The 69,902-nt window shown below is 40.1% G+C and overlaps 2 protein-coding genes across 8 annotated transcripts in view; one reads left to right on the top strand and one right to left on the bottom strand.

The window, feature by feature from the left end:
- Nucleotides 1–12,136: 12,136 nt before the first annotated feature.
- On the top strand, nt 12,137–55,187 carry LOC111143110 (solute carrier family 35 member D1). Its single transcript, XM_022496592.1, has 12 exons — nt 12,137–12,375; nt 13,222–13,255; nt 13,353–13,439; nt 14,140–14,207; nt 15,841–15,912; nt 16,537–16,605; nt 18,636–18,738; nt 22,578–22,670; nt 36,816–36,883; nt 37,992–38,070; nt 41,056–41,138; nt 53,958–55,187. The coding sequence occupies exons 1-12, from the start codon at nt 12,173–12,175 to the stop codon at nt 54,064–54,066; spliced, it is 1,068 nt and encodes a 355-aa protein (XP_022352300.1). The 5' UTR covers nt 12,137–12,172; the 3' UTR covers nt 54,067–55,187.
- Nucleotides 55,188–69,276: 14,089 nt separating this feature from the next.
- LOC111143441 (MIER1 transcriptional regulator) overlaps nt 69,277–69,902 on the bottom strand; it is a 62,288-nt gene continuing 61,662 nt past the window's right edge. For all 7 annotated transcript variants that reach the window (XM_022497184.1, XM_022497185.1, XM_022497189.1 and 4 more), the window contains one exon: nt 69,277–69,902. This exon is cut by the window's right edge. The gene's annotated coding sequence lies outside the window, so the exon portion shown is untranslated.

The raw sequence follows: 69,902 nt of genomic DNA, 5'->3' as shown, positions 1-69,902 counted from the left end.
CCTTCCTTCCTTCCTTCCTTCCTTCCTTCCTTCCTTCCTTCCTTCCTTCCTCTCTTAGCATATACTTACTGAATGCTTACAATATGCCTTTTTGTAAGGCACTATTCTAGGTATCAAGAATACAGCTGTGAAGAAAAACAAAAACAAACAAACAAAAAAACCCTTATAGACAGGGATTATGAAGTTAACGAAACTTAAGCTTCATGCTTCTCACTTGTATGAACTTTTCCTAAGGCCTCAAGGGGCCCTAGAAATACATTATTCTGCTTTATATATTTTATAAATTTTATAAAATTTGCAGAAGATATTTTAGTTATAACTGGCTAAGAATGTTGTCTCTTTCCATTTCAATTTTTCCATCATCATATTTCCCTTCATTTCAGATGACATTAGCATGGCAGAAAGTATTTGAAAATCCTTGTACAGAGAAATTGAGTTAGGAATATACGTCCTGGGTTTTAGTAGGATGTATATAGACAGTATGCAGTCACTTCTGTATAGAGTTACTTAGCTGTTTTAACATAGGAATGGCTTCCTAGAATACTTCTATTACCTACTGTGGTATTTTATCTACCATGTAACACAAAGTTACAGGTCCAGGGGACATACCATGAAATAAAATGTATCCTACAGAGGCCAGTACCAAACAGTTTATGACTATGAGGAAAAACAAGATCTGAAACATATAAGGTCAGCAACGATCTATGAAACCTTTCTCCAATCATCAGACAAATAAAATTATTGTCAAACCATGCTAGAAGAAAGACTGAACTATTTTTCTAATATCTCAATAATTACAAAATTATTGTTACCTACAGAAGCAGTCAAATAAGTTTGCAGCCAAAAATATAGGGAAAAGTATAGAAATGTGACAGGCACTTAATTAATAAAAACATGAATTTTCTATTTCTCAGCTTTAAAAAGATTTTTTTATTAAGTAGAAATTCATTTTTGTGCCACCTCTTACATTATTAATTTTACAATTTTTTCTTAAAAATGGCCCACAAAAGCTTCAGGTTTTAAAAACATGGGTCCATGCCTGCTCATGGGGCTAATATTTTATTGGGAAGGGAAGGACAAAAACTCATACAACATAGTCAAGAAATGGTAAAACTATGAAGGAAGATAAGGTTTTTGAAATGGAGATGAAAGACATGTACACTGAAAATACAAAGTATCACTGAAAGGAATTAAAGAAGACACAATTTAATGGGAAGACACCCCATTTGCATGGATTGAAAGAGTTCATATAGTTAAAATAACACCCAAAGCAATCTACAGATTCAATGCAATCTTCATCAAAATTCCATGACTTTTTTTTTTAAAGAAATTGGAAAAACAATAAAAAAATTCATATGGAACCACAAAGAACCCTGAATAGCCAAAGTAATCTTGAGAAAGGACAAAACTGGAGGTTTTACACTTCCTGACTTCAAAACATATTTCAAAGCTACAGTAACCAAAATAGTATGATACTGGCATAAAAACAGACATATAGATCACTGGAACAAAATAAAGAGCCCAGAAATAAAACCATGTATATGGTCAAATGATCTTCAACAGGGTTGCCAAGACTACACAATGGGGAAAAGAGTCTCTTCAACAAATGGTGGTAGGAAAGAAATGAATATCCATATGTGAAAGAGTAAAATTAGACTTTGATATTTCACCATATGAAAAAATCAGCTCAAAATGGATTAAAGTCTAGAAGTCCAGATTCTCAGAAGAAAACATAAGAATAAAGCTTCATAACATTGGTCTTGGCAATGATTTCTTGCACATGACACCAAAAACACAGGCAACAAAAACAAAAATAGACAAATGGGATTATATCAAATTAAAAAACTTCTGCACAGCAAAGGAAACAGAGTGAAAAGGCTATGGGATGGGAGAAAATATTTGCAAAGCGTGTATCTGGTAAGATGTTAATATCCAAAATATATGAGGAACTCCTACTACTCAATAATAGCAAAACAGAGCAAAACAAATAATCTGATTTAAAAATAGGTAAAGAACTTGCATAGACATTTCTCCAAAGAAGACATACAAATGGCCGGCAAGCATATGAAAAGATGCTCAACATCAGGGAAATGTAAGTTACAACAAGGAATCACCTCACCTGTTGAGATAGTCATTATATAAAACAAAACAAGAGAAAACAACAAGTATTGGTGAGGATGAGGAGAAATTGGAACCTGATCCACTGTTGAAGCAAATGCAAAATGGTTCAGCCACTGTAGAAAAGAGTGTGGAGTTTCCTCAAAAAATTAAAAATAGAACTACCATATGATCCAGCACTTCTACTTCTGGATATTTATTAAACACTTCAAAATTTAAAAAAAAAAATCTACTTTCCTAGATATAAAATCAGATTATTGATTTGATTTTTTTTAAGTTTCAATTTAAATTTCCAGTTGTTAACATACATATGGTGATTTGACACTTCCATACAACACCCAGTGCTCATCACAAGTGCTCTCCTTAATCCCCATCACCTATTTCACTGTTTCTGGTAACCATCAGTTTGCTCTCTATAGTTAAGAGTCTGTTTTCAGTTTGTGTGTCTCTGATTTTCCCTACGACCATTTCTTAAATTCCAAATGCAAGTGAAATCATATGGTGCTGGTTTTTCTCTGACTGACTTATTTCGCTTAATATAATGCTCTCTAGTTGCAATGAGGTGAGTATTTATTATCAAAGAATTTAAAACAGAATTTCAAAGAGATATATGCACTTCCATGTTCATTGTAGCACTATTCACAATAGCTAATATATGGAATCAATATAAATGTTCTTCGGTGGATGAATGGGCTAAAAGATATATATATATATATATATATATATATATATATATATATATATAATGGAATATTATGCATTAATTACAGGAATTGCATTAAGCCTGTAGATAAATTTGGAGAGAATTAACATATTAACAATATTGAATTTTCCAATCTATGAACACAGTATAGCTCTTCATTTATTTAGCTCTCCTTTCATTTCTTTCTCCAGTTGAGAAAACTACTTTATTAAGATGACATTTGAGTTAAGAAATGAATTAAGCTATAGCATGAATCATGAGGCTATTTAGAGGAACAGTATTCCAGGCAGAGTATAATAAGAGCAAAGGTCTTGGGGTATAGTATACTTTGAGTGTTCTAAGAAGAGCAGGGAGGCCACCGTGGCTGAATGGAGTGAGGTGGAACAGTGAAGGGAGAGGATGAAATCACGAAAGTAACAAGAGGCCAAGTCATGTAAGACTTTGTAGGCCATTTTAAGGTTTTGAATTTTATTTAGAGTAAGATGAGAAGTGGTTTAACAGTTTTGGGCAGAGGTGTGACATTTGATTTTTTTTTTTTTTTTTAGGTCACTTTGGGTGTTTCAGTGAGAAAGGATTAAGAGAGAAAAGTAAATTCAAGATAGAAGCAGAAAAACCACTGGAGAAAGATTTACAATATTTTAGCAAGACCATATGGCAACTTGGACTAGGATGCCAATAGAAGTAATAAGTGTCAGAATATAGATATATTTTAAAGATAGAGTTGATGGAATTTGCTGAAAGTTAGATGTGGGCTGTGAAAAAGGGGAGGAGATGAAGATGGCCGCAAGGTTTTGGGTCTAAACAATTTGAAGAATAGAGTTTTTATCAATTCAATTGGGGAAGTCTCTGAGGGGAGATGTTTTGGAAGGTGTTTATCTGGCTTAAAAAGAATAAGAAGGGGAAAAGGATTTTTTTTCTAAAATTTTTATGCACCATTGAATTTTAAGCACAGAATTTAAGAATTTGCAGTCTATGCTCTGAGTATATTTCAGTAGCAACCACCTGAGCATTATGGTCTGAGCATGAGTGGTAAGGGGAAGGCAATAGGCTGAAAGTTATTATGCTACTTCAGGAGCATGCAGGAATGGGTGTTAATGAGTCTATGGGTAGGGAAGACCTCATTGAAGATTATCTATTTTATTTGAGACTTGAAGAAGTTAGCCAGCAGAGGGAGGTATGATTTGTGCGGATGGAAGATTAATCTATAATAAGCCAAGTGATGAGCAGGTGCAAAGATCCAGAAACAAGAAGATGTGTTTGAGGAACACATTAAAGAAAGTCAAGTATGAATGTAGGGCAGGGAGAACCAAAAGGAGAATGTTGTGAAATAAGGTAGGAGGTAGGTTTAATTCTAACAACTAGATCTGCAGTTTTGCAAAACCACTGTGCCTTGCTGTGTGGCTCCTGTGTACAGAATGAACTGGAGGAGCATGGATGCTAGTTATCCAGTCTTGGTGAGGGACTGATGATGATGGCAGTGGGTTCAGACTTCAGAGATATTTAGAGGCTTATGGACGACCAATGAGAAGAGAGAAGCCCTAAGAATGACTAGTTACTAGGTTTCTAAGGTGAGCAGCTCGGTGGATGGTTGTTCCTTTTACAAACATTAGAGTGTCAATTATTAAGTTATTGTCTCTCAGCTCCAAACCTTGGACTAATTTGGACTCTCTGTCTCTATTCTGCTTTGTGAAGCTGATGTTTGTATTTTGCAAACCACATTCCTGCTTTGCCAGCTGGCTCTATGTGAGGCTCTATCATTGGTGATGCTAGGAAGACCGCAAAGCTGGAGGAGAAAGAAAGAAATGCCCCTTACTGTCCGCTTCCGTTTAGCATCTCTCCCGGAATGATTCTTCACCCCAGAAGCAGCAATCCCTTCCCACAGAAGTAGCTGAATGCAGTTTTCAGTTTTCCCTGCATTTGCAAAGTCAGTCTAATCATGCTTCTTGGAGCTGATAGCACCCACCAGATGGTGCTCCCTCTTCAAAGCCTGGATCTCAGACTTATGGGAGCCTCTTTTGAACTCAAAGATTTCAGTATCAGTTGAGTAGTATCTCTTCCTCAGATGTCTGAGTTTTAGTTATTGGGGGGCCCTCTAAGTTTCTAGGTTTAATAATTCCAGTCTTTCCCCTTTATTATATCTTCTGCCTTTCCTGCAATTGCTATCTCCATGATTCCTTAGAGGATTTTTTTTTTTAAACTTCTAATTTACCAAGTTAGTATTTCTTTATATTAAATTCTATGGAAATAACCTGTGTGATTTCTGTCTCCTACCTGGACTGGTACAGAAATTGTTGCTAGGAATTGTCACAGGAAACAGACCCTAAAAGATGGGATCTGGTCATTAGCTTAGTTTTGCGCTTGGGCTTGGCTGTAGTGCTGAGCTCCTTGCTAATAGGAAATGAATGCTGCTGCCCGTGTATGCAGAAGAATCATGATTAAGTCATCACCTGTAGTTGATTGTGATAAAGTTTCTACTGAAACAAGTGCCTTGGAGCATGTACCTGCTGCATTTGACTGTTAGAACAGTAGCAGTGACTATGACGACTGGTGGGAGATAGATTCTTCTGAGTACACCAAAGCCCTTACAGAAATAAAGTACCAACTTCGGGTCCTTACACTCTCTGCTCGGGTCTCATCAGAGAGGCAGAGACATTCCATGGCAGCCCTAGAAGAATCTCTCATTTCTTATAGCTATGGGGCTGCCATTGCTAAAAATGAACAAACATTTAATTGTCCAGTTCACAATTTTTACATCAGTTGACTCTCTAGCCTTGCCAGGTCTCTCGTGTAGAAGTTAGGAAAATGATAGGGAAGGAGAGGGGACCCAAAACTTGGATTGGGGATACATCTGGTTAGACCAAGTTGAGAATTTTGAAATATCAAGTCACTTTGAACTTCTGTCAGTGAAAGCAGCTTGTCCTGCTGTGTCTGAGGATATTAGCCTTTCCTTGTTTGAAAACTAACCATTATCCCCATAACTAGGGTCAGATGTCAGCATGCTCCAGGGGAACATGTACAAAGTCCAGGAGGAAGCAGCTTATAAACCCCCCAAATTGCAAGATTTTCCCAATTTACATCAATATAAACTGGGGAACATGTATAGGAATGGATTTTAAGGAAGATGGGATATAACACTGGATTAGGCCAAATGTATTGATAAGAGTGCTCTTACCAGAGGTTCTGGTAACCATGAGGCGCTAGCTCACGCAGGTGGAAATATTCTAACAATTTTATTTATCAATTGTCAGAGGTTCGGGCTCTATAGTGACTTCTTAATGAGACTGAGATATCATAATATAGATGAAGGAAAGTGTAGGGAGATAGGGATATTAGAGCGCCTGTATCATGCTTAATCTACACGTTCATCTGTCAACTACATCATAGGGGATCCAGAGGACACTCTCATCCCCAACACACTGAAAATCACATTGTTTGTAAGGCGTGTACATCCTTGAGGAGTTCTTTCATGGCTATAAGCCAAGTATAATTATGGAAATGTCACTATTGAAATACTGTACATTTTCCTCTAAGTCTTCCTCAAAGGGACCTGTAGTCATTTACTAGAGTGACTGTGTGCTGGGGAAAAGGAAATACCTAGACCTTTTGAGGATTATCAAACATTGGCTAATTGATATTAATTCCTGGGTATCTATATCACTGTAATCTACCAGTGAAACTGGGGGCTTATGTAAGTCAGATATTAATTGAAGTCTTAGCCCTAATTTGAAACACAGTGGACCCAGTAGGTCTACAGACCCACTGTGTGGTTATTCAGTTTTTGAATGCATAATTAGAAAAGATACATGTTTAGACAAAAAAGATATAAGTGGCAACTGGCAAAATCCTTACATTGGCTTTGACTCATGGAATAAAAACCATAACAGTAGAAAGAAGGAATCATCTGGAACCTTCCTATCCTACCAGAAGAGTAACCAAAATGAATGGCACATCTTCAGGGAAATTGCAAAGATTAGTGTCCATCACCAAGACTTGGAATAATTCATGAGTGGTGATACCTATCACATTCCCACTTAAGTGGCTTGTTTGTCCAATGCAGAAAGCAGATCTTGACAGATATCTGAAGATGATCATAAGCTTAATCAGGAGGTGACTTCAGTTGTAGTTAATGTTCTACATGTTGTATTGTTACAGAAGCTGATTAACACTTACGTGGTGGAGGTAGTAAAACTAGTTTGGAGTGGGTTGAAGAGTGATGGGGAGTGGTTATAGAGAGGGTAGAACCATGGTCAATCAGTGGATAGTTAGGCCAAGTTTACTGAGATAGGAGGATCAAAAAAGCCGATTTATGATGGATTTGTAGGGAGTTCAGTTGTAAACACATTGAGTTTGAAATGTCTTTGTATTTTCAATGACTAATTTGATTACTGGTGGGTATTTATGAATGGGTCATGATTGACTATGACTTCAAAATTGTCATTTCTTTATCCTAGTTATTCTTCTTTATACAGTTGATAAACACTGAACTTGGTAATTGAAGGAAGAAACAGTATTGCCAGACTTCTTGTAAAAGCAAGTTTGTTCACCTACCCCAAATGAGCAGGACTAAATGCTCAATATATTGGGGCCAAATCTGTGTACAGTCACTTAGAGCTGTAGGACTCAGGGCATGCCTAAGACTCCTTCTTGGCCTTTGTTTTCCTGTTTAAAAGTTGTTTTACCATACCTACTTCCTAGAGTGATAATGATAAAAGAAAATAATAAATTACAATAGCACATGGCCAGGCTTACCATCAGTGATCAAGAAGTTCATTCCTTCCAGCCCAGCATAGAGAAGTATGAGGCATTGCTGAGAAGTTCCATGCCCCTTCCATGCTTTTTAGGTCTCAGAATTTTAAGGGCATTATTCAAATAGTAAACACACATGATCTTTGCTTCCTGGCTGTAAAATAATCAGTGGAGCAACAGGGCAGGTCACTAGGATGATCTAGGCAGGCAGTGAAATAAGAAATTAGTAAATGGAGGTAGACACCAAAAAAAACCTACATAAATTCCACTATAAGAAGAGCAAGTGAGCTAAGGGAAAGGGAGAAGTGCAGGGAAAAGAAATAACATGAATTACTTTAATAAATAGTATACAGAATTAACATGATGGCTAAAGCAAGGTTTTGATAAAAAGACATGATTTAATTACAAAGAAGATTTTTTGCCGGTAATTCCACTGAGCAAAATATAAAATATGTCAAGCTGCAATGTTGACATTCCCAAATAGAGTAGACTTGTATACTAATGAGAACATTTTAATCATTTTTCCAATCTTGCACAATTTCAGATGTTTCCACCTTTATTCAGTTTAATACATAATATCTAAGTCTCATGGATATAATTCTGTGATTAATATTCCTGAGGTTAGGAAACAGGTCTGAGCACCTGAAATACCTAAAAGTACCAAAAAGTCTAAATACCTGTCATAAAAAAAACCCAACTAGAGGGTGAGCACCTATCTCTACAAGCACCTGATACAAATGCTTGACTTCATTAGAATCCACAGCACTTTCCTAAGGGTCCATAAAGTATTCCTGGTGTTGAGAAAAATCCAATATAGTTCTTGGCCTGTCTACAGTAGTGCTTAACAAATATTTTTAAATAAATAACATAATCATGCTGAGAAAAACAACAGTAATTTCATTTTTATACAGTGTTAGTGGGAATACAAAATTGGTACAATCTTTTTGGAGATAAATTTGTTAATGCTATTAATTAAAAAACATAACCATTAGTTAAACAATTCCACTTCCAGAAACTTATACCTCTACAAAGTTGAATGGACAAGGATAATCAAAGCTTCATTGTTTATAAACCAAAAAATTGGCAACAACCTAAATGTCCATGGGAAAAGTTACATGAATTATGATGCATCCAGCTAATGGAATTTTCGGCAGCTGTTAAAAATAATGAGGTAGAATTTCTTTACTGCAACAGAAAGATCTTTAAAGAATATTAAGTGAAAAACAGAAAGTTTGCATAATAATGATAGTAGTAGTAATTATTACTATTATAAATATTGTGAAGTATGGACTATATTCTAAGTATTTTACCTTTATTAACTCATTCAATTCTCACCACAACCCTATGAAGTGGTGCTACTGAGATCCTCATTTTATGGATAAGGAAACTGAGGCACAGTATTGTCAAGTAACTTGACCAGTCACAAAATTAGTGTCAGAGGCAGTGTCTGGCTTGAGCCTCAGTGTTCTTACCTGGTTCTATTCTATGTGTGTTAAAAAATGTATAAAAATCCATGTGTCTAGGGGTGCTTGGGTGGCTCAGTGGGTTAAGCCTCTGCCTTCAGCTCAGGTCATGATCTCAGGGTCCTGGGATCGGGCCCTGCATCGGGCTCTCTGCTCAGCGGGGAACCTGCTTCCCCCTCTCTCCCTGCCTGCCTCTCCGCCTACTTGTGATCTTTTTTTCAGTCAAATAAATAAATAAAATCTTTTTAAAAAAATCCATGTGTGTAAATACACACATATATGTATATGGATATGTACATACACATGTATGCATGTATGTATTCATATCTGCATGGAACATGGCACTAAATACCATCTCTGAACTGTTAGCAGTTGCTTTCTTTAAAGAGTTGGTAGAAGAGGAAGAGGGGAAGATACTTTTTATGTGACACAAATTTATTTTGCTTGTTTGCTTTTGTTATGAGAGATATTATTATTATTTTTTAAAGATTTTATTTATTTATTTGATAGACAGAGATCACAAGTAGGCAGAGAGGCAGGCAGAGAGAGAGAGAAGAGGAAGCAGGCTCCCTGCGGAGCAGACAGCCCGATGTGGGGCTCGATCCCAGGACCCTGGGATCATGACCTGAGCTGAAGGCAGAGGCTTTAACCCACTGAGCCACCCAGGCACCCCGAGAGATATTATTTTTATAGCAATTTTTTCACAGGTGGTTCCCAAAATATAACTACCTCGTTATTTTTCTTCTGCTGCTAGCAATTAAGGAAGACATCTGCCCATTTTTCCTCATTGTTAAAAAGTTATTCATTCAGCAAAAACATTTAAACTGTGCTAGGTGTCCCTGCCTGTCCTTGTCCTTAGGGAGCTCACTGCCTACTGGAACAGCCTGACATATAAACATGTAATTCCAGAGCTTCTGTAATGGGGATGTACAAGGATGGGGTGGGAGGGGCACAAAGGAGAGATAACAATTCTGTGGAGTTCATGGAGGGACAGTGTGAAAGAAGGTAGGCAAAGTGGAGGTAATGCTTTGCCTAAATGCTAAAGGAAAAGCAGGAGTTCTTGAGGAAACAGGGGAGAGGAGGAAGAGAAAAAGCATCCTTTTTGCTTTCAGGAAAATGGGAGTAAAGACACAGAGGCAGGAAACCACATTATTCTTCACAGGACTGGGCATAGTTTAATTTGGTTACAGCTTAGGGAGGGAAATGTGAGGAATGCCTCTGGAAATGCGGGCAGAAGGAACATCCTGTAAGTGGGTCATGTTAAGAACTTCATCCATGTACCAGTGTTTCCTAAGGGATATGCAAAGAACAAAGGTGTTCATGGAAAAACTCAAAAGATATGGATCAAAGGATATGGATCAAAAGATATACACAGAATGGAGTATTATCTGGCCTTAAGAAGGAAGGAAATTCTGACATATCCTAAAAGCGGATGAACCTTGAAAGCATTATTCGAAAATGTCAGACACAGAAGGGCAAATACCGTATGATATACCACTTACATGAGGTACCCAGAATAGTCAAATTCATTGAGACAGAAGGAATAGGGTTACTAGATGTTGGGGTGAGGAGGAATGGGAATGACTGTTTAGTGGTTAATAATTTGTTAGAGATGATGCAACAGTTCTGGAGATGGGTAGTGGTAAGTTGCACAACAATGTGAATGTATTTAATGCCACTGAATTGTACACTCAGTGGTAAAATGATAAATGTTATACTAAGCATATTTTACCATAATAAAAAAAGGTTGAAATGGTCAATTCTATGTTATGTGTATTTTACCACAATTACAAACTATGGGATAAGAGAAATAAAAAAGATAGACAAAATAGATACATAATTCAAATTCAATTCTTTTTTCTTTTTGACATTAAAATTAGGTATGTCAGGGGCACCTGGGTGGCTCAGTGGGTTAAGCCGCTGCCTTCGGCTCAGGTCATGATCTCAGGGTCCTGGTATCGAGCCCCGCATCGGGCTCTCTGCTCAGCAGGGAGCCTGCTTCCTCCTCTCTCTCTGCCTGCTTGTTATCTCTGTCTGTCAAATAAATAAATAAAATCTTAAAAAAAATAAAATTAGGTATGTCATTTCTTTGCTCAAGTTGATAATGATGATTTGTTTCTGTTACATAATAATGGCTGCCACTTACTGAAAAGTAGCTTTGCGCTAGTTTTACACCCATAGAGATAAGGAGATGCTGGCCCAGAGAGGTCAACTAATTGACCCAAGAGTAAGTGGTTAGTGAGGGGACATTTCTAGGAATCTTAGAATCCGAACTCGGCTCCAAAACCCTTGCTCTGTCACCAATCCCCAAGTTGCTTGATTATCTTACTACTTTTTTAGATACGCCTTCATTTTGCTTAAGCAAGTTTTCCCTTGATCTGCAAAAAAAAGTACTGTTTGTTTTCTGGGTTCAGAAAATGTAAGAAGCCCAGGGAATGGGCTTATATATGCAGAATAAAATGTTTGTTGAGTGTTTCCTTTTACCCACGTATGATACTTTTGAAGGGCTTTGACCTTCTGAAAGAGAGACCAAAAGAGCATACAAAGTGAGTCTAGACGCTCGCACCACAGAGAACTACTTCGCCAGCCACCTGTTACCCAGGGGAGGATGGTCCGTACTTTCCTTGCGGCTGTTATCTGGAGAATACGGCTTCTGGGCCCCAGGCCGCCAGCTTCCCCGACTTAAGATACGCGGCCGCAGAGAGACCCAGAGCAGACTCGCGCGCAGGCGCGAGGCGGCAGCGGCGTTTAGAGTCTGGGCTTTGCCGCCTGGCACCCCAGTGTCCCCGAGTGGTTTCCCTCCTTGGCCTGTTCTCCCTCTGCGCCCGAGCTCAGGGTCGCCCTTGCCCCTTCTCCAGGCCCTCTCCAACCCATGCCCGGGCCAATCCCCGCGCGCCTCCTACCCTCTGACCCTGCGTTTCATAATGCCGGAGCGAAGTCCCCGAGGGTGTGAAACCCAGCGTTCCTGCCCCTGGGCGGGGACGGGCGGCGACCGTGCGGGGAGGCGAGGCGGCGAGGGCGCAGCCGGCACCGTCCACCGGCCAGGGCCCGGCGAGTCCCCCGGGAGTAGGCCCCCTGCGCCGCTCGGCCCCACCGCCAGGCCCTCCCGCCGCTCCCTTCGCAGGCCGCCGCCGCCGCAGCCATGGCGGAAGTTCATAGACGTCAGCATGCCCGGGTTAAAGGAGAAGCCCCCGCGAAATCCTCCACACACAGACATGAGGAGGAGCTGGGGATGGCGTCGGCCGAAACGCTGACGGTGTTCCTGAAGCTGCTGGCCGCCGGCTTTTACGGCGTGAGCTCCTTCCTGATCGTGGTGGTCAACAAGAGCGTGCTCACCAACTACAGGTAGGGCCGAGGCGGCGGCGGCGGCGGCGGCGGCGGCGGCGGCGGCGAGGGCCGCCGAGGCCGGGGGAGGAGCGCGCGGCGGCGGCAGGGCGCCGGCTCCCTGGACTTGCGCCGCTAAAGTTAAAGCTGAACAAAGTTGGGCGGGAGCTGGGGAGGGCGGGCGGTGAATGAGCGGCCGGGGCTGCGGGGTCGGCTCGGCGCGCGGGCCGGGGTGCGGGTTCAGCTCCGGGCGCGGAGCTCAGGACCGCCCCGTGCACGTTTCGATCCCGGTGGGAAAGCGCCCATCGAGCAGCGCTCTGGAAACCTTGCCCTTCAGAGCGATGGAGGGGAGTTGCTTCGTGACTTTTGGCTCTTGAGCATGCCAGGCTGGGAGCAGAGCGAGGGATGCCCTCCCTTCCCCGCAGCCTGGCCCGGAGTCCCGGGCTTCAGGGTCCCTGAGTTCGCTGACAGCCTCTGGGGACGTGCGCATCAAGCTCATTTAAGACCGTTCTGCCGCTGTCACTGGGACCCCGAGGCCGAGGCAGAAGCAGAAGCATGTTTGTTGTAAAGATGTGAAACCGTTGAGGAGACCTATGTCTTCACCCGTTGAAAAATCCGTTGCAGGCTGCTGGCTGAAACTGTGGACTCGGACAAGATGAGACAAGTGGCCGCCGGAGGCTACAAAATCAGCGGCAATCAGCGGCGTTGCTTGACAACCAGCAGGGATTTTTCTCACGTTTTCATTTGGGGAGACGTTGGTGTTTGTTTCAAAATACATTTTAAGGTTGCAGATGTGCAAATTGAATTCACAGAACTGCTTTTGAGTTTTTCTGACCCTCTATTTCTCTCTCTTTACCTTTTTTGTAGATTTCCCTCCTCACTATGTGTTGGACTTGGCCAGGTTAGTTGGAATCTTCAGAATTACGTGGTTTATGTCGTTGGAACTTCTGTGTGTGTCTTTATATGTAGAACAGTGAATCTGTGTTCTCTGTTTGCAGATGGTGGCCACAGTGGCAGTTCTCTGGGTGGGAAAGGCACTCAGAGTAGTCAAGTTTCCTGACCTTGACAGAAATGTACCTCGAAAGGTAAAATAAAATAAAATAGAAATAATAAAATCTTTATTTTCTGAAAACAAGTTGCTCTATTTTTTTATAAGTCCTCTGCATATTTAAAAAATTGCAGTTTTGAACTTGCCCAGAATGGATATAATGAAGGTAAAGAATAAATGTAGTATTACATGTTTTGAAAAGTCCTACCAACTCCTTAAAATTAAGGGGGAAAAGGCCCCCAGATGTCTTATGTTGTTTTAATTAATGAAGACTTGTTGGGAGTACAGCTGTTTTGCATTTTCTACATCCATCTAATCTAGCTGACGTATCCTACATTCATTATTCCTTGGGTTTATTTTCTTCTTCTTCTGCCTGCCTCTGCTTGACTCCACATGCAGATGAAAAGCCTTTCCCTTTTCTGCTGACATTAGAGCCATGGGCTATTACATTATCATATTTTAAAGCAAGTGATGTTTCTGTCGTATATGGTTTGATCATACTCATATTTCTGTTTCTTTTTTTCTTCTCCATTCTTCCTTCTCTTTGCCATAGTACTGCTGTTATCCAGGAGTAATGTTTTTTGGGTGCTTCATGGGGGCCAAAATTGTATATGAGTTCTAATCTTATGTTTTAAGTGGAAAGAATTTGATCATATAAACAACTGTTTCTGTTTGAGAGGACCTTGTTTTAGCTATCTTTATTATTGAGCTTTGTTATCCCTTTTTAAATTTTCTAGACGTTTCCACTACCTCTACTATATTTTGGGAACCAAATCACGGGACTGTTCAGCACAAAGAAACTGAAGTATGGATAACTTTATTTTACTAGTGAGGTTAATATGATGTATTCTTAAAACTGTACTTGAATGTAAAATATTTAACACATTGTTATTAGAAAAAAATGAAAGAACCAGAAAGCTTTTGTTACTAAATAAGATTACACCAGAGGTTTTAGTTTAAATTCTTTAAGTTTGAAAACAAGGAGTTTTTGTTTGTTTTGGGTCCCCCCCCCAACTTTGATACTAGAAGTCTTAAAATGTTATAAAATGCTGCTATAGGAGATTTTCATTATTTTTCCAGAGCTATAGTAGTGAAGAATATATGCTAGGTTCCTGGGATTTCAATTCTTTAACACAATTTATAAATACTATATTTTAGGCAAATTCTATAAGCAAAATCAGAGGGTGGGTAGGAGAACTTTTGTAGTTTTTCTTTTACATGAGGTAGTTAAAGTAACATCAGATGGAACTCCGATACAAATACGATTAATATTATACCCATGAGCATACCACCGTAGAAGCAGCGTGTTCACTTTTAGAAAGAAGCAGTAGTTCTCTGCTCTGCGACAATACTGTTTTATTATCCTCTAACCTCCTAATTCTTGACTTCTCCACTTGAGAAGTGTAGTATGTATTAGGTGTATGTGATATTAAAGTTATACATATGGAAAAGCCATTTAACAGAAATCCATGGTTTCACTACTTCCACTTAAGCTAACCCCCGGCATATTAGATGATTGTAGAACAGAATGGGGAGATCTCTGAGGATCAGAGACAAAGCGTTTTTCATTTCCTCTTTCTTCAGACCCAAGAAATGTGACAGAGTGACTATGATGATATCTCTGGGGCAGGGTTCGTGGAAGTTGAATTTATCATGCATGGGTGGGGCATCCTTTTCCATCTCATTACCCACTCAGGAAGAAATGTAGACCTGCTGCAAAGTGCTGCTTGTATAGAATTTGCTCTTTTTCATCCATTGTCATCCATCTATCCATCCATTCATTCACACCCTATCTCTGGTTGCCAGCTAAGTATAAGGCACTTTGGAGTGAGATGGGATATATTCAGAAATAATTATATTGCAAGAGACTGTGTTTGACTAGTGCAAGCAGAGTGCTCTGATAATTTAGAGGAAGACAAAGGTACTTCCACAAAAGAACAATCAAGGAGTATTTCATGGGGTGAGATTATCATAGATGCTGTTTGGAGGGTTGGAGATGTCGTTTTGTGGGGGGTGGGTGGGAAATAAGATCAGTCTAGTAAAGAAGGACGAAAGAAGTCTTTTTCTTTTAAAACTAACATGGTTACTGTTCAGGATGTTTGTATAATAAGTAGTGTAAAATTAAAAAGTGGCTGTTACTAGTCTTTGATAATAGATATGTGATTGCTACCATTTTTTATAGGTAGCCTGAAGTTTTTCACTTCCTGTAGTTTTATAAAAGCAACTCTTTCAGGCTTTCAAATAAGGATTACTTCTAGAGAATAAAGGTTTAATTTAATCACAGATTAACCAACATGGAATGAAATTAATCAGCATAATGGAAGGAAGAGACTAGCATTATTCTAAGGTAGTTATTTGGAGAATCTTAGTTCAAAAAGTCAATCGCTAAACTTTATTTTGCCTAATTATATTTTTTCTCTTTTTAAAATTTTCTGCAGCTTGCCCATGTTTACAGTTCTGAGAAGGTTCTCCATCCTGTTTACAATGTTTGCTGAAGGAGTTTTACTCAAGTGAGCTAAATTTCTAATACATATGTATATATCTAGTCTTTAATGGACTTTAGTCATCTTGAAAAGAGGCCAGCATATGTGAAATAGTAAAATTACTTCTCTTATTTCTACTTTATCTTTCAAGAAGTTTAAGGACTTTCTTCCTTTGCTATAGTAGTTGATAGTTTATGGGTTCAGTAGTTGGGAAGATTATGAATTGGAATTGGAATCTGTCTGAACATGAGATACACTTTCCAGAATTCCTTTACCTACTGTTGCCACAAATGATGCTGGGTCTGAAACATCAGTATAGGTTTTACATAATGTTCCTGTCTTGGCTACTTTACTACAAATGTGTGTGACCTTTTTCTACTGAAATAAATTCTGATTTGCAAAAATTCAAACTCAATAATAATAGCAAATATAAGAATAAGAAAAAAATGAATATACTTTTTTTGTATAAGTTTTTGCTTTCTCAAAAGGATTCTTTGAAATATCCAATTCCTTGGAAACATTTAAAATTACAATTGCTTATAGCTTTTTTAAGGAAAACTTTTTTTTTTTTTTTTTTGTCTGTATTGCAGAATGAATCTTTGTGAATAACTACAGGTACATGTATGCACTTTAAATTATTTTATTTTGTAGGAAGACTTTTTCCTGGGGTATTAAGATGACTGTATTTGCAATGATTATTGGAGCCTTTGTAGCTGCCAGGTAAGAATGTATTAAGACCACATTAGGAAATTATCAATAGTTACTGATAATCAATTACTAATAAAAAGAATTTTGTATAGGTTGAGTAAGAATCTGTCTTTGGGAGGCATCCAAAAGACTCTTTAGGAAGTTAGATCTTTCTGGCCATATTTTCTGGTCAAGGCTGGCAAAACCTGATTCTTCTACTTATTGAGCACATTCTATATGCAACACAATATGTTTGGAATTTTACACATATTTATGCATTCTTTACAACACCTCTGAAAGATGTGGGTATAATTTTCCTATTTTCAGTTGAGGAAACGGAAACCTAGGTTCAGAAACTTGGTTGCGGTTACACAGCTAATAGATGGCAGCACTGGAATTTGAATTTGTGCCTGACTCCAGAGCCTGTGTGCTTCTATAAATCATGTGGTATTCTTTTACTTTATTTATATAGTGCTAAAGAAAATAGTGCTCAGAAAAGGCAAATGATAATGAATTCTTTCCTTGTGGTGGAATAATAAATAATAGAATATCTTTATTTGGCCTCACTTAAGATATAGCACAAGTACCATGACTTATATATTCTATTAAATTATTGAAGCTTTCCCCATTGTTTTTAAGTTTCAGTTTTAAAATGTAGGGAGAAAATATATGCCCAAAGACTGAGAAAATTAAAGTGATGGCTAGAAGCCTTCTACATTTTACTTTGACCAGGGCATGCATGTATGGGTTTGCTAATGCGGCAAATTCTGCCTGACATTTATTTTCTGTCTGGGGTTCAGTGTGCTTCTTGAACTGGCTCATTTACCTTCATCATTCCTGTAGTATAGGCAGGGGGAAATACTGTAATTCACATTCCACCCCAAATCTCCCAAGTGAAATTGCATTCTTAAAAAAAAAAAAAAGACGAAAAAGGATAGAAAACTTGGTTACTAGAATTTGATTATATGGCTGATTGTTTTTTCCTTTAGGTAATAAAGCCTTCTTGAAGAAAAATTCTTTGTGAGCCTCTGACCTTTTTGAAGCAGTTCTGTAAAGCTGGTGGGATTCAGAATTGAACCAAACAGGAGTGCTCAGGGCAAACCAACCCTGACCTACAAAAAGTTTCTAAGGAGGATTTTCTTTGGATGAGACTTAATCTAATCAGAACACTTTACTAGGGAAAAAGATTGGGAGGAAGGGAGTCTGAAGTTAGAAGGTTGTCAGGCTGCTTGGAAGAGGGGTTATACATAAGGCTAGTTCTGCCTGGAATTGCAGGGGCATCATGTTTCTCAGAAGTCCCATTCCATGCACTGGTTTAGCTATGAATACATAGTATCTTTGCACAATCACAGGATGTTGGGCCACTATTTTAGCTGGAGTGCTGAAGTACACTGAAGGCATACTTTTCTTAGGTTTTTTGTTATTCTGTTCAGTTTACTAAGTTCTGTTCTTGTGCTTGGTGCTCAGCTAAATACTAGAAAACACCAGTTTCCCTAATCCTGTTAGCTATAGGCTTTTTAAGTAATCGTTTAAGTATTTGAGTTCCTAGTGTGTACTTAAACACTGCTGTAGCTTGATCTCAGAACTAACTATAATCTATACTTCAGAAATTCCACTCAGTGACTGACCCAACCTCCTGTACAACCTGCCTTTTGTGTGAATGAGTCCTTGGAAAATGACATGTTAACAACTTCATCATTTTGGTTTCCTTCTCTCGGAAATTCAGCTCTGATGCCTTCTTCCTGCTTCAGACGTATTATAATGGCAAATTTGGTTACTTGTTCTTGTTGTCTGACTTTGAATTCAGAGCGGTGTGCTATTAATTGACATGACTAATTATTGCTAATGATTGTGTTTAAGTGTTAGTACTTCTCATTTCTGAAGACTTCCCTATTGAGTATGAAATTGCTCATTATAACCAGGAATCAAGAAGTACTAATCACTGATAAAATGCCTAATGTTCACTTAGCTAGATAAGAATATGTTCTTCCATTTATTGTACATTCAGGTCTTTTTAAAATTACATTCATGTTCTTTATTAAAGTGTTGCTTGTGTTTTACAGCTCTGACTTGGCATTTGATCTGGAAGGATATGTTTTCATTCTGATAAATGATGTCCTGACAGCAGCAAATGGCGCATATGTAAAACAGAAATTAGATTCAAAAGTAGGTAGCAATCTAAATCTTTAAGAGATGTTTATTGGTTTTGGGAGTGGTAATGTTTATTTGTCAGGAAAAAAAGCCGGGAATAAAGAAAACTACTTAGGAGAGCTGGGAAAGACCTAGGGATCTCTGAGGGTAAAATGCCCATGCTTTGCTACTCACATAAGAAATTCTTTTAGTTATTAATTAGCAATTAGATTTTATAGTTAGCTTTTCTGGAAGGGATTGGGTGATTATTGACTTTGGGAGAGGGATGTAATTAGGGTTGTTCATTACAGGAAAGTGTTCATGGCCGTGTTCTAGAAGGGTTGGTGAGGGACCTGGACAAGAAAGAAATATCTAGAAGCCCTTGAGCAGATTTGAGAAGTGAGAGTTGAAAGGGGCTGCAGATCAAGAATGCATTTTGTCTATTTGTCCCACCAAATAATGGGAAACTTTACGGAGCATTAGAATTGCTCTCCTTCTTAGGAGCAACACTGATTTCCTTGGCCTACATCTCATACACATGAACTAGCCACACCTATCCTTTTTTCTCTTAACTTGCAGCATGCATACAAAGTCTTTACAAGTATTTTTTGTTTGTCGGTCTACTATATACTTTAAATATATACCCACTAAGTTTTATTTTTAGATCAAGCCAGACCATCAGAAAGCGGAGTATTTGAGCCACATTGCTTTCACTACATTATGGCATAAGTTCGCTTTATTGTAGGCAGCTGTGTAGGGGTACCTGGGTGGCTCAGTCAGTTGAGCATCTGACTCTTGGTTTCAGTTTGGGTCATGATCTTGGGGTCATCAGATTGAGCCCCATGTAGGCTCCATACTCAGTAGAGAATCTGTTTGGTGTTCTCTCCCTCTCTCTCCACTCCCCCCTCCCCAGATGTAGAAATTCGATCTCTCTTAAATAAATAAATCTTTAAAAAATAAGCAGCTGTGTAGGACTCAGCTGTATATATCATAGGGTTGTTATTGAAGGAGCTGTCCTTTCTATCATGATGTGTCCTGTGTAAGGACCCACCTGAGATTTCACAGATGCCACTATAGTTTTTTCTGAACAGTGGTATATTTTTTATTTCATAATTAAATCTTATAACTGAGCATGACTTTATCTTATTTCCCTACCCATGTTTTCTAAACCATATGACCTTATCGAGTGAGTTTTTAGTCTGCTCTATTATTTGTAAAATATTTCTGAAACTACTTCAGGTCATTTTTTTGAGTTGAGATCAGAAATGCAAATGCCCAGCTACTCAGTGGTAGTATTAATGTCAAGTTTGTATTGTCGAGGTAGGGGCCTTTGCCTTCTCCACATAGAATGAGTGGCCATCCCAGTAGCTTTCATTATTCTCAGAGGTTGGTTTTGAAGATTTTTGAAGAAATGGGAATAGGGTCAGTGTAGATTGTTTCCAACAAATTTTCCTTATATATACTTTTATGTCTTGTTCTCCATTTATTTGCTGTGGTGACTGTATGATTGTATTTTAATGGAAGCTACTACTGTTAAAAATTCTTATCTTTTTGAAACAACTAGAGAAAAGGGAGCAGTTAGAGGTTTAGCTTTAATATGTTTTTGGTTTTTTTTTTTCCTCAGCCCATTTGCTGCTTTGGAAAATAAGTACCAGTGATAACATTCCATTTGTCCAGCACCCTCCACTGTCTGAAACAGTACTGTCCAATAGAATTTTCTGTGTTGATAGAAATCTTACATATTTCTGCTGTCCATTAACGGGAGCCACTAGTCACATGTGGCTGCTGTTGAGCACTCGATAAGTGACTGGCACAACCGAGGAACTGAATTAGTAGTTTAATCATAATTAAATTGAAATAACTGCGCATGGCTAGTGGCTACTGTATAGGACAGCACAGTCTAGAGTACATCCCAGAACCTACAAAAAGCAATGCGTGCTTCTGAGTATTTTATTCTCAGGAGAGTCCTTCAGTTCCTCACTTAAAAATGACTTATGACTTACTTGCATTAGAACTTTTAATCATATTGATCTGCTTTTCATACTTCATGGGTTAAGAGCAACATACTAGGAGATGGAATTCTATTTAGAGGTAGAGAGGTGGTATAAAAGGTCAGCTCACAACAGAAGATACAAACAGGAAAACTATAAAAGTCAGATGGAAGTACTCAAAAATGGGGCGATTAAATGACATTAAGGGCGATATCCTATAAGAACACAATACAATAATGCGTATTTATGATGATACCTTAAATTCAGTTTTAGTTGGTGTTTAAGAGGCAGGGAAAAGATTTCAAAAGATTTCAAAATAGTTAAGATGAGAAAATAAGAACAGTTTGACATTTAAGTTTTTGGTATTTGTCAGTTGTCTGGATGGTGTGTGTCTGTGTGTAGGCATCCTCTACTTCCTAGATCACACTCGTATCTCTGGCTGACAGAGTATCTGTTGTTAAAGGTTGTTTTCTTCTTCTATGGCCTTTTCCTTGCTGCTTTAGAAATAAGGCACATCTTTTCATTGATGCCAAGGCCACCACGAGCAGTCAGTTATTTGTTTTATCTGAGAGGCAGTATGGCCACACTTAGATGCTGTTAATAAGTCAGAAGTTTTAGTATCACCGATAGTTTCAGGGCTGCTAAAATCATGGTCCTTTGAGCTTAAGTCACGTGGTATAAAGACTATGTGCTGCATTTCCGACCTGAATGCAGCTATTGAGTTTAAAACATTTTTAACTTAAAAAAAAAATCATACAGATAATACATATTTATGATGGAAGTAGTAGAAGATGTAGACAAGCAAGAAAAAAAATCTAAATCTCTCTCAATTCTACCATCAAGTGAGCAGCACAGTTTTGGAGGGTAAGTGTGTGCACTCGCATTTGTGTGTGCACACTTAACTGTATACAATTTTAAATGAAAAAGCAACATATAATGTTTTCTAACCTATATTTTTCATGTAGTGCAGTTTCATGAACCTCTTTCCTTGTCAGTCAGTATTATTTAACCCTTTTAGTGGTTGCATAATATTTCTTTCTATGATTGTATCCTCATCTAACCACCTAGTTTTCTGTTGTTGGGTATTTGTTCCCAGTTTTTCAAAGCGGCTTTTGAGAAGGTAGATTGACTTTTCACATCGTTCAGTCTCCTTACATCAGAGAAGTTAGGCAGATATAATGCCCCATCCTCACTACTCCTTCATCCCCTCCCTGCCCCAGTCAAACTCTAGCCTACTTTTTCAGGTGACTGCTTCTGGCTGAATGTTTTACAAGTGTGCAAATCAAAAGTGAACCCAGATTTCTCATACGCTCCCTGTGTTTGAAGACGTATGTGGTTCTTTTGTTGTTCCCCGGTAGCTGAGGGCACAACGAATCACACTTTTGCGAACTGTAGATAATCTTCATTGAAACTCACCTATACATTTTCAGAAGTACTTCACTGGCAAGTTACAGCTGTCTGTGTTGGTCTAGGTAGGAGCGTGTGTGTTGGTATCTATCCATCTCTCTCTCTCAAATGGCACTCGTTGTGGTTCTGAACAGTTCAAGGCCTCAGGGTAGTGTTTGTATAGAAGGGTGTGTGTATTCAAAGTCACGGCTTCCCTGCTTGCTGCTTGGAGGTATAGCCAGTTGATACTATTTTTATTTCTCTGATTTTTAGCACTCGGAATCTCAGACAAATTTAAAATCTTGTATGTTTGCTTTTTTTTCCCCCTTTTGAAAGCTTACATTATTTCTTAATGTTTGCAAAACGGCTGATTTGCTGTCTGTATGGTTGGGGAGCTGTGTGTGTGTGTGTGTGTAGGGGTGTGTGTGTATCCTGTGTAGAGTTGTGTATATCTGGCTGCTAGAACTCAATGAAACACCTAATTATTTACTATTCTAGGAGCTGGGGAAATATGGCCTGCTCTATTACAATGCACTGTTCATGATTCTGCCCACCTTGGCCATTGCATATTTTACAGGAGATGCGCAAAAGGTAAGACTTCCTAATTATGATTTAATGTCTTATTTTTTTGAGCTGTATTATTGCTTGTGTCCACAGATAGACTGTGGGGTTGGTAAAAAGTAATGTGCTCACTGAGTGGCCAAAAACTGAGAGCTTATTTTTTTAGCTTGTTAATGTCATGCTAACCTTTTTTTCTTGGCGTAAGTATTGGATAGTACTAAAATGGCTCAAAATAGCTTTGGCTCTTACTGTAAAAATATTGCGTGCCAACTAGTGTCCTTCTCTTATGTGTCAGAAAGCTAGAGGGAGGAAATTTTTACATTTCTACTGAACTACAAAATAAGAATAGTGGCAGGCTATCCTCAAGAAACAAAAAATCCTGAATTAGTAAGGTTTCTTCAAACCTAAACAAAATGCTTGGCTTTCTAGAAGTTCTGTTTTATCGTACAGTTGTTATGCTTAAATCCCAAGCTGGGTTTTTTCCTCAGGAGATATTTAGCACCATGTGGTAACTTAACTGTGTAAATAGCAACTAATATAATAGTTTACTCATTTTCTGAAATGATTAGCTAAATAAACCCAGAATAGAGTAGCAAATAAATCAATACAACATTTTTTCTTTAAAGGAAACCCATATTCATAGGAGAAAAATTGATAAATAATCCATTTTGTTAGGATTCACAAAATTTGGCAAACTGGATGGAAACCTAGAATTTACCAAGTTTCTGTAACAAGATTTCTTCTAATGAGTCCTCTGGCTAGTAGTCTCTTCAGAACAAATGTGTTGGTAAATAAATATTAAAAAAAAAAAGAACAAATGTGTTGGTTATTTACTCTAATGACAGAGACAATTTCTACATATCAATGGGGGCCAAAATAAAAGTTCTGAAAATAGTTAGATTATTAAAAAATTGTTCTTCAAAGATAGAAGACCTTATAAAGCTTATAAAGGTGCTTTGTTTTATTCATCAAGAATGCTTTCTTTTTAAAAACTGGCACAGAGGGACTCCTGAGTGGCTCTGTCGGTTATTTGTCTGCCTTTAGCTCAGGTCATGATCCCACATCCAGGACATCCAGATCAAGTCCCGCATCAGGCTCCCTGCTGAGCAGGAAGTCTGCTTCTCCTTTTCCCTCTGCTTCTCCCTTTCCCTCTGCCTCTTCCCTTGTTGTGGTCTCTCTCTGACAAATAAATAAAATCTTTAAAAGAAATTAAAAATAAAAAAATAAAAAACTGGCATAGATCATCTTGAACAGGTATAAATGTTTTAATGAACTGTGACCTGGCTGCCAGCAGACCTAAAAGTGACTCCAAAGTAGGAAATGGAGCTGTTGCTCTGACTAATAAAGAGTGTTGAATAAATATTTTATGATTGTGAAAAAAGTGGGAAGAGAAACTAACATTTATTGAGTCCCTATTATGTGCTAGTCACTTCATATTGTAATATAATGTAGTCCCCAGAACAGTTCTAGAAAGTTTGAACTATCTCTCTTTTACCAATGTGGAAATAAGGATTCAGGGAGACTTAGTCCCTTGCCCAATGCCATACTGTCTGTGGGTAGAGTCAGGGTTTAAACTTAGGCCTAACTCCAGAAGCCACGGTCTTTCCAGTGTTCTTCCTCCCTCTAGGAGACTCTGGCGGAAGCACCTCTTACTCTTTAGCTTTGGGCCAAGGATGTAACGTAAAGTAGCCGAGCCCCTCATGACAGCATGGATGGTTCCAAATCTTGAGGCCAATCTGTACATGACAAGTTGGAAGAATTAATGTAGTTAGGTATTTTCTAGACTTGGCAAAGTTGCAATTCTCATTAATTGGAAACTTTGACTAGTAGCTTGTAGATACTTGAAAAAATGGACCAAAGGAGATAGTTCTTCATTCCAAAGGGATGATCATTTAACTAGAAGTTATCTGCCAGGTTATAGCATTATTCATGCATATTTGAAAGTTCAGTAACATTCAGCTTGAAATGCTGATTGAGAGTGTTTCATCAGAGTGAAAAAAGTTGCTGTGTCATCTACATATAGGTTGAGGTTTAGATTTTTCCTCTTATTCTTTTTTTCTTTTTTATGTGGAGGAGTAGAATTTGAGTAATCTTTTTGTTGTTTCCAACAAAAGTGCCAGGCAAAGGTCAAGAAAGGCTTATTTTGGAAGAAATGTTTTTTTAAAAAATGACAGAATTCACCTAAATACTTTCAAGCTGGGATGATAAACTAGTAGAAGATGAATTTATTTCTCTGTAATCAAACCCTGTCAGCATTTTGGTTTCACATAAATGTTTGTTTATCCTCACTCTTATTATTAGTTAATATTGTTCTTATAAAACATTTTCTGGGGTGTAAATGGGCACACTGGCTGGCAGTCTCATACTATCATACTTTTTTTATTAACGTTCTGTCCTTCACATGCTCTCCTTCTGACCTTCTCAAATAGTTAAGTGTTACTGTATGTCTCACTATGTTAGGCTCAGGTGATAAGAAAAAAAGATGAATTAGATTGTTTTCTTGCCTTTGAGGACCATACAGTTTTCTTGGGGAGTAGACATCAGAGCAAAACTGTTATAGGTTCTGTGGGAGAAGTGTTTTGGGGACATCATGGGATGTAAAAAGGAATCATTTCTGTCTTCTGATTGGGGATGAAATGCATCATTGAGTTTTGCCTCCAAACAGAATTGAGATATAAGTGATATAAATAATTAGTGTTGTCTTGGTAGGTTATAAATTACATTTGAAACTTAGGAAGTGAGAATTCTGTTTGACTCTGTTCCTAAATTCCTTAGGAGACAAGATACTGCAATTCCATTTTAAGTTCAATTGAGATGAGTATTTCTCAGCATCTTCATGGTGCTAAGAAAGCTATATCTTAAGTTCTCTGCGGCATATATGAGAAATATGACGTAGTCCTTGCCACATGAGGGAGACGCTGGCATGTTACAGGGATGGTGTAAGATCTGGCACCAAAATACATGCCTGTCAGTCAGTACAATAAATATTTAGGAAGAAATGGGTGTGGGTTGAGTATCAAGATTTGCTTTTTAGAAGAGATAGGGCTTGGTTTTCTTGTCCACCAAGTACAACAAGAAATGCTAACCTGTGCCGGGAGTTGTTAGAGATATAACTCAGGTAGCTGAGTGGTTTGCTCTTATTACCCAGCACAGAAACAGTGTGTGGAAGCCACAGGCGGCCTGATGCATCCAGGAAACTCACGGTGGTCTGTGACAGGCTGCGGTTGTTCTGCTGCTGGAAGATTCATTTTCATAGTAGTCAGTAGTCTGTCTGTCTGAAGTCCTGGCAGAAAGGGTTTCGTATGACAGAGGGGATATATGGCAGGATTTTGCATAAGAGTTTTCTACTATTTTGATTCGTTTTCAGGAGGTATCTTTTAAACTTGTGCTTTTCCTTTAAGATGCATATATGTGTAAGTAGACGTGCATGTGTGTGTATTTTTTTTTTAAGAGTGGACACTTTTTATGGGGCAGTTTAATCATTACAGCTGTTCCCATATTAGCAATTTGAGGCTACTTCTGGCCTTTAGGAAGACTTTACTTATAAGATATGTACCCAACAGGATGCTTCTGCATAAATCATTTTCCCTGATCCTCGTTACATACCTGAGAGATAGGTATGTTATTTGACTTATAGAGGTTAAGGACATGATTAAACCTCCACAGTGGCAGAGCAGAGCTAGAATCAGTCTGTCTGACTTCAGATCGAGCTCTTACTGTTGGCTTGACTACTACTCTCAGAGCCATGCACTGCCTCTCTGATTTACATTTTTACATTTTTACATTCCCTGTTTGGGAATTCCATGCAGGGCTCTCTTAAGAACAAGCTACTGAATGTGAGGAGCGTCATCAGAGTAGTAGCAGAAGTGCAGTTTCTGCAGCTTGGCCTGGTTATTACTTAATCTTTTACAAATAATCATATTTCTTTTGTTCAACAAATATTTACTGAGTGTACTGAGTGCTTTACTCAGGTGCTGTTCTAAATTAAAAAAAAAAAGAAAAGAAAAAAGACATGTCCCGCTTAAAGGAGCTTGCAACCCAGTGGGTGAGATCAACTAAACCTAGATTTGTATCATAAGAACCAGGAGGAAAAACAGAACAAGGAGGAGAGTGATTGGGGAAGAGCTGCTGGGGATAAGGTGGCTAGAGAAAGCATCTTCATCAGTTTCACTTGAGCAGGCATTGGACTGAGTGGACTGAGACCAGTTTGTGTGGCTCTTTGGAAGGGTCCTCTAGTTGGAGGGAAGAGTGGGTTCTGAGTGCTGAGGTGGGAGTGCTTACCTTCTTCACAAGGAGCATTTTTTGAGTAGGTGAATACCAGGAGGATCAAGGTGGGCCTTGAAGGATGTGGAGGAAGAGAAACCAAAGGAACATTCCAGGGGGAATGGATATCATGAGCACAGATGTAGCCGTGGGGACAGCCTCATCAGTATTCTTAGAGGGTGGCAGTTAAAGACGTTGGGGACCTTCAAAGAGACCTTGGAGAGCATCTGGTTTAAGCCTCTTTTTTCACCATTGGGGAAGTTGGGGCCCAGATTGGGCTCAGGACTAGAACCCTGATTTCCTGACTATAACTAGTACTCTCGTTTCCCCCCCATCCCACATATCATACCCGCCTTCCTTCTAAGTTGGGACAAGTGCTAGATACAGGAATTTGAAATTTACTCTGCAGAGATGATGAATCCCTAAAAGTTCATGACATCGGAGGTAGAGTGGAAAATTGGGGGCAGAATGCAGAAGCAGCGTCCAGTTGGATGAAGCAACTAGTAACATCCAGTTCTGGCCTTGACGGCTGTCTGATTTTGGATGATGAATCCCTTCTGCTCCTCCATCCTGCTGCGTCATGTGTAAACTGAGTAGGTTGTATCGATTGAGTTGGTTGGTTTTCTAGGTAGGGCCCTTTTCTGGGCTGAGACAGAATTTCTGAGGAGCAGAAGGGATGCTCATGTGGAGACGAGCTGCTGCTGTTCTGATGGGTGACATGAGCCCAGCTCCTCCCTGAGTCCCGAATACCAGTGCTTCTGAACTTGCTCTCATCTTTTGGACTCCTGGCTTTCTTGACCCAGAGCCATTTTCCATGGTAGCTCTGTATGTATTACATGAAAAGATCAACAAGATAGATTGTTAAAGCACGGTGTAAAATTGCGTATGTTATGCTATGTTTTGAATAAAATAGAAAGGGAAAAATAAGACTATATGTATACATTTTATTTGCTGATTTAGTAAAGAAACTCTGGAAGAATATGCAAGAAACAAAGTAACCACCAATTTGTGTCTGAGCCTATGTGTGAGAACAGGATAAGTATAGAACAGAATGGGAGGGAAACTTTTCACTGTTTATCTTTTTATATTTTTTTGATTATGGAGCCATGTAAATGTATTTTAAATTACCTTTTATAAAAGGAACAGTAAGAAAAAGATTAAGTTTTTCTATAAATAATGATTATCCTATGATGAATCCCAGTTTAAAATTACTAGGGGTGGTGGAACAAATTAATTAATTCTCATTATTCAGAGTTGGAGACTCTTGACTCAGGATGCAGATTAAAGCAAAATCCAAATTGTTTTTCTCAAAATCTCACTGTTAACCTTAGAAGGCAGAGGAGAGAAAAGTCTCCTGTGTTAGGGCAGGAATCCACTAAGAGGGCTCCGAAAGTTCAGCTCCCCAGAGAGGCAGGAGTTCTACAGAGTAGTGGATGGGGCTTACACAGTCTTTAAGCAAGAATTGAAGGCCAAGGAAGAAGGAAACCTAAATTACCATAAAAATTGAAAGGCAGGAGCCAATTGAACAGCTTACCCCAGTGAGCACATAATGCAAATCCTTGGCAAAGCTTTCTGAGAAGCCAAACGCGTATATCCGGGGGGGGGGGGGGGGGGGGGGGGGGGGGGGGGGGGGGGGGGGGGGGGGGGGGGGGGGGGTGAGGGGGGGGGGGGGGGGGGGGGGGGGGGGGGGGGGGGTGTGGTGTGTGTGTGTGTGTGTGTGTGTGTGTGTGTGTGTGTGTGTAGTTTTTTAAGAAGTTTATTCAAGGTTCTCAAAGTCCTGGCTTTACCAGAAGCCAATGAACCAATATAAACAACATTTAGTTCTTTTAAAACATGTCTTCTAATTTTAAAACATTGTCTTTCTTAAAAATACAGTGTATTTGGGTGCCTGGGTGGCTCAGTGGGTTAAAGCCTCTGCCTTCAGCCCAGGTCATGTGATCCCAGCATCCTGGGATCAAGTCCCCGCGTGGGGCTCTCTGCTCAGCAGTGAGCCTGCTTCCCCCTCTCTCTGCCTGCCTCTCTGCCTACTTGTGATCTCTGTCAAATAAATAAATAAAAAATTAAAAAATTAAAAAACAAAAACAGTGTATTTAAAAGCCAGCTCAGTGTTAATAAAAGACATCTGGTTAACACAGATAAAGGTAGATCAAGCATCAGTTGACTAATGGCTTTCCAGAGTGTCAGTTAAGACAGACTGTGTTTAAACTTGTTAGTTGTTGCCTCCAAAAGGGAGTGTGTACAGCACAAAGCCAGTGATTCACAGTCACAGGAACTGGAGCCTGGCTTTTTGACAGCATACCCTGCTAGGTGTTCTCATGTAGAGATGAAGGAACAGACCCCTTGCTGTAGCTCTCACAAGGCCAGTACTGTAGTCATGGGTACATTGTATAATGTCTTCATTATATCACTGGCTAAATTACATGGCTCAGATGAGTTTTACAGGAAAAGTTGCTGCGTGGATGGGTTATGTGGAGATGTCTCTTACTAAGCATTGCTGACTAGATAATGAAGAATTTTAGGCTGTTGGTTCAGCCTGTCCAGCATTATTAATCTTTTCTGGGTCATTCTGGAGACGGTACAGACCGATTCTCAAACCCTGAGTTATTCTTTGCACACAGACAGGTCCCTTCTGCTTTCTGGGCATTGGTGTCCTCATACTTAAAACAAGTGGGTTGCATCAGTTATTCTTCAGTGAGGAATGACTCTCTTTGCCCAATAATATGTTGTTTGATGGACACAGTAATGTGGTTACCCACCCTTACCTTCGAGGCTAGGCCTTCTTCACAAAGAAAAGTAAATGACCATATTAATAAGCTGGCATGTGGGGTTTTTGCCATGCTACATAGATTTTAGGTTGGTGGCAGAGCCCAGTGAGAAGAGAGAGTGAAGGTATCTGGGTTCCAGTTCCTTGTCAGAGCTAGGAGCAGGAGAGGGCAGAGCAGAAGCGATGGCCAGTCGTTACAGTAGCGCAGAGGATAGGGTGGGTAACCCAGGACCACTGGCTCCGTGAACTTGTCTGACTGTTGCAAGGTAGGCAGGGAACCATGGGGGCCATTTGCTCCACTGACCTTATCTTCTGCCTTAGTAACTTTCCTAGCAGTTTATTTTCCAGGATAAGGTTTCAGGTTTTTTCTCAGTAGTTTTTTGGGAAAAGAATTTTCCAAATAGAATGCTGTCATTCATCCACTTTTTTTCCTTACATGAAGTTTAAAGACTAAGTGATTTATTTTTAGACTTTAGAGTAAGCAGGTTTCAAAACTTCTAAGGTATCAAAACGTATAAAAAGTAATCATTTGGGGGGCGCCTGGGTGGCTCAGTGGGTTAAGCCTCTGCCTTCGGCTCAGGTCATGATCTCAGGGTCTTGGGATCAAGCCCCGCATCGGGCTCTCTGCGCAGAAGTGAGCCTGCTTCCTCTTCTCTCTGCCTGCCTCTCTGCCTACTTGTGATCTCTCTCTCTCTCTGTCAAATAAATAAATAAAATCTTTAAAAAAAAAATCATTTGGGTTTTATTTCAAATCTCAATTAAGCTGGTGACTCTTTACTTAGCAAATTTTCCTGGGAGTGAGAATGTTACATCTAAGACTCAAGTGTACCCTGAAATTATTCCATGCTTACTAAATCAGGGGTGATGAATTCATGCTTATGTTCTCCTGCGCTCAGTGTAGATATTGCTGCGTAGTCCCCACACTTCCTTGCTAAACCTAGACAGAGCCTCAGACTGTCCACCAACATAGTAGTTCAGATGGCCAGAGTAGTCTATCCCTAGACTAGATTTTATTGATTATGTTGTTGATTATGTGCTGTTAGTGCCTAATCTTACACAGACACTCGCTTTCTTAATTTCCTTAACCTAAGCAACTAGAGAACACTTTTTTTTTTTTTAATTTAGCTTTCTTTTTCAAATATTTTTGTTAACTGAAAAGTCTCATTCAAACCAAATGCCTATTTTTAGGAAGTGGTAGGTCCATGTAACTTATTTGCCCGTTGATTATGCCACATCTTTTCATGCCCGTGTTGTGTATTGGCCAGTGGTATTACATTACACCACCAGCACCTATAGAACCGGAGACTTTGTTCAAAACAGGAGGAAAGCCTGAACATCTTTGTATGTGCTGTCTGTAGTCACAGCTACTGCTCAGCCCAGATGGAGGATTGCAGGCCTTGTGGCAGGGAGCCCATCTCGTTCTGTGTTACACAGAATGACCAAGCAAGGCCTTCTCTTCACAGTGGTTCTTCTATTAGCTTTCTCTAGAAGCAGAAGTTTTGCTTTAAATGTTGTGTTTTTTTTTTTTTTCTCTCCTGATTAACAAAATATATGCTCCCTGTGCTTTCTGTGTTCCCTGTCTTAGGGAAAAGAAAAATTTGCATGCAAATCTGTCACTGAGAGATAACAATGTTGGAAGTTTAAGTGAATAATAATCTCTTCTGTATGTGAATTTTGTATAAAGTGCTTGCATTTCGCTCCCTCCGTTGGTTTCTCACAAGAGGCGGTTGGTGCAGACTGTTGTCTATATTTATAATGTAGATAGAGGCTTAGAGAGGCTAAGTGACTTTATGATGGACTCACAGAAAGTTGATAGCAGATTTAGAATTCAGACACCCACTTTTTGACTCAGGGGTCCAACAGCAGCCGTGTGAAGCTATCTAGGAGAAAAAATTCAGAATGTATTACCTTGTCTTTGGTGTTCCCCAGTACTTAACTAATGGAATGATGATGGGTTATGGAGCTGAGCAGACACCTAGTAGCTGGATAATTTTGGGAGAGTTACTTAACATGTCTGTGTGTAGGACATAATAGGCTCTTAGTAGGCAGTAGCTTTGGTTGTTTTTTAATGCCGTCTTTATGATAGAGTAGACTCCCCTGGCCGGTGGTACTGGTGGGTCAGATTTCTCCTTCAGCTATACTTTCAAACGGCTGCTGCTTGTTCTGTTGCAGCCAGAGGTCCGTTCCTGTGGCAAAGCAGAGGAATGCAACAGGCTGCTGGTGCCAGACGGGCTTTCTCCAGAAACAGGCCTAGTATTTAGGGAAGGAAATAATCCCATGAGAATTGTTTTCCTGTTTTTGAATTTTATGTAAATGGGATCATGTTCATGGGATTTATTTTAATATTCCACAGATACAGTTATTATGTTCCCAGAGGGGACTGTGCAGTATGTATTTGGGTGTTTTTCTATATAAAATTTAATGCTCAGAGTCTAGCCTTAGGCTTGGAGTATATAGACTCAAGGCTACCACGTATTAACTGTGTTATCTAAAGTAAGTCACTCACTGTCTTCTGGGGATAAGGCTTGGTCCTGTCTACCTCACAGGGGTGTCACAGGGGATCACATGACATTGATGTATATAGAAGCATTTTGCAAACTATAAAGCATTCCATAAATATAAAGGTGGTTATAGTTTGTTCTTTCATTTATTAGCGGTTACCTGACTAAACTCTCTTCAGCATAGTGCTCCTGGGCCAGCTCTGGGGCCTGGCACATGACTGGGGACTTAGATGTCAGAATGTACATTTAGGAGGAGATATTTAGAGCTAAGGCAGGAAAAGAGCTCAGGTGTAAAGAGAGGTTTATTTGAGGCCTTTGCCAAATAACTGATTTCTTTCCACTCCGCGGTCACTGATAGCAGAAAGAATTAGAAATAATATTTACACATAATTAACATCACTTATTGAACTGGATGGACCTCCTTCACATCAGGCATTATATCCATGTTGTCTTTAATTCTGATAACAACTGGACAAGATAGGTGTTAATATTCCACTTATTATTTATGCAGAAACTAAGGTTCAGCAAATCCTTATGGTCCATCACACTGGCTTTATTCTCTTAGTGACTTTGGGGTAAAAGAGTAGCTTATCTAGGAAAGGAGGGTAATTTAGAGTTGAGGAAGATTCTTAGGCCTGAGATTTCTTTTATGTGTTTTAGCTTCAGTGAAATAAAGTCTCTCCTTTTAAAGCTGATCTAACACTCATGTTAGAGTTGGAAGAAACTTTAACAGGCACCCCCTTTAACCTCCCTCACAGAAGCTAAGGCTGGCGTAATGAAGCAGGGGTGGGCTCGTGCAATGTTCTGGGCTTCTGATGCCTGGTATGCTGCTTTCGCAGGGCCCATGGCTTTTCCTGCTGGGTGCTGGTAAGCCTCTCAGAGAGACTTCTTCCAGTGCCCACCTGCTGGTTTGCTGGGTTATGCCTTTTCTCCTCAAAGAAAGACAAAATAAATTCAGTGCAAAAACTAATGAGTCTAATGCCAGTAAAATGACTTTTACCATTTTAAGGAAATTGAAAATGACATAGATTTAATAGGAAACTTGAAATCTATTTAGTAGCATTACAGGTAGGTTTGTGGGTGTATTAAAAAGTAAATTCACCTTCTCAGCCTGTAGAAAATGATGCTAAGCCAGGGAGCATGGGTGTTTAAATCACTTCAGTTATTTGTGCCTAACAACAGTCAAACACTTGGAGCGAGGCAGATGTGACATTTGACATTGTTCCTGCTCTCAAGGAATTTATAGTCTTGCTGATAGAGGCAGGTCTCCTGAGTTCTAGGCCTGTGCTTTATTGTCCTTTAATGGTTTCTCATCATACCATGTTTACAGGTATGGAAGAGCATAGCATAATGCTCTGTATGACTTCTTTCCTTTATTCTTTGTTCTCTAACGAGTTGTGGAACACTTTCTATTTGCTGTCACTTCGTTAAGCATGGTGGTTACAGAGATAAACCCCGAAGGTATTCACAGTGTCTGGTTAGGTGATCATGTACGTACAGATACAGAGAGTCACATACATGCATGTACTTAGTCACATATATGCAGTGTGATAAAAGTAGCACTTAGTGTTTGGGACAGTTTGGCGGGAAAGTGCCTGATGTGAATGTGGGTTTTTGTGCAGAGCTTCCCAGTGGAAGCACCGTTTGAGATAGGTTTATAATTCATGTCAGTGATTGGATTTGAACTTTTGCTTCTAGCCATGATGGAATAACAGTGATAGGATTTACCTTCTTGCCTTAACCTACTAGAATACCGAATATATATGAAAAATGGTTTCAGACATTGGACAACAGGTAGTAAAGGATTGTGGAGAGAGAAAGGATGAGAGGAGAAAAGAAGGATATAAAAAAAGACCAAATTAAACTTCTAGGGATGAAGAATATAATAATCTGAATTGAAAATAAAGCAGAAGGTATTAAATAGCAAGCAGATTAGACACTGCAGAAAAAAGATCAGTGAATTAAAGAAATAGGAATAGAAACTAATAGAAATAGCAATAGCTACTATAGAAACTAGTGCTTCCAAAATGAAGCACATGGAGAAAAAAGCCTTGAAAACAAATGAACAGATTACTAGTAACATGGGGTAGTATCAAGAGATCTAACATATGTGTTAGATCTATTGTCCTGAGGTGTAACTATGAGGTGTAATATGTGTAACTATTATCCTGAGCAAGGGGTGGGGGTAGGGAAAATTTTTGAGGAGTTAATGGAAGATTTTCTTTCCAAATTTGATGAAAACTAAATCCACACATACAAGGCTCAACAAACGGTTAAGTTATATTAAACAAACTGTACCATAAAGAGGGACATTTTTTAATGCTGAAAGATTTATATCAAGTAGCATAACAATCCTGAATGTATATGTACTTAATGAGAAAGCCTCAAAATATATGAAGCAAAAACTCATGAAGCCGAATGTAGAACACTTGAACACCATCATCAACTAATACGACCTAATTGACATTTATGGAACACTCAACAACAGTAAATAAATACTCTTTTCAAGTGCACATGGGACATTTACCAAGATAAACCACATTCTGGGGGGCGCCTGGGTGGCTCAGTGGGTTAAGCCGCTGCCTTCGGCTCGGGTCGTGGTCTCAGGGTCCTGGGATCGAGCCTCGCATCGGGCTCTCTGTGCAGCAGGGAGCCTGCTTCCTCCTCTCTCTCTGCCTGCCTCTCTGACTGCTTGGGATCTCTCTCTGTCAAATAAATTAAAAAAAAAAAAATCTCCTTGCCTTACCTCTTTATTAAAAACAGAACAAAACAAACAAAAAAAAACTACATTCTGGGCCATAAAACAAGTGGTAATAGTTTAAAATAATTGAAATAATAGAAAGCATGTTCCCTGGCCAGAACAGAATTAAACTAGGAACTAATAACATAGAGATATATGGAAAAATCTTCAAATACTTGGAAATAAACACACCTCTCAGTAGCACCTGGTTCAAAGAAAAAATCATGCAGAAGATTAGAAATCATTTAGAATGAATGAGAATCAGAACACCACATAGCAAAAATGTATGGGTTGCTGCTAAAGGAATGCTTAGAGGGAAGTCTATAGCTTAATTACATGCATACATTAGAAAAAAAGAGAGATCAAAAATCAGTGACCTAATAAGCCTTTCCCTTAAGAAAGTAGAAAAAAATAAGAGCAGGTTAAACCCAAAGGAAACATGAGGAAGTTAAGAGCAGAATTCAATGAAATAGAAAACAGAAAAGCAATAGAGAAAAATCAATGAACCTAAAACTTGGAGGTCAATAAAAGATCAATAAAATTGCTCAACCATTGCCAATTGATAGGGACAAAAAGTGAGAATGCACAAATTATCGTAAAAGGAATGAAAGTGGTATTACAGAGCTTGCATATACTAAAAGGATAATGGCATATTATGAACATTATGCCATAAACTAGAAAACTGTGTCTGTGAAATGGACAAATTCTTGAAAAAAAAAACTAAAAACTCATTCAAGAAGAAATAGCACGAATAGCCGTATTCTACTAAATATTAAATAACACTACTTAATTAAAGAATTAGCCCTGATTAATGTGACTATTTAATTCTGTTAAAGACACTGAATTTTAGTTAAAAATCTTCTCAAAAGGAAAACTCCAGGCCTTGATCACTTTAGTGGATGATTCTACAAAATGTTTAAGGAAGAAATAATGCCAATTCTACATAAATTCTTTCAGAATATAGAAGAGAATACTTCCCAATCAACTTTTATGAGGCCAGCATACCCTGTACTGATAGTTGACAAAAAATTTCAAGGGCAGAGGGTGGAAATTATAGTAAAAAAAATAAAAAATAAAAAAAATCCTACAATATATAAAAAGGGCACTAGGTGACCAAGCTGTGTTTATCTCAGGAATTAGGTTAGTTTAACATTTGAAAATCAGTGTAATTCCCCATATTAGTAAGAATTAATAAGAAATTAATAAGAAATAGAAGAACCATGTCAAAAATTTTCCACCCCCTGCCCTTGAAGCTGGATAGGTTGGCAGAGAGATAAAAAGGTGGACTGTTTCTCATATTTGCTTAACAAACTGATATTGCAAGAGAAATTATGTTCTTGAGAGAGAAATCCTCCATCCTGGATGGGAAATGAGGTGATCAATGCACCCTTTCATTTTTCTTCCTTCTTTTGCGTTTGGCTTAAAAACAAAATGGCAACAAAACCTTGCTTTCACCATCAACTGTTTTAAAGAGTAATTCTCTCTGGGTAGACCTCAGCTGAATTTGTGTAACTAAGGGTGCACTTGAGCTTTCACGTGTTACAGGGAAGAAGTAGGTTTTAATGTTTGAGAAAGCTTTTGATCTAGCCATCTAGGTGAACTGCTGAGATTAGCCAGACATGGCTTCTGCCTTCAAGCAAATACCAGTTTCTTCGAACCCAAGGAGCGAGGTACAAAATCTTCCTCACATTACATTTTAGAAAGAGAAAGGCTTCTGGAACTGTTTTTTGGGTTCAGCTCCATATAGATGAGATTCTTAAACATCACTGTCTATCCTGGGAGTGATGCAGGGGAATGTATACATGTGTATGTGTGGTGGGAGTGAGTACCCAGGATTTTGATGAAAGAACAGAACAGCTGATTTTGAGGGCTTGCTCTAAAATCCGATACTTTCTTGTGTCTTACAGGCAATGGATTTTGAAGGCTGGGCCGACACCCTCTTTCTTTTGCAGTTCACCCTCTCTTGTGTGATGGGGTAAGCCTTTGTTGCCTTGTTAGCAGATCGTTTTCCTAGAGACGTTTGTTCTTGGGTCCTTTTGCTTCTTTCTCAGTATCCTGTTCTGTCTCTTGAGTGTGTCTGCATAGGACGATTAAACTTCCAGATTCAGGTGGTTTCACAGCCCTTGGGAATGTACCCTTAGGGCTGCTAAACTAATTCCAAAGTCATGTTTCCAAGGATGGGGACAAGAAACTATTTACATAGGAACCTAGTATGTGATAAGCACTGTTATATTTCAAAATGCATTATTTTATTTCTACATTGACCATTTGACACATATTTTTGTCCTCTTACCTGTGTGGAAGCAGTCCTGGAACTCAAGTAAGTTGTCTAAGTTTGCAGTTAGCACTGGCGGCCTTTGACTTTGAGGCTGTCTGACTCTCTCTACAAGGTTGTCTTCCTCCTAGGAGAGAATATGTGGAAGGTAAGAAAAAGGTATCTGCTAACGTGCCTCTTCTCTTCACCTTCGTATTTCCATGAGGAATTGTTTTCCTCAGCCGGTCAGTCTGGTTAGTATTTATGACTAGATCGGGCACAGGCGAGGTGCCCAGTGAGGGAGTGCTTCAAAGTAAAATTAACACGGTGCCTTGGTACTGAATCAAGCTCTGAGCCCTCGTTGTAAATCTCTCCGTTCCAGCTGCTGCCTTGAGTGAACCTATATTCCTTCTCAAAGTAGTGCTAATTTGGGTTTCTTCCATCTTTCACAATCTCCCTTGCCTCCTGTCCAGAGGTCGCATTGACCTCATGGGAGGTGCACTGCTGAGCCGTGGTCTGTGAACTCAGCTTTCTCTCAGGGTTAGGTGAACTAGTGGGAATATGATCTAAAAAGAGTACTCATGATTAGGAATGGTTGCAAGGTTTTGGTGAGGGTAGTTGGGGAAAATACCTGGTCAGTAAATGGACACATGATTCTCTCTAATGAAATTTTTAAAAATTCTAAAGCTGCAGTACAAGCAGGGGTGAGATGGGGAAAGCTCAGAGTCAGTGACTGCAATGCGCTAGCATGGCCAATGCTGTTTCTCTTGGCTGAAGATTGCTCGAAAGTAAGCAACCAGCTCTTAAACTTCTTCCTTCTCTGTTCCAGGTTTATCTTGATGTACGCCACAGTACTCTGCACGCAGTATAATTCTGCCCTTACAACTACAATAGTTGGCTGTATTAAAGTGAGTTGAAAAAATACTGTTATCTTTTGGGTACCTGCTTTATTTAAAAATTGTGGCTCTAAATCTTGCTGTGGTCTAAAACCCCATCATCCTTATTTCCTCACAGATTGTCTTGGTTTGGCAGATTGTGGTGCTGGTTTCTAAAACAATCTTCAAGAACTCGGGGAGGGCATAATCTCTGCTTCCAGGCAGCTTGGCTCTGGGGAATATGGGAAAAGGAGAATGGGTTACCTTAGAGTAGAGGAAGAGGAATTAGCTTTGTTTCAGACAGGATAGGTGGCTAGCTTGGGAGTGATAGGCCTGTCCCTTTAACCCCCGAAGAAAACTGTTCTGTTCGCTGCCTTACTGAGTTCTGGCTATTGTAGGGAAAGGATGCCTGCCAGAAGTTAATCAAGGGAGTTTTCCAGTGCATGAGCCAAACCTTAAATGGCCCACTTTTAAAAGCTGTGTCTGACATTTCCAGTGATGTCATTTCCTCCTGATCCATTTTATTTGAGGGAGGCTCATTTGTCCTAAGCCAGGGGAGCCAAGTTGACTTGAATATAGAGCTGAAGTTAGTGGCTTGAAGCCTGAGGCCTCTTTTTCTGACTTTGTGCTTCTAGTGCTTTAAGATCCAAGAGGCCGTGGCATGCCTGATTTCCAAATGAATTAGCAGGGTAGGCTTGCCTTCTTAAAAAAGGCAAGACAGAGAGAGATAGGTCCGTGATCCTTTGGGAAATAGAATGCCTGCCCTTGGGACTTCCTTTCTGATTTCCCCATTTGTCAATAGTGAGGGAAGGAATTGAAAAAGTTTTTACTGCCCTGCTATGTTTCCCTTTGCACCCCCATGGATTGGTGTCCACCTGCCCTCACTTTAAAAACTAGATTTGGGTTCAAATTTCAGGTCTGTGACTTCAAATCATGGAATTGGAATGTTTGGTGTAAATAGAATTAGCTGTGTGAATTCCCATGAAAGCTAGAGGCGGTTAATCTACATTCAGGCCTGGGCTTGCTAAGATAGGTTTAGCCCCTCAAATTAGCTCTCCGCTCTGTTTTGGTTTTGTGAAGTAAAGGCTTCAAGAGCAAAGTGAATGAATGGCTTGCCTCTTCAGAATAAGAAGAGCAAGAACATGAAAGATGGGCCAGTTGTAACCATGTTTTTGCCAAAAAGGATACTGCCCAAAAGCCAGTATTTAATTTTAATAACCTATTTGCTTAGGATTTCATAGGGTACTTTCTTTATATTTAGGAGCATGGAGTAGAAATATAATCATGGTCTTATTAACAGAAAGTCCAGTACTTTTCTTTTGATATATCTTCCTCCCCATGCAGCCCTCTGGATTTACTCTGTCCAAAGGGATCAGTGTTACTTCCAAACTCTAGAGAGAGGGGAAAAAATTGGTTTGTCTGATTAGTTTACAGCTGCTCTTGCTTCTCACTGTCTCGTGGCATTGCTGTTGAAGGCTGTCTGACATCTTCAGACAGATGGGAGTACGCCGATGCCCTTGCTGGTTCAGAGTCTCGTGGTCCATAGTGGAGCTTCTTTCATTAGCCTCCCAGATACAACCCTTTTAGCTCAGTCATCGTTCCCCAAGGGGCTGTCACTGGTTCTTGTTTCTCTGAAGCATGGTGGGAAAATTACTGAGGATACTTAATTACAAATGGCAATTCCTAGGCCCACCTCTTATACACTAAATCAGAATCTCAAGTAGAGCCTGGAAATCATCATTTCTAACAAGGTATATTAATGTTTGGGAATCACAGTCTGAATTTTGAGGTACTAGTATAGTCTCTTCTCTGCTTGCTGGTAGGTTCTGCTCGGGGCATCACTGTCTGTTCCTGATTTTGAACAGCAGGATTTGGGCTCTCAGTCTTCTCCCTTTCTGTAGTTCCTGGGCACTTCATGCAAATGAACCTGCCATCTCTGCATCTCTGTGCTCTGAGCTGATCCACACGTTTTCCCAAGTTACCTACTAGCCTTGTTTAGTGTTGCATGGTATTTAATTTTGCGTTTTCCCCTCAAAATAATAAGAAAATCTGTTCTGTGGTAACTTGCTGTCTCCATCCTTAGACCTAGAAGAGGCTGACGTAATTCCGAATGCTCTCTCAGAGGGCACGCCCATTATAAAAATAATTCTGAAGTTTCTTTTTGGCTTTTCAGAAACACTGTGGCACTTTACTTCTGCTTTGTAGACCTGATCTAGGCGAGCTCAGGTTCTAAAAATGTTTGTGACATTTACCATTTCTGTCAGCTGTCATAGCAGAGAGGGAGGTGGTGACTTTGAATGTGAAAGCGAGGAGGTTAGGGAACAATTGACTAGTAACTTGAACTTTGGGAAAGTTTATTTCACCTCTGTGGCCTGAAGATAAATAAAAGGGAGCCAGATAAGCAGATGTTTACACCTAGGAGTTTAAGGGAGTGAGGAGAAATAATTTTAAATATGGGAATTTGAGATGACTTTTCATGTATTTTTTTTAAGAGTACAAAGAAGAATGTCTCTAAAAACAGTGTTCATGTTGGTAAACTCCCTGTCATCCCTTTTTTCCTTTCTAAAAAAGAGGTAAAGATGTTGATATGTGAGGTTTTTCTTCTTCACTTTTGTCTCAAAAGTCAATGGTTACTTCGGTGGGAGGAAGAAGCCTTCTTGTCTAAGACTGCTAAACATGCATTAGTGCTTTCCACCCCTACAGACAGCAGTGTTTCTCTATTTAGATTTACAATGTCAGCCCATACCGTGGGGCACGGGAAGTTGATAATCTGGTGATAATTCTCGATGAAAGCATTTAGCTTTTGGAGGGCTAGATTGAGAAGAGGTTAATGTCTTTTCTTATTTCTTATTTCCTACTACACTCATTATAGGATTGGTGGGTTTTTGTTATTGTCTTGTTTCTTTGATTTTGTATTTTAAGGATAGGTATTTGGGCCATTCTGTGGATGAGTTAATATGAACATTGAAAAATCTCGGTTAAACCTGTGTTACAACATATTGCCATTTTTCTTTGTAGAATATATTAATAACTTATATTGGAATGGTCTTTGGTGGAGATTATATTTTCACATGGACAAACTTCATTGGCTTAAATATCAGGTAAGTAAAAATATTTAAATGTAACCACTTTGACAAGAGGGATTTGGATACTTAAATAGTGTCATAGTAGGGGGCTATTTAATTGAAAATTTTTTCATTTATTAAACAATTATTGAACACCTACAGTATAGTGTATTTTTAATGTCTTCACATAATGCTTTTTAAGAAATGGGGATAAGATGGTTCCATATTTATGCACAGTATTTAGGGAATCTTTTCTGGAAGTTAAACCCTTTCTACTTACTAGCCTTCAAAGACAGTCTTTTACTTATTATGCTAGATGGCAGTACACTATTCTGAGGTAAATTCCGGGCTAAAGAAGAGCAGCTCTGTTAGAATTGCTGTATATGTGCCTGACCTTGGACATATCACTGGATTGCTTTAGTCCAGACTTCATCAGTGATGAGGGTAACTTGCATGAAAGATCCTTATTAGTTCCAGAATTAATTTCATGGCTTTAAATGCTGTATGTATGCTTAAAAATTCCCAGATTTGTTTTCGGGCCAGAACCCTGTCTTGAACTCCAGTTGTTTATCTTTTCCTGAGCTTCAGTTTTCTTACGTGTCGGGAATGAAGATATCCATATCTCTTTAGAGTTGTTAGCATGAAATAATCTAATATAAAGTACCCAATTCACTGTTTGACATCTGTGGTGAGTAAATATCAGTTTCTTTCATTAATATTTGTGAGAAAGGGCCAGGATATAAGGAACGACCTGGTGGAACAGTTTTGACTTTGGATTCATTGACTTTGACTCCATTTCATTCACTTCTAAAAATTTGGATTAAAGAATCATTATGGCACCATATAGACCTGACTCAGAGGTGCTTTGGTTTTCTTTTTGTTCCCTTCAAATAAATAACCTGTAAGGTTATTTGGCTTGTAAAGCCAAAATGAAGTAAAAGTAAGTAAAAAGTTTGCATTTTCAGATCTCTGCAGTTCAAATCTCTCATAAGGTAACAAAGTTCTTACAGAAGCCTTAGGTATCTTTTTTCACATTGCAGGCTATTTAAAAAAACTTTTAAAGTGTATGATATGTTGCAATGTTATGAAGTATGTCAGTCTAACATAATTAAATCCAACATCTTGAGAATTCTTCCAGCAGAATTTCTTTTTGCGTCAGGTAGTGCATTTTAGTTCTGGTTGAACAGTCCCGTTTTGCTAGCAAGGTTACTTGATAGTGATAATTATGATTATGACTGTCATGGGTACTCTGTCCCTAGGTAGTATTTTTAACAATTTCTAATTGCTTTCACATTTTATTGTAATAAATTTTACATATCTTGTCATTTTAATCTCTCTTATTACAAGGCTGAGGAGAATAATTGATGTACTTAATCAGCCAAATTAGTTGCAGAGTTGGGATTAAAATCCAGGTGAATTTCTTTTCGAATACTATTTCCATTACAGCATGCTTTTCAATGTTTGTAGAGGAAAGTATATATTAACTAATTTTTTTTTTTACTCTCTTTAAGATGAAAATTACGGTTTTATTATTTACAGTTTTTGACTTAGTCATTGGTAAGCAGACTCACAGGTTGTGGATGTTCCTTTTTTTTTTAATGTAAAAACCAAATGTAAAGTGGCTGTCATATTTCACTTTGGAAATGGTGTCAATGCATTTTTGGCTGACTGCACGTTGAAGGAGATCAGTAATTAAACCGTATTCTTAAAAGAATCTATGATTAGGGGCGCCTACGTTGCTCAGTTAAGCATCTGGCTTTTTTTTTTTTTTTTTTAAGATTTTATCTATTTATTTGACAGACAGCGATCACAAGTAGTCAGAGAGACAGGCAGAGAGAGCGGAGGAAGCAGGCTCCTTGAGGAGCAGAGAGCCCAATGCGGGGCTCGATCTCAGGACCCTGAGATCATGACCTGAGCTGAAGGCAGAGGCTTTAACCCACTGAGACACCCAGGCGCCCCAAGCATCTGACTTTTGATCTCAGCTCAGGTCTTGATCTCAGGGTCATGAGTGTGGGCCCCACGTTGGGCTCCACCCTGGATGTGGAGCCTACAAAAAAAAAAAAAAGATTCCGTGATTAGACCCAGATACAACTAGCTTCCCCCCACCCTGCCTAGATTCTTTGTTTTGTTTTGTTTTGTTTTTTAAAGATTTTATTTATTTGAGAGAGAGAAAGAATGAGAGAGAGAGCATGCATGAGAAGAGAGAGGTGAGCAGAAGCAGACGCCCCACCAAGCAGGGAGCGCGCCAGGGGACTTGACCCCAGGACTCCAGGACCATGACCTGAGCTGTAGGCAGCCGCCCAACCAACTGAGCCACCCAGGTGCCCTCTTTGTTGTTTTAAGAAAAGTTTAAGTAGCCCTCTCTCGGGGCGCCTGGGTGACTCAGTGGGCTGAACCTCTGCCTTCAGCTCAGGTCATGATCTCAGGGTCCTGGGATCAGGCCCCGCATCGGGCTCTCTGATCGGTGGGGAGCCTGCTTCCCCCCCTCTCTCAACCTCCCTTTCTGCCTATTTGTGATCTCTGTCTCTGTGTCAAATAAATAAATAAAATCTTTAAAAAAAAAAAAAAGTAGCCCTCTCTCTGTTGTGATTCAAGTGCAAGAAGCAGGAGGTTTATACTGAGCGACTCAGTATAATGATTCTGTGATTTAGGAGGCTTTTTTTTTTTCCCCTCAGTAGGGCTCTGTTGAGAGCCTGGCTGTCTTCAGGTCTTCTAAATGCCTTTTTCCAGTAGCCACTTAGTGAGTGCTCACCCCAGCCCAAAAGGGCAACAACCAAGAGTAGGAAATAATTAGCAAATGGTGGTGACAAGAGCCTGCTTCTGTACTTCCATCAGTTGGACTTGGCCTTGCCTTTGGCCTAAGTAATGTAACTTTTCCAGATAATGATATCATCATCCTCGTAACTGCCCAGGCTAGAATTCCTAGAATCTCTGGGACTCATCTTCATCTGTGATTCCTTTTTTCCTTCCATTAAAAAAAGTATATATATATATATATATATATATATATATATATATATATGATTTAAGTACAGTCAGATTCACCCCTTTTCATGTAAAGTTCTGTGAGTTTTGACAGATGCCTACAGTCATGTAACTACCACCACCACATTCATGATATAAAACAATTGTGTTGGGGCTCCTGGGTGGCTCAGTGGGTTAAGCCTCTGCCTTTGGCTCAGGTCGTGATCTCGGGGTCCTGGGATCGAGTCCCGAATCGGGCTCTCTGCTCAACAGGGAGCCTGTTTCCCCCTCTCTCTCTGCCTGCCTCTCTGCCTACTTGTGATCTCTGTCTGTCAAATAAATAAATAATAAAATCTTTAAAAAAAAAAAAAAAAAAAACAGTTGTGTTGCCTCTAAAATCTTCCCATGTCTCTTTGCATTGAATCTCTCCCTTTCTGTTCAGCCCCTGTTTTCTATCCATATAGTGTCCAGAATGGCATGGAATGGTAGCTTTTGGTCTGACTTCTTTCACTTAACATACTGCACTTGAGATTTGTGTTGCATTCAGAGATTCTGTTATGGGTGTATCACAGTTTGTTTATCCATTCACCAATTGAAAGACGTTTTGGGGGGGGTGCCTGGGTGGCTCAGTGGATTAAAGCCTCTGCCTTCGGCTCAGGTCATGATCCCAGGATCCTGGGATCGAGCCCCGCATTGGGCTCTCTGCTCAGCGGGGAGCCTGCTTCCTCCTCTCTCTCTGCCTGCTTCTCTGCCTACTTGTGATCTCTGTCTGTCAAATGAATAAATAAAATCTTAAAAAAAAAAGACGTTTGGGTAGTTTCCAGTTTTTAGCTGTTTTATATTAGCTGTTAAAAAAACTTGCTTAAAAGTTTGTGAACATAAGTTTTCATTTCACTTGGGTAAATACCTAGAAGTTTGAACTCCTGGGTTGTCTGGTAAATGTGTGTTTAACTTCATAAGAAATTGCCAAACTATTTTCAAGAAATATCTGTACCATTTTGCATATCCCTCAGCCTCATACGATGATCTATGGTGGTTGCTCCACATCCTAGCAATTGGTAGTGTCAGTTTTTGTTTTTTAAATTCTAGACATTCTAATAGATCTATAGTGGTATCTCATTGTAGTTTTTTTTTTTTTAAGATTTATTTGAGAGAAAGAGTGGGTGGAGGGGGACAGAGGGAGAGGGACAGAAAGACTTAGGCAGATTCTGTGCTGAATTTGGAGCTCTACATGGGGCTTGAACTCATGACCGTGAGATCACTTCCTGAGCCATGGGACACTTAACTGACTGTGCCACCCAGGCACCCCTTACTGTGGTTTTAATTTCCGTAATGATTCATGATGTTGAACATCTTTTCACCTGCTTATTTGCCATCTGTATATATTCTTTGGTAGAAAGGCTGTTCAAATATGTTGCCCATATTTTTAAAAAATTGGGTATGTGTTTTGTTTTTTTGGAAAATTTTATTTTATTTTATTTTTTAAGATTTTATTTATTAGACAGAGACACAACCAGAGAGGGAGCACAGCACGGGGAGTGAGAGAAGGAGAAGCAGGTTTCCTGCCCAAAAGGGAGCCTGCTGCGGGGCTTGATCCCAGGACCCTGGGATCATGACTTGAGCTGAAGGCAGACGCTTAATGACTGAGCCACCTAGGCACCCCTGGAAGATTTTATTTTTAAGTAATCTCTACACCCATCCTGGGGCTTGAACTTTCTACTCTGAGATCAAGAATCACATGCTCTACCGAGCTAGCCAAGTGCCTGTTGTTTTTTTAAATTTTGTTTTGTTTTCTTAAGTTTTGAGAGTTCCTTATTTATTGTGGATGCAAGTCCTTTATTAGCTATGTGATTTACAAGTATTATTTCCCAGTCTGTAGCTTGTCTTGTCATTTTCTTAATACTCTCTTTTGAAGGGCACAACTTTTAAGACTACTTTATCAGTTTTTCCTCTATGAGTTGTGCTTTAGTGTAAACCAGATTATAAAGATTATCTCTGATGTGTTCCTTTAGACATTTTATAGTTTTATTTTACAATTAGGTATATAGCCCATTTTTGGATTAATTTTTATATAGTATAAAATTGGGGGGCGCCTGGGTGGCTCAGTGGGTTAAGCCTCTGCCTTTGGCTCAGGTCATGATCTCAGGGTCCTGGGATCGAGCCCCACATCGGGCTCTCTGCTCGGCAGGGAGCCTGCTTCCCCCTCTCTCTCTGCCTGCCTCTCTGCCTTCCTGTAACCTCTCTCTCTGTGTCAAATAAATAAATAAAAAATCTTAAAAAAAAAAATTGGGATGAAAAGTTCTTTTTATATTGTGTGTGTTTTATATAGATATCCAGTTGTTCTAGAACCTTTTATTGAGAATGCTATTCTTTCTCTGTTGAATTGCCTAATTCTTTGTAGCACTCTTTGGAAGTTTTTTTTATTATCACTATTTTATAGTGGAGGTTTATGAGGAGGTTGAGCCTAGAGAAAGGCTAAGTAAGTTGAGTGCATTCTGAAGTTATGCACTAAGCGTGTGTTTGTATGCCAGGCATTATGTTCTAGAGGGACATGGTGTATTCATTCCCTCCTAGATCTGCTGTTGTCACACAATTAGTAAGTCATGTAACAAGGATTTTAACCCAGATGGGTTGGACTCCAGAATCCAAGTTCTCATTCCTTAATGTACACTCATTCAGCAAATGACTGAATAATTACATTGTAGCCTAGTAAACTGTTTATGTATCCATCACCATTTTAGATTCTTGGCTATGTGAAGGCAGAAATCACTTGTCTTATTTATAGTTGTGCCAGTATTTATCAGCACCTGACCCATAGTAAGCATTCAACTGGTAATAGTAACAAAATACTAACCAGTTTTTTGTTTTTGTTTTTTAAGATTTTATTTGTCAGAGAGCACAGCAAGGGTTGCTGCAGGCAGAGGGAGAAGCAGGCTTCCTGCTCAGAGCCCAATGCAGGACTCGATCCCAGGACCCTGAGATTATGATCTGAGCTGAAGGGAGACGCTTAACCGACTGAGCCCCCAGGCGTCCCTTAACCAATAGTTTTTATGTGAACTTGTACTGGGCATTGTGCTGAGTACTCCATACTTAATCTCTGTAACAGCCCTATGAGATAGATCCTGTGAATATTCCATTTCACAGGCTGAAAAGCTTGTACCATAGTATCCAGCTGGTAAGTATTCCATCCATGATTTGCCTTCCAAGTCTTCATTCTTAACCACAGTCTAGTAAATAGTGGATAGATGAATGAATTAATTTTATTTTCATATCCCTTCATGATACGCCATAATACTGGTTACATACCTTTAAGGCAGCCTCCTTTAGGGCCACAAAACTCATTTTACTGTAGCTTCTGAGGCCTCACAGCGGTCTACACAGTCTCTGGAATGGGACATGGAGCAGCTTAGAGTAGTTCCAGAGCTGATTCCTGAGGACTTTGGTCTAGCCAACTCTGCTCAGCACCATTCCCTCATTTGGGACTCCTTAGCCTCTTAGATGAGTTGCTTCCGGTTTTCAGACTGTTTCTTCTCCTGCATAATTCCATCCTAGAAGATTTTGTTCTGGTTCCAGACTTCTCCTGAAGGTCACAAGCTTTTCCTTTGCTTAGTGGTTCTCTCATTTGGAGAGAGAGAGAGGACATGTTTTGTGCTACTGGTTAGTTGCTGCTGATGTAATCTCCACTAGGCTATTTATAGAGTTATATAACTGGCATCTATCTCACTTGAGTAACTTAGGCTTTCGAATAGGATCTAGGGAGGTTGGCTAGCTGTTGGTTATATCATAATTCCTGACAGAAGATCACCAAAATGGAAATGGCAAAAAATCTGTGTTCTGTTGCAGGACTGCCATGAGCTATTTATAATTCACCTTTTGCAACCTCAGGTTTTTTTGCTCTCAGTTTTTGAGCTCGAGTTGTCTATCCTAATTCTGCCACTAAACTTCTCTGTTTCACCTTGTGGGAGTCCTGTAGAAACTGTGCCCCATGCTCAGGGGTCTGGAGTTATTTTGCAGGAGACTTACGACATTGGAAGGAACTTCCTCCTGGTGTAGAATATACATAAAATACGCTGTCCTTTTAGTTTTGATGGGAGTCCTCCACCCACATCCTAAGTTTTTTTTAAGAGGCAGAAAAGAAAAAGAAGTATAGATGTAGGGTAGGAAATGGTAGATGGGCTGAAGTAGTTTGGATTCAGCCCCAAGTTGAGGAACAGTATCAGAGATGTCAAGAAAACAAAACAAAACAAAGCAAAAAGCTCTTTGTAAATATGGGAGAGAATCTCCCTTTCCAAAAAACCAACACTAAACAATAAGAATAAGTAGAAAACAAGTTCTAGGCTTATATTCTTTTTTGTTTTCCTGTAACTTTTCTCTAGTGCTGTTTTTAAAACAACAACAACAAACCTATCTAACTGTCTGGGGTCTACCCAGAATTCTGATCTTAGAACGTTTGCCTGATTCATTCATATCAGTTAATAAAGCAAATGATACCCTTTTCACGGTCCGTGAGTTCCAAACAACATCACAACAGGATTTGGGAGCCTTTTGTTTCTAAATTTATTCCTGGGAAAATTCCTAAAACTCTTAGGCAGATGGAATGGTTCACGTCCTGGCCAGACATCTGTGACTCAGGTACTTCTATTTTTTAAAGTATGTGCACGGACCAGCACTTACCCTGGCGTAGAAAGGATGCAAATACCTTTGTGGGAAGGCAGCGGATAGGGAGTCAGTGTTTGCCGAGTACCTAGTTAGTGACGCTGTCTTTCCACGCCGTCTCATCTAGTTGTCTCTGGTTCACAGCACAGTGAAATGGAGACTTCAGTAAAGTCAGTTGTCCGAGGGCACACAGCTGCCCCAGTGAGAAGCAGAACTGAGATTCTAACCCTGATGTGACTAGAAAAATATGCCGGGTGACTTAGCCATTTGAGGCCACGTGTGTTAAGAGATCAAATGGCCTGCCCTTTGTTTCAACAGTTCCCAGAGCCTCTTTGCTTATCGCCTGCCTTACCACTGATTAGTCTCTATTCTCCTGTCTCCTTTGGTAGGCAGAGTAAGAATCAGAATTATTGAACCCAGTCTGTGCATATGTTAAAGAAAGTGATGACTTAGTGTATACAAAGCCATAGACTAATTCTGTTCAGGGAATTTGTAATTTAGCTGGGAAGATTCATTTATTCATAAACAAATAAATGGTTGATACCTGCTAAACATTGTTTTAGGCACTGGGGATAGAGCTGCTATCAAAACCCTTGCCCTTCATGGAGTTTTCCTTCTAGTAGAGGAGACAAAAAAATGAATGGGTAATCAGTGTTAGCTGTGATGATAAATGCAGAAAAATAAAGCAGGAAAGGGGATTAAAGAGTATTGCAGGGGGCGGGCATACTTATACTTGTAAATACCTATAAAATGGAGGGAATGAACCACATGGATTTCTGGAGGGAAGAGCAAGTGAAAAGAGCCTGAAGTGGGAGTGTAGCCTGGTATGTTCAGGGAACAAATGAGGCCAGTGTGGTGGGAGTAGCATGGATGAGGTGAGATGGGGCCATGCATGTAATGGGGTGGGGTGATAGATTGGGGACTGCTTTTAAGAGAGGGTAAGATGGAGGATTTTGTATAAAGGAGTGACATGATCTGATTTAGTTTTAACAGGACTCCTTTGCCCAGTGTTGAGATAAGGTGCAAGGAGGAGGGAAAGAGTGAAGATTGTTAACAGTAATGGCTTTGATGCATGTAGGAATCATAAAGCATTTATTATAACATTAGGAATGTATATGGCCTTAATAACAGCAATGATGAGGTACTTCTCTACATTCTCTTGAGAGCGTTCCATAGCTGTCATCACGCAAGTGTCACAAAGTAGCTGTCCAGACTGGTACCTGTCATAAGGCTGTGGTTGTCCGCTTGGGAAGCTGCATAGAGGAAAGGCTCCTTAGGGGCGGCCTTGAGCAGTAGGTAGGATTTGAGGAGGCAGAAAACAGAAGGGGCTTATTCCAGTCATTGAGTACTACATGAGCAAAAGCATGGAGCCAGCCGTGCAGATGTTGGATGGGAGACTGGGGATGGGCAGCAGGTACTCTGGGATGGCTGGAGTAAGGGACCTCACAAGGGTGGTATAGACCGGCCCCCAAGTGTGAGCTGCCTCGAGTGTCTCCTAACCCAGGAATGAGGAATACCTGGCTCAGAAGACACCGTGCGAGTTACTGCTCAACTGCAGGTCATAGAGGTGAGGTCAAAGCTTGTTCACTCAGTATAAGCAAGGCCTCTTTGGGATGACCAAAGACAAGAGGCCTTATTACCCCTAGGACTCCTGGATTTTCTGGGTGAACAGAAAATGAAGATGAAGAAAAGCCGCAGTTGGCAAAACCTGTTGCTTCTGTTTGCTTTTTTGGCAGTATTAGCTCCTGATGTGCCTTGGCATTTTGACGTTGACTTTGACTGATGTTTACTGTATGCTAATTAGCTTTTTGAAATGATCTATTGTCCATTATATAATTTAAGTATAGAATTTGAATTATAAAATTAACACATAATTTTATTTAGCCTCTTGTTGTATAAATAAATTATATAATTTAATTTGCCCTTCAGTCCTCTAAAAGTGGTATTCTAATCGCCATTTCCCAGATGGGTTCATTTCACAGAGCCGAGGCTCTGAGAGGGTAAGTAACTTGTCTCCCATCATAGACCTTTGTGAATGTCAAGGTCAGCAGTCAATCCTGTTCACCTCTGTGCCTCTCTCTGTTCAGATTGGAAAGCTTTGGAAGGTTATATATACAGAGGTAACACAGCTCTGCTTTATTTGGCTGGTGAGAAAGAGGAAAGAAGGCTCCCCAGCAGCTGCTGTGTGGGGGTCAAGATGGGGTATAGGAAGGATGCAGCCAGAGGTACAGTTGCTGTTACATGGCAGGAATTACTGTATGTTAGGAAATAGCAGTAAAAATCACACTGCCCTGGGTCACAGGTTTTGGTGTAGATTGACATGTTTTACATGTGAAATACAGAAGGCAGAGTCCAGTCTGAGAGGCAGAGCTGCCCGGCTAGACATGAGCAGACATGTCCTCTATGAGAGGAGATGGAGACAGCCTGGATCTTAGACTTTTGCTCCCTGACCATGGAGTTGCCATATGGAAGGCATTTCAGCATCTGTTTGTAGAATGGTTATCTCTAAGTGAGGCTAGTAAATAGGTCCGTGGCTGTGGATCTAGAAGAGGTAGGTTGTGTCTGCCTGGCTCGGGAAGATGAGATGTGGTCAGAGTGGGTGGAGTGGCCCAGCCTTGCAGTATTCTAACTGAAGCCTGGTATCTCTCTCCTGTTCAGTTCCCGGCTGTGTCTGTCACAGGTTCAGTGAATTCAGAGATGATAGTACTGTGATCTGAGTATTAGGCAGGGGGAAAATTGCTTGAGATTTAAAAAAATGAGTATGTAGGATGGTCAAATATATAAATAACAAGTCCAGAGTATCAGAAGTCATCATCTTTAATGTGAACATTTACAGAACCAATAGATGGAGAAGTTTTTTGTTTGAATCTGTAGAAGATCCTAATTCCCAGCCATTTGGTATTGATGTATAAAGATTCATATAGACCCACCACCCTCAATTTGGGCTTTTCCCTTTCTTTTCTCTTCCCTCCTCTTCCCCCTCCTTGAAGTTTGCTCACATGCCCAAAGCTGCTATGAAGCAATTTAGATTCCTTTCCAAAACATTCATTCACCACTGCTCGGCTCACAGGATCCTTGTGGATGGATACTCAGTTCTCTTCAGACCATTTGGAAATGGCCATTTCTGAAAATGTGCATATTTGATAAAGTCAGGAATAAAGATGAGGTGAAAAATCTTTTATTATTGCCTCATGTTGGAACATGTAAGGATTTGAAAAGTCTGTGCCCTTTCTCCAGAGTTTAGAATAGGAGTCTCTGTGTTTTGATTTTGCTCTGGTTGTTCAAACAGCTTTGTAGCAACAGTGTACCCTCCTCTTGCATCAGGTCAAGTCTCCCTATGATACCACCCTACCTTTGTTAACGGTGCATCCCCTTTAGTCTGTGAATAGCGAGGCTGACAGGGAAGGGCGGGGAAGGAATATATATTTCCTGGTTGTTTTACCATGTGCCAGGATCAAGGCCTGGGTTCTTTATGTATATGATCTCATTTATAGAGAGTATTATTCTTATTTTATTAATACAGAAATAGAATCTCAGAGAAATTAACAAGGGACACAGAGCTAGTAGTATATTCAAGACCTAACTCCACAAAGCCCATGTTTTTTCAATACACCAACTATGCTAGGGATGTAGGGTACAGGGTCATCTTAAGGATGAGGCCTAGAAGAAATTCCAGGGTATTCTTTGTCTTCTTCAATCCTCCACTGCTCTATTATTTCTCTCCAAGTGAAATCAGCTTAATATAAAGATCAGAGAATGTCTTGACAGGAAAAATAAAGAAACCGTTGTTATATTTGAGGTTGTTGTGGAAGGAGGACCCTAGAGGAAAGAATGAAAGGAAGAAAGGAGCAATCCTACTTTGTGGTGAGGGGAGGGCAGGGTTGGAGGCAAAGGGGACTTTGTCCTGTATATGTACATGTGAATCTCAAAGAATGTTGAGCTTCTGTCATTTCCCACTGAGTAGGGAGCCCCAGGTGGGACTCCATCTCCAGAACCTGGGATCACGACCCGGCAGACACTCAGCCGACTGAGCCACGCAGGTGCCCCGAGAATAGAACCAATTTCAAACAAGGTGTAAGTTCATGAGTCATGTGGTCATGCAAAAGGTGGGGAGCCAAATCTGGGAGGAATCTGAAAGCAGAAGTGGGGCCAAGATGCCAACTGGAGATCCAAGAGAGTCAAAGGTGTCAGGCTTAGCAGCAGAGTCTCTAATGTCTCTGTGATGAGCTCCCCCAGTTTACTTTCAGTTGGTGACTGGGGCAGGGAGCTGTGTATCCCATGTGGATTTGAGGTCACTACAGAGAATTGGCAAGTGTAATCACTGTCCCTCACGCACGCCTTCCCTCCGGGTGGTCAGTGTGGTGGATAAGTGAGGGGTACCAGAAAGCAGCTCAGAGGCAGAGGGCTCAGATGAGAGGTTCTGCACTGTGAACTTGATTCTAGTCAGAGAGAAACTAGCTCTATGAATTTCCCAGGGTCTGCATGTTTACTTACCAATTGGGATGTTTTTTATCCTTAAAAATTACATTTCTTTGTCTTGAATGATTATTTTTGAAAATACAGAAAATAGAAATTAAAAAATCACCTATGATCTCACCATCTAGATGTAAAAACCATAAATGTTCTTGTGTTGTCTCTAGACTTCATTCTGATGCATATTAGTGTAGTGTGTACTTAAATAATGGGATTAGACAATACTTCATGTTTTGTGAGATTGTTTTCTCATTTAAGATGTCATTGCCATTTTTGTTTTATATTATTTTATGAAATACATCATATTCTATTGTACGCATTTATGTAATTCTCTCTTGGGACATTTATCCTTTACCTCATTTTCTGCTATTATAAATTTTGTGGCAAACTCTTTCTTGGTAAGTCTATGAAGATGTATACAATTCTTCCATGAAGTAGATTGCTCAAAGGAGAAGCAGAATCCTAAGTTTTTTTTTTTTTTTTTTTTTTTTTTTTACTTCAACAAATGGTTTCCAGAAGGGTGGTATAAAATTGGCACTCCTGCCAGCAGGTACGTGCACACATTTATTTCCTCAGAGCATCAGCAGCAGGGCGTGATACGATGGTGAGGGAGCATCTCTTGTTCGATAGCTGAAAACACTGTATGTTTTAATTTTACGTGCTGTTGGTTTATGAAGGTAACTCCAGCCCTCAACACTAGTCCCCCATACCTTCGCCATTCCTTCCTTCTCTCCTCCCTGATGGTGGTTTTCTGTTTTGCAGCATTGCAGGGAGCCTGGTGTATTCCTACATCACTTTCTCTGAAGAGCAGCTGAGCAAACAGTCAGAGGCCAGTAACAAGCTGGACATTAAGGGGAAAGGAGCAGTGTGACCAGAGGATTGCTTCGATGACGTAGGCCCAAGTTTTTGATCAACTGAAAACACTGGCAATTCGTATACAGACACTGAGGTGTCTTGATTATGGAGAAAATAACCATTCCTTTGCACTTGTACAATCTGAGGATTGATTGTTGCCTTTTAAAATTTTATGAGAGAAACTTATAATTGACTCTATTTTAAATATGCCGTTGGAATTAACTTATATCAAACTGGAAAATGTACTGGACTTTTTAATTTATTTCTTTTATGCCAACAGTGAAACATCGGTGTTTTGAAAATATTGTTCCATAGTTTGAAATCCAGGTGTCCCTTCAAGCTGCATTTACATAGTGCCCCAGCTGGAGCCTCCTCAGTTGGTTGGCTGCGGCACAGAGAGGCAGGTTAGCCTGCCTTCTGCTGGAAATGCAGCCAAGTATCTACAATTTCTCCTTCTTGAATTTTGTTTCTTAACAATTGCATTTCCTTCGTAAGGGTAGTATCACTGCATTTGCTTAAGATGACAGCTTTGGCATTAAAAAACCATGTGGGCTTTGAAGTTGTATGGGTTTCCACGTTGGCTTCCCTGAGGACTCCTGGGATGGGCACAGTGCATTCCTTGAAGTTATGTTCCCTCTTTGTTGTGTAGGATGGCGATAATGAAGGGAGGGAGAAAGTAGGCCCTTTTCTCATTTATTCATCTGTAGGATTCATTCACTCAACTCAAAGGTACCGGGTATATAATATGTACCTGGCATTATGCTAAGTGCTGGGGGTACAGGGATGTTTTTGGAGGTAGCTGAATGATCTTACTCCTGCTATTGTGATGGAGGGTTAAGAGAGGAAACTTAACTTTATGATCCATTCAGGAGATGCTGTGACCCTGAACAAGCCACAGAAACTTTTTTCAGCTCTTAGCTACTGCGAGTCTGTGAATGGGCTTAGAAGCACCCGTCCCTGTCTGCCCCACAATGGTGAAACCAGAAGCTACGACAGGAGATGACATGCATGTGAAGAGCTGCATTTTGTTTATTTATTTAAACAGTTTTTTCGTTTTAATTTTTTTTAAAGTTAACTCTGTACCCACCGTGGAGCTTGAGCTCCTGACCCCAAGATCAAGAGTCGTATGAAGAGGGGCACCTGGGTGGCTCAGTGGGTTAAGCCTCTGCCTTCAGCTCAGGTCATGATCTCAGGGACCTGGGATCGAGTCCCACATCGGGCTCTCTGCTCTGCAGGGAGCCTGCTTCCTCCTCTCTCTCTCTCTCTGCTTGCCTCTCTGCCCACTTGTGATCTCTTTCTGTCAAATAAATAAAATCTTTAAAAAAAAAAAAAAAAAAAAAAAGAGTCGTATGAAGAGCTGCATTTGGGCAACTATGCAGCCCAGCTATTCTTCTCTGAGGGAGAATGGCCGGCCCGCAAGGTGGCCCCCATCTCTTTGCTGTGCTTCCTTCTTCCGGGTTTGGTTGCTGTTCTTTTTACTCCTCTTTGAATTGCTGCAGCTAGGCCTTCCATTCCTGAGTGTGCTGGTTTGAGGGGAAGCCTGCTCAGATGTCTTTGTGTTGTCCAGGCGTGGTCTCTGTGTGGCAGTGTCCGCTTAGAGTTTACACGGCAGGAGCATACCGGTCTCCTCGGGTACTGTCACCTACAACCCCTGTCCCTTGGGCGTGGCAGCTTCTCGCAAGACTTCTGCTGCATCCTGGGAGAGCAGCTGTGAATAGGCGGTGCCTGCGCTGTCTCTCTGGATGGGAAGGGTCTTCCCTCACACACAGCCCTGTGTGCCGGCTCAGAGACATCCACTGACTTTGGGTATGAGTGTTTGCACAGGCTGGTTGTGCAGTCAGTGCGGAAGAGGCTGGGTACTTTCGCACTGGTCCACACGAACTTCTCTTTCACTGAGTTTGGAATCCACAGGGCTCTACTGGCTTACTTAACAGGAGGCCTGGAAGGTTTTGATTTCTTTTTATTTTTAAAAAATGGAGGTCATTTTCATATCCATGTGTTTCCTATATTTGGATTTGTCTTGACTAAAGCCAGACCAGTGGTATTGGGTCCCTAGAATTAGCCCCATGGCCAACTTCCAAGCTAAAAGCTCCCAAGGCTCCCTTTTTTCAGGGTCATCTGATCTGAGAAAATTTGTGGGGGGGTGGGGGGAACATAGGATATTTTCTTATTGTAAGATGGTTTTTCTGGTCTCTGTTTTACCAAAAGAAAACAAGACTCCGAGGAAGTAGGTGACTTGTTAAGAAGTAAAAATTCATGTTTCTTCTGTTGTACCATGCTGCCATTGATAAACTTTGCTTTTCCTCTGAGAGTGAGGAAATGAAGATGCTGGGTTAGCTTGAGCTCTTCAAAGGAGGCAAGTGCTTGGTTGAATTTGGACTCAGAGAGGATAGGCTTTGCAGAGGGAGGACAGTGATGCCAGAGCTTCTGTCTCATTTCCAGGCTGGCCTCAGTTGCTATAAACTCTGGCTGCAAATGTTGCCTGCCCCTGCCTGGTTTTGCCTGGATAAGGTGGAAAGGCATCGTGAGAATTAATTTTAGTGGTTCTGTTCCTTCTATTGAGGCACATAGAGGGAATTTTGACTTTAGAGATAATTTGTGTTGTAGAATTTCTTGTCATGAAAGGCCTTTGGATGTGTCTAGAGCTGTTAGGCTAGAACCCCAAGAGGGGTCGAACTGCTTCTTGGGGGTCAGGTTTCTTGAAGATCTGTCATCTCTCTAGGTTTGAGAAAATAGTGTCATTACAGCCTCACTGAATGCATATGACCTTGGCATTCCCCCCACAATCCCCCCAGTCCATGCTGAACTTGCTGAGTGTCCAGAAACAGCAGAGAGAGTTTCATCTTCTGCCTTGTCCAGGTTCTGCTTCCTAGATGACCCCCTTCGACTTCCACCAACATGTCAAGATAAGAGAAAGCAGCCTGGGGAAGTTAGGACTGAAGAGACTGGCCAACTGTTTTTGGAGTTTTTCAATTATGTGCAGGCTTGGTTTTAGTGAACTAGAGGTTTACCTGGTGCTCTGACATCACCCAGAATGTCTGGATTTTGCCCCAAGGTTGATATTTTACAAGGCAAAAATTCTGTGACCTACTAACTACCTCCTGGGGGAAAGCGAGGCAGCTTTATAGTTAAACCCTTCGTTTGCCCTTTGAGACAGATAAGCTGTGGTGAGAATTTTGAAAACCAAATTCTGACTAGTGGCTCCTCTTCTTGAGTCAATGAAAACAAAGTCCTCTTTGGCCATCCTGCTTTTTCGTCTGTGCCAGATTGATTCAGAGAACCCTGGCTGCCCAGACTGCGCATTGCCGGCGCGTCAGGTGATTTGTAATCGCTTCATATGGGTGTTGATTTTATAAGTCAGTCATTGCTAGGCTCCAACTCGAAAGTTGGTTTAAAAAAACATGCATCTGCAAGTTTTCTGTAGTCCTGTTGTATCAAGAATCCATGGAAAGTTCGGGTCAGTAACACTGACATGTGTTTTTCACGGAAAGACTAGCAGAGTTTCATATTTGACTGGTTTGGAATAGTGCTTTAGTATTTTGGACCTGTCTTTGTTATTGTGGTCTTATCGGTGAACAGAGATTTATCGAGCATCTTTTTTATGCCAGAGCCTTATGCCAAGCTCTGGGGAAACCACCGTAAATAGGACAGTTCTTGTTCTCAAGGAACATATAATTCTTTAGCCAGGTGCATATTAAGAGGAAGAGGGTGAAAGGAGTCAGTGGTTTGTAACTAAGAGCAGTTGGCAGTTACCACAGATTATGGGTGCCCCACCCAACCATAGAGCCAAAGCGTTTTCTTCATCTAAAAGGACTTTCTCAACACCTGCTACTCTTCTAGTTCTGAGAGAAGTGTCCGGCTGTTAGAATCTGTGACTAGTCTGGCTTCCTCTCCCTCTATTTCATATATTCTTTCTTCCCCATAACTATGTAGTCCAGGAGTCACCACTTCTCTGTTTCCCTTTCCTCGGTTTCAGTTATCCGTGGTCTACCAAGGTCTGGAAGCAGACGATCCTCCTGACATAGGGTCAGAAGGTCAGTAGTAGCTTAATGCTATGTCACAATGTCTGCGTCATTCACCCGGCTCCATCTCATCACGTGGACATTTTATCACCTCACGTCATCACGGGGTGAGTACAGTCCAATAAGACACTTTGAGAGACTCCACGTTCATGTAACTTTAATGACAGTATAATTTTTCTATTTTATTATTGTTAATCCCTTACTGTGCCTAATTTATAAATTAAACTTTATCATGTACGTATAGGAAAAAGCACGTAAAGGGTTCGGTACTCTCTGTGGCTTCAGGCATCCACTAGGGATCTTGGAACATATCCCCTGTGAATAAAGGGGGACACTTATGTATTGGCTCCTCCTCTGAATAAGGCTGGAATTGATGGGAAAACAGTAATAGTCACAATAAATGATAACGGATGTGAAACTGTTCAGCACGATGCTTCACACGTATGAGGCGCCCAGCGAGTATCATTATGTCATGGCGTCGTGGGGAGACTGTAGGCCAACTGGGCACCTCATCTCTGCTCCTTAAATGCTGGAGGCCTGGGCAGTGGGTATATTTCTTGAAAAACGTGATCCTGCACTTTGTTGCCTCTGGAATTTAAATAACAGTTTGTTTGTTTGTTTTTAAAGTACCTACTGGATATAATTATGGCCATTAGGTGATGCAGGTCATTCCACCTATTTTTAAAAAAAAGAACAAAGTTGATTTTCTTTTGGTGGTGAATTTCAAAAGAAAAAATGATTTTCTGTCTTCACCTTAGAATGGTGATGCTGGTTACGCTTTCCCAGTTTGTCTCCTTAAGGTGTAGCTCCTCTACGGGCTCCACAGGCCAGACATTCCTTCCTCCCTTTTCCGAGTGAAACACTGGCTCCGTGCCGCGTCTGAGTCAGCACAGCTCTCGGTGGTTGGGGTTTGGGAGCCTCTGGCGCCACGACTCTGTTCTGAACTGGTCTGCTAGGTCTTGCGTGAGGGTGCCACTTCGTGACGGTAAGAAGAGACACTCACTGGTGGGTTTTTTTAAACTTTCTTTTTGAATTACTTTTTAAAAAGAAATCTACTGGTTAGATTTATTAACTCACAAAAATGTTTTTAGAGATTATTTTGTTCATAAATATTTCTTTCTCATGCTGATCAACTGATTTTTGTCTACAAATGTTGGCTTATCACAGTATTTTTCACTACAGATCCTATTTACGAAATGACCATTTTAGTGTTTTAAAAGGTACTAAGGATTGAGATATATAAATCAGGTGACATAAACATGAAAATTATGTGCCTAAATATTTTTGTAAAGGTGTCAAATAAATACTTTTTCCTGAACACATGTATTAACATTCCTTTCTAAGTGCAAGGAGCCAGAAGTCTGCCCACATTTAAGAGGATGGCATCCAGGCGACTGAAACCTTGTTATACAGTTTATCATCGTGATATTGTGCTTTATGAGAGAAATTTGTATCTGGCCTTCGTCCCTGTTCCTGGCACATAGTTCCTAAAACTCTTGTGCTTTATAACAAAAGATGTTCCTATAGCGCTAAAATTTTTGTTCTGAGTTGAAAGTTGAAACAGTTCCGTAGCCATAAAGATGAAATGGGAGTTTTTTGTTATTCATAATGAGCCTCTTTCAACCAACTGCACCTGAGTTTTTAATGAGGTGACCTTTGGAGAACCTGAAAGGATGGGCAGGAGCTGGTTGTGGGGGGAACCAACCACAGTGATGTGTGTTGGCAACTTTCAGGCTGCTCCCCCTACCCTCCTAGGTGAAGGGGAGAGGAACTGGAGGTTAAATCAGTCACTGACGGCCAGTGATTTAATCAATCATGTCAACATAAGGAAGGTTCCATAAAAATCCCTGAACTACAAGATTTGGACAGATTCCAGGCTGCTGAACGTGTGGAGGTGTTGGGAGGGTGGTGCTCCCAGACAGGGCCCGAAAGCTCCACGCCCCTTCCCACATATCTTGCCCAGTGCATCTCTTCCATCTGGCTCTTCCTGAGATATATCCTTTTGTAAGAAAGTGGTAATTTAATAAATAAACTGTTCTCCTGAGTCCTGTGAGCTACTCGAACACAGTGTTCAAACCTAAGCAGGTCCTGGGAACCTCTGGTTAATAGCTGGTTGGCCAGATGCTCAGGTTAACCACCTGGACTTGGGATTTAATTGGAAGGGGCGGGGGTGGGGGGTGGCGGTAATAGTCATGTGAGACTGAGCCTGTGAGTCCTGTGGGAACTACAGGACCTGATGCTAACTCCACACAGTGTCAGGACTGGGTTGTAGCTGACGCAGCCAGTGTTATGGATTTGCTTGGTACATAGTAGAGTACTGAGAGAAGACACAGGAGGAATTTTTCCTTTATAAGCGTACAAGTATTTTGTATGAATAGCACATAGGATTAAATACCCAGTGTCTCTGGCATACTTGTGTTAAATTCAATGGAAAGAAATGCTAGTCTTTCTACTTCCAAAAATATTTCATCTGCTTAATCAGGTGCTGAAACCTCTAAGTAGCTTGACCAGGAAATAACCCTAAAATAAAACAACACTCAAGAGAGGCATTTTGGTACAGGCAGACTCAACAGAATTAGGAGTATGTTAAGGCTTAAAAACAAACTGGCAAAATATCTATAAGAATAAAATTTACCATCTTAATCATTTTTAAGTGTACAGCTCAGTAGTATTAAGTATATTCGCATTGTTGTACAACCAGTCTCTAGAACTTTTTCATCTTGGAAAACTGAAATTCATACCCATTAAACAGCTCCCCATGTCCCCCTTCTTTCCAGGCCCTGGCAACCACAATTCTACGGTCTATGAATTTGACTACTCTAGATAACCTCATATAAGTGAAATCATACAGTAGTTGTCTTTTTGCTCCTGGCTTCTTTCCCATAATGTAATGTCCTTGAGGTCCATCCATGTTGTAGCATGCTGTTATAATTTCTTTCCTTTTAAGGCTGAATAATATTCCATTGTATGTATATAGCACATTTATCCATTCCGTCTCTTGATGGACATACTGGACTGCTTCCACCCTTGGCATTGTAAATATTACTGCAAACACTGGGTGTCTTAATCAGTTTGCTGTAACAAATTACTATAGAATGGGTGGCTTAGACATCAAACGTTTATTCTCACAGTTCTAGAGGCTGGCAAGTTCAAGATCAAGGTGCTAGCAGATCTGGCGTCTGGTAAGAGCCTGCTTCTGGGTTTGTGGGATATCCGTCTTCTCTTATCCTCACCTGATGGGAGAGCAGAGAGGACGTTTTGTCTTGCCTGTTCTCATAAAGACACTAATCCTATGAGGGCTCTACCCTAATGACCTAATTACCTCCCAAAGGCCCATCTCCAAATACCATCACACTGGGGAACAGGGTTTTAACACACAGATTTTAGGAGGGGAGAACACAAAATCTGTAGTGGTGTGTGCAAAGGTGCTCTCAATTCTTTTGAAATTGCTGGGTCATTTGGTCATTCTATTTTTATTTTTTAATTTTTTTGAGGAACTGCCATACTGTTTTATATTGTGGTTGCAGCATTTTACATTTTTAAAAATTTTTTTAAAGATTTTATTTATTTGACAGAGATCACAAGTAGGCAGAGAGGCAGGCAGAGAGAGAGAGAGAGGAGGAAGCAGGCTCCCTGCAGAGCAGAGAGCCCAATGCAGGACTCGATCCTAGGACCCTAGGATCATGATCTGAGCCGAAGGCAGAGGCTTAACCCACTGAGCCACCGAGGTGCCCCCAGCATTTTACATTTTAACTTGTGTGTACAACAGTCCCAATTGCATTTATGCATCCATGTTGACTTACTTTGTTTTACTGAAAGTAGCCAGCCTAGTGTGTGTGAGGTGATCACATGGTGGTTTTGACTTGTATTTTCCTAATGATGAGTGGCACTGAGCATCTTTTCATATGCATGTCATTTATATGCTTTCTCTGGAGAAATGTCTATTCAAGTCCATTTTATTGTTGGATTTTTTTTGTTGATGTGTCATTCTTTATATGTTCTCAGTTTCAACTCCTTATAAAATATGTTGTCTGCGAGTATTTTTTTCTACTCTGTAGGTTGCATTTTCATTCTTGTGTCCTTTGATGCAGTTTTAAATTTTGATGTAGTGCAGTTTATGTTTTTGTGTTTGTTGACTGTGCTTTTGGTGTTATATCCAAGAGGTAATGGTCTAATCCATTGTCATGAAGTTTTCCCCCTATATTTTCTTCTAAGAGTTTTGTAATTTTACGTCTTATATTTAAGTCCTATATCCATTTTTAGTTTTTGTATATGGTATAAGGGTCCAACTCCATTCTTTTGTGTGTAGCTTTACTGACATCGTTTGCTGAAGAGACTTCCTTTAAGGCACGTTTTAATCAAGTTCTAAAAATCCTTGTAGAATTTGACTTTATAATTTGTGAGATAAATGCACTTTCATTCAGCCCTTTGGCTGGTTTCTCGTCTCACCTTGCCTTCCCCGCACAAAGCTGACATTACTGGGGAGCACCAGACAAGAGGCACTGCTGAGAGGAGCAGAGCACAGAGCTGGTACCTTCATGTGTCCATAGCAGGTGAGCATTTACTGGGTACACCCAGGACTTCCCTACAGCTCTCATCACAGCAGTTGTTCACCCATTCATCAAGCTAGACTGAGTTCCTGGGGCTGGCAGCCAGCCCCTAGCAGAGACCTAGCAAAACCGTATTTAACAGATGGAGCTGAGTAAGGTAAATTGTCCAGTGTGGTTGTGAAACCCACATTCAAATCCGTCAGCTGGGCTCGAAACACCTTTGGTCTTCGCCAGCACACTAGGTTCTTGTCTTTCCAAGTCTGTTTGTAATAGCCTTGGTGGTACCAAACTTATCATCCCTGTATGCCTGTCGAATGCCATTCTTCCTTCACAGTTCATACACCATGGATTTAAAGCTTTGGACTTGAGCTGGTAGCTTGTTAACTGCAAAGGTAAAGCAGACACGCCTTTCCAGCCTTACTGATGGGGCCCTCTTGTGGCAGCAGTGGCCATTGGGGGAATAGACGATGGAAAGCAGTTTGCATGAAAAGCAATTTACTGAGGGTCTGCTGTGTTCTTTCATGGAGTTAGACCTTCACCGTGTTTTTTCAAATTACAACTTTACTATTGCACAAATAGTGGTTTAGGCAGAGCTAAGGAATTTGTACAGCCTCCTTCAGCTGATAAGTTTAAATAGGGACTTTAATTCTAAAATCTTTTCTTCCCAAAGAATTCCAGATAATATCCCTATATTAGAATGCCAAAGGAGAAATGTCATCAGGAATGCCTCATTATGTGTGCTTATTCTTCAGGTAATTTTTTCCAGTGTAATCTTTTGAGAACAATCTCTACAAATGACGACAGAATGATGAAACTATCTGAGATATAAAACTGTATAAGAGGACTATTATCCCAAGAATGGTAGAAAGAAGTTCCTTGGAGAAATGACATTTGAGCTGATTCCTGAAGGACAACTAGTATTCAACCGAGGAGATACTGGAAGGGACAGCCCTCTAGCATTCTAGCCACTGTATCTGCTTCTGTCTGGGATGCATCCCCCTTTGTCTTTATAGCAGATACCCTCACTTCAGCGGGCCTTCCCCGACCAGCCTATCTGAAACTGCACCCCACCATTGTCCCTGTTCCTCTCTTGTGTTTTATCTCTGTGGCACCTGTCCCTTTTGATGAAATTTAAGCTTTGTGGAGTCACAGATATTGGTCTGTTCTGTTCACTGCAGTATCCCTGGCACCTAGAAACAGCAGCGCTGGGCACACTGCGGGTACACCTAAATATTTACTGAACACATCTAGACAAAGAGTAGCCGATGAATGGCTATATTTTATAAACAGCACAGCAGAAATATGGCCTCATCTTCATTTTAGAAAGATCATGCCAGCTGCAGTACTGGGATTGTAGGTCAGGAGTTGACAAATTCATATCTTACAGGCAGGTAAAAAGTGTGAATCTGAATGAATGCAATCAACACTTACAGTAGTTAGTGGTAGGACCTGTGGTACCTACCGCTTAAAGGCATTCAAATTAGAACAAAAGAAAAAAGTCGCCAGGCACCTTTGGCCTACTGGCTGTTGGTGTGCCTAAACGAAGGAACTGCTGTACGTCAGATTTGCACACGAACAGGATCACTGAAGATGCTGTGCAGATTACTGTCCGGTTGGGGAGCGGGAAAAGAAAGGCAGAGGACTGTTAGATCACTACATCAGCTACAGAAAATTGCTGTACAATTGGTGAGAAATGATGGGTCCTAAAGTATAGTTGTGAAAGCAGAGAATAAACATCGAGTTATTTTAGGAGGTAGAATTAACCGGTGATAATGAAATCAGTTTCTAATTTTTGTTTATAATTAAGGCTGTGGTGAATTTGCCTTTTGCCTAAGTCTGTGATACTCAGGGAGACTGACTATCTGAACTCCAGGAGACTAAAGATGAACATTTTAAAGGTATTTAACTTGGGTTTCCAGTGTTTTCCAAAAAGGTAGTATTCGAAGTATAGCAAACAATACTTGCTATGCCATAGTGAAAATAATTTACTAAGCATTTGCTACCTGCTAGCTAGGCAATTTTTTCTTAGTACCTTACATATATTGATACATTTTAATCCCTTGAACCGTCCTTTAAAGTTAAGTTTTATTATTCTTATTTTAGAGGTAAGGAAACAGGCACAGAAAGTTTCCATTATTGAACAAGTGGTGATTGTGAAAAAGTATTTTCTTTACAGAATGTAAGTTTGCCTTGCTGTCTGGCCTACTTTTTGCTCTGAGTCCGTAGAACCTTCTAGAACAAGCAGTGCAGTGTAATATTTGAGTATGGAGGAAACATCAAATTACTCAATTCTTTTAAATTAAATTAGATTAAGTCCCCATCTTACCACCTGGAAGGTAATTCAATCCTGATCCTTCCCTAAGGTTAACCCAGATTCAAGGGAATTGCACAATGCCTGGAAAATAGAAGAGGGATCTTCTTTAGTCCTTGATGGTCACTGCTTAAGTACTTACTTAATTGACTGTCTCCATGGTATCCTTTGAAGGCAAGTGGCATTGCAGATTCCAAACTTTGGGACAGTGATGCTTGCTACTACTGGAAGGTCTCAATGCCTGGAGTCCAGCATGTCCTACAGCCCCTGCAACCATTCCTCTGAGGTCTTGCTAGAGAAAGAACTCACATTCTATCTATTCTTCAGAACCTACTGACCAGCTTTTTCCCAATTTGGGGGACTTTCTCCTTTCCAGAATTCAGACTTGAAGGGAAAAAAGGGCAGAACACGTTGTCTGCAAATAGCATCTGCAAATAGCACACACCTTCCCTGAACACAAAGGTCAAACTTAGGAAACTAGGTGAACAAATGCAGACCTTTGGAAAGTGTGTCTTTCAACTTCCCAAGACAGCTGAGTTTCCCCATTTGTAAAAATCTGTGATGTTGTGAGGATTGGTTTATAATGAGTGTTTAGCACAGTGAATGTAACAGGAATTATTCATTAATGGCATATGATAGTACTTGCAGTAGGCTTGTTTTCGCTTCTAAACGAACCTTTCTCCATGATCAACACATGCTCCTTTTGAGGAAATGCCTCTTCCCCAACTGCTGAAGCCAAATGAATCCGAAAAGAGCTGCCGCCTTATGACAGCCACTTCCCTAGCCACGATGATGGGTTGGCTAAAGGGTGGGTAGTAATTCACTTCCATGGACACAGGGACTGATGAGTCAATGCTCAAGCTCAAGGGTTGAGCTCAAGGGTCAAGCCTCAGTCTCTAGCCATGAATACAGAATTATAAAGTAGTAAGTACCGTGGAGGAAAAGGACAGAGGAATTGGACCTTGCCTAAGTAGCCGAGTTTGAGGTTGTCAGACAAATCCTTTTTCCATTTTGGGTCTTAGGTGTTCCCCTTCTGTGAAATGAGGGGACTGTGTGGGAGGCTCCAGGTCACATCTGGACTTTGACAGGCTCCTCTCACCAGTTGCTTCATTTACAGGGTACTTGTTGGTGCTTTAGAAGTCCCAGGGTCTGCAGGGTTCTGCTGGAGCTGCGTACATATCAAAACACACCTGCTGGTTTATGTCTGGCTTTCTATTTACAGGTCTCCTTGCCAGTTACCTAGCAAAGTAGAGGAAATTGGACTCAGCTGCCAAGTGAGCTCTAGCAAAATTTGAAGGCTACTGTAAGTGTGTGATTCTGAAATCTAAGTTTTTTTCTTGAGTTTATTGTCAAACTCATTTAGTAGCAATATCTGACCTGGAATGTGTGTGAATATGAATACATTTTATGGTGGACAAAAGTGTTTTTTACCATAGGTTCTAGACCTGGCTATGGATGTTCTTTAAAACATAGTACCTCTCTAAAATCTAAAGAATTCTGGCCACAAGAACTTTAGGTAAGGGACTGTAGACATGTACTACTACTACTACTGGATCTTTACCTAGGGTAGGGCTCTCTAGCGAGATTTGTGTGATTTTTTTTTTCTTTCTTACATATGATTTTCAAATCTCAACACAGCTCTGTGATACTGGCCAAGTAAGTTTCATCCTTACTTTACAGATGGGCAGAGTTCAGGTGTTTATACTGTGTTTTTAAGTGCAAGTCCCTGTCTACCAAACACCGACAGACAAATGCAAACCGTGACAGACACAGTAGAGAGGCCACATGGCAAAGCAGTTCATGAAGCTCATAACGCAGGCTGTTTGGAATAACCTGTCACCCAGGTGAATTTCCACCAACCACAACTGTATGTGCAGAAGGGACTAATGGAATAGCCATGCTCAGAATGCCGGGCACGGGCTCTAGCCAGAACACGTCCTTATGTGCACTCAGCTAAAGCACAACTACTGACAGAGGAGGAGTCAAGTATTAAAAAGTCCCTTTGGGAGCAAGCTCTTTCACTAGATCTTGATTTTCTTTTTGGTCAGGAATTTATGGTGGCTCAAGTTAGCCTGATGCCACTCTCTGGATTGCTTACAGTTCTAGGAGAAACCACTCCAGGATCCAGATTGCCTCTGTTCTCTTTAAAAAATTTAAGTGTAGGGGCGCCTGGGTGGATCAGTCAGTTAAGTGGATTTCGGATCAGTTCATGACCTCAGGATCCTGAGATCAAGCCCCGCATTTGGTGTCAATTCTCTCTCCTTTCCCTCTGGCCTTCCCCACCTCCCCTCAAAAAAAAAAAAAAAAAAAAAAGTTTAAGTGTATAGTCCTTAAATTAATCCAGAGTTCATCTTCTTTCAGAGAGAAAAGAGCAAAACTATGTATTTTAGAACCCCCTGAACTCTCTAAGTTCTAGCTGGTGTATAGAAGGACACAATTAGCCCATGCTACAGTCAAGCATTCATGCTAATGGTAACAGCAGAAAGTGAATGTTTTAGAACCAGGCCAAATTTGTGTTAGTTCTCTCCCTTTTCCCAAGCTTTAGGAAATCAGAAGACTCCCTACTCTTACAGTAGCCCTCCCTGGACGGGAGTGAGAAACAGGATGACTCCTGAATGATCCACAGCCGTTGTAATTAGCCCTGCAGTAAATGTTAAAAATAAACGGTCTTGGGGAAATTGTACATATATTTCATGTTGCTTAATTTCTAACCAAAATATTAAGCTCAAGGAAGATCTTATTTAGCTAAATTCTATGGCACAAAGCCTAGTAAATGGTTTCCTTCATATTGTACCTACTGTTTCTTTCCTTTTGCACCCTCCGTGCTAAGCATACACTTCTACCCACAGCTCTTACCTGCTAACGCCTTCTCTTTGATGAAGAGAATGTGCTGCATGTCTCTAAAGCCACAGGCCAAGCACAGTAGCTGTACAAGCATAGGCCCAAATATTGGCTGGTAAGAGGATATATGCAGACTTGTCCCTGCTGACGTTTCAGTGTGAAGAAGCCTTTACCATCAATTTGCACAGAGAATGGAGTTCAGCCTCCAGTTTATGTGGCAGTTCTTCAGTGTCCTTCACAGAATAGGTAGCCATTAAGATGGTGTTCACATTTCTTAACAGCAAGCAAAAGGACATTTTAAGCATATCATACATCCTAAATAAGTCATAGGAACTAGTGTGAAAACAAGTGAAGATAAAAAAATCATGGTCAGAAAAGGAAAAACTCATGTACTTACAGATGTCAAAAGATGTCAGCGGTATACTAAGGGCACTTAATAAATGAGGTTATGGAAAACTGATATTAGAAAATGAGGCTACTCCATCAGCCCATGACTTGGGGGGATGACCCTGTAAGATTTTACAAAGGATAAACTTGATTCTTGAAGGCCTGATTTTATGATTTAAAAAATTAATCAGTGGAATTATTTAATACAGAAAGAAAAAGGTCATTTTTAGAATAAAAGTCTTAAAATTTAGAAATTCTTGTTCTTACCCACATATGATTTTCCACCATGTCAATTTTCATGACTACGAATTAGGTATGGGAAGCTTATTTGTGTTTTGGCACTTGGCAGTGATACAGAGCCAGTCAGTCAGTCACACGCCTCCAGGATCATCAGCATACACCTCCTCTATGGAAATTCACCAACCCTCACTTAGAAAATGCCCACTCTTAATTTTTCATTTAGAGAAAAGTAAGTATTGTGACAATAGTGTTTTACAAAATATTATATATGAACTACACTACAAAAGATAGGGAAAATTTGTAATTACATAGTTTAGAGAAAGAAAATTGGGTGAATAGAGGTCCACAGACCAAAAGATCTCTCTGGAGGAAACAAAAATACATCACCCAAGATGAAGTGAAAGGGACCAGAAGCCACTCAAACACTAGTTCATGGGATATATCTAGGAGAAGGAACAGAAATTATGCATATCTGCATTGTGAACAGTATGTATTATACAAACTTAAAATCTGTAACTAAAACCTAGTGAATCAATCTAATGAAAATCATTCACACGGTATTATGTAGACAAGTATGTTTAAAAAAATATTTTAATAAGCATATTCAGAATGGCAGACAGGGAATGGGAAAAGGGAATTATTTTACAGTGCAAAATTACTATGCATAAACTTAAAAACATCTAATTCATAATTTTAAATGCCTATTTAAATATTCAAATACATCTTAAAGCTCAACAGACTTGTGTTGAACTGAGTTGCAGATTCTGAACTCTATTTGAAAACACATTATGAAACAGAATACCATTTCAGATGAAAATGATAGTGCTTTGCTGAGGATGGGCATGGGGTGGGGGAAACCAACTATTAACAAAGGCTTTTTTTCCCAATGCAGTTTGTTAAGAGTTCAAGAGTTATGAAAGGTACTAAATCTTCAAGCAAATTAAATTCATGATATTACTAAAAATTTTAAAGTAGTGCAATGACTTATCAAGTTATAGTGGCTGCATTATGAAGAACAAAGTACTGTGTGAAATACCTGTATAAACACAAAATACAATTAAATATTTCTTCACAAAAAGCTGAGCATTATGTATTCTAATAGTGGAATGTCTTTCATTAGGCATACTTTAAAAAGATAAGATTAAGAAAAGTAAAACTTCCTAAGACGTATACATGTGCCATATTTTGCAAACATGCCTGAGAATGTACTAAAAATGTTCCTGTGGTATTAGTTTCCAAGAACTTCACAAACCTGCAAACAAAATGCATCTTTTTAAAAAAGGGGAAGATAGCGTCTTTAGTATTGCAACTTAAAAGTACAACATCACTCTTCATTTGAAACACTTCTATAGACCATCTCTGACAAAGAGCTAGGAGCCAGGATACTTTGGATTTGTGTAATAAAAACTGATTTAGAAAATGGATTGTGACCATCTGCTAAAGCTGCCATTCTGGATAAATTAATTTTGTAGGTAAAACAAAACAAAACCAACAAAAAATG

This window comes from Enhydra lutris, unplaced genomic scaffold (genome assembly GCF_002288905.1).
Source record: "Enhydra lutris kenyoni isolate GAN:26980312 unplaced genomic scaffold, ASM228890v2 scaffoldscaffold9, whole genome shotgun sequence".
NCBI lineage: Eukaryota > Metazoa > Chordata > Mammalia > Carnivora > Mustelidae > Enhydra > Enhydra lutris.
This window is presented reverse-complemented; position numbering and strand designations above follow the sequence as displayed.

Coding starts and splice junctions, on each gene's coding strand:
- LOC111143110 (XM_022496592.1), top strand. CDS start 12,173: ATGGCGGAAGTTCATAGACGTCAGCATGCCCGGGTTAAAGGAGAAGCC. Junction 36,884..37,991: donor ACCCTCTCTTGTGTGATGGG/GTAAGCCTTTGT, acceptor TCTCTGTTCCAG/GTTTATCTTGATGTACGCCA. Junction 41,139..53,957: donor TTCATTGGCTTAAATATCAG/GTAAGTAAAAAT, acceptor TCTGTTTTGCAG/CATTGCAGGGAGCCTGGTGT.